Source organism: Cyprinus carpio, chromosome A20 (genome assembly GCF_018340385.1).
Source record: "Cyprinus carpio isolate SPL01 chromosome A20, ASM1834038v1, whole genome shotgun sequence".
Taxonomy (NCBI): domain Eukaryota; kingdom Metazoa; phylum Chordata; class Actinopteri; order Cypriniformes; family Cyprinidae; genus Cyprinus; species Cyprinus carpio.
This window is the reverse complement of record NC_056591.1, coordinates 5,676,658-5,748,746: the sequence shown is the minus strand read 5'-3', so window position 1 is coordinate 5,748,746 and position 72,089 is coordinate 5,676,658. Positions and strand designations below refer to the sequence as shown.

The 72,089-nt window shown below is 36.2% G+C and overlaps 4 protein-coding genes across 9 annotated transcripts; 3 read left to right on the top strand and 1 right to left on the bottom strand.

Moving 5' to 3' along the window:
* Positions 1-24,275: 24,275 nt before the first annotated feature.
* On the top strand, positions 24,276-30,990 carry LOC109057592 (26S proteasome regulatory subunit 10B). Of its 2 annotated transcripts, XR_006162718.1 has the most exons (15): positions 24,276-24,435; positions 24,826-24,905; positions 24,992-25,031; positions 25,107-25,159; positions 25,247-25,314; positions 25,448-25,562; positions 26,092-26,179; positions 28,760-28,821; positions 28,945-29,068; positions 29,167-29,228; positions 29,490-29,610; positions 29,702-29,782; positions 29,874-29,945; positions 30,503-30,698; positions 30,749-30,990. XR_006162718.1 is itself a non-coding variant. In XM_042777448.1 (14 exons), the coding sequence occupies exons 1-14, from the start codon at positions 24,351-24,353 to the stop codon at positions 30,619-30,621; spliced, it is 1,170 nt and encodes a 389-aa protein (XP_042633382.1). In that variant the 5' UTR covers positions 24,276-24,350; the 3' UTR covers positions 30,622-30,990. The 2 variants fall into 2 exon arrangements, 1 of the variants encoding a protein (XP_042633382.1); XM_042777448.1 differs by having other exon boundaries at positions 30,503-30,990.
* LOC109057591 (cell growth regulator with RING finger domain protein 1) lies at positions 29,823-34,115 on the bottom strand. The gene is made up of 6 exons (XM_019074820.2): positions 33,626-34,115; positions 33,342-33,481; positions 33,079-33,256; positions 31,975-32,122; positions 31,782-31,889; positions 29,823-31,598 (listed from the first exon to the last, which is right to left on the bottom strand). Exons 1-6 carry the CDS (start codon positions 33,727-33,729, stop codon positions 31,260-31,262), a joined length of 1,017 nt encoding a protein of 338 aa, XP_018930365.1. The 5' UTR covers positions 33,730-34,115; the 3' UTR covers positions 29,823-31,259.
* Positions 34,116-34,759: 644 nt separating this feature from the next.
* On the top strand, positions 34,760-46,672 carry LOC109057558 (phospholipase DDHD1-like). Its single transcript, XM_042777447.1, has 13 exons — positions 34,760-35,871; positions 36,671-36,847; positions 37,193-37,321; positions 38,123-38,270; positions 38,355-38,464; positions 38,564-38,670; positions 39,805-40,052; positions 41,741-41,816; positions 41,902-42,051; positions 42,667-42,732; positions 42,931-43,108; positions 44,377-44,625; positions 45,806-46,672. Exons 1-13 carry the CDS (start codon positions 35,112-35,114, stop codon positions 45,985-45,987), a joined length of 2,580 nt encoding a protein of 859 aa, XP_042633381.1. The 5' UTR covers positions 34,760-35,111; the 3' UTR covers positions 45,988-46,672.
* Positions 46,673-49,687: 3,015 nt separating this feature from the next.
* On the top strand, positions 49,688-55,102 carry LOC109074463 (syntaxin-binding protein 6-like). Of its 5 annotated transcripts, none has more exons than XM_042777444.1 (8): positions 49,688-49,844; positions 50,487-50,654; positions 50,767-50,897; positions 50,970-51,219; positions 51,324-51,422; positions 52,739-52,926; positions 54,052-54,095; positions 54,254-55,102. In XM_042777444.1, exons 2-7 carry the CDS (start codon positions 50,498-50,500, stop codon positions 54,073-54,075), a joined length of 849 nt encoding a protein of 282 aa, XP_042633378.1. In that variant the 5' UTR covers positions 49,688-49,844; positions 50,487-50,497; the 3' UTR covers positions 54,076-54,095; positions 54,254-55,102. The 5 variants fall into 5 exon arrangements, with proteins under 5 accessions (XP_042633378.1, XP_042633375.1, XP_042633379.1 ...); XM_042777441.1 differs by having other exon boundaries at positions 52,736-52,926; XM_042777442.1 differs by having other exon boundaries at positions 49,740-49,934; positions 52,736-52,926.
* Positions 55,103-72,089: the final 16,987 nt, after the last annotated feature.

Genomic DNA, 72,089 nt, shown 5'->3' with positions numbered 1-72,089 from the left:
GTTATTCAGCTCAAGAACTATGACAAAAATATTCTTTGGGAAGGCACTTTCTAGTTTATGATAATTAAGTCCCATTACAGTGACAGAATCAAACTTGAACATCTGAAATTTTACAGCCACTTTTATACATTGTAGACTGAATAATGACCTGGGAAAAGCAGAGGCGCTTAAGGGGTTGTGCTATTTTCCCATGATAAACATCAGCTTGTGTGTAAAACGTGTTTTTTAGCAGGTATTTCCTGATCTGCATCTGTTCTTCTCCTTAACGGTCTACATGTTTGTTTTTAATTGCGCTGCAAATAGAGACCCTCAGACTAATGAAAAAGTAATGGGTGTCCTGTTGTTCACCTTTACAGGCAAAACTCTAACAGGGTTCATGTGTTCATTTAATATGCTCCTTTAATTGGACATTTGGTGAAGGGAAGAGAGAGATCCTAATAAGGCAAGAGTGCAGAGAAACATTTATCTGTCAATTTGGTCATATATTACAGTCCATTGTGTGGTCGATGCAATGTAGTCTGCACAGGCCTGAGAGATGTTATTTCTTTGATAAAGTTGAAGTATTCCAAAAATCAGTGCTTGCGTATCTAACTTTTGCCACAGTTTGTCACAGATGGATTATGGGCACCCGATCTGAAGAGACTGTCTGTTGCGTGCAGTTTCTTTTGTTGAATTAGTGCTGGTAATGGCTGTATTTATACCTCCTTCGCTGCAGGCTTAAGGTTCCAATTTGGGAATGGAACTTTTTCAAATGGTGCACACAAGTTAATGTGGTACATTCTGAGCTAAATGTAAACATCTTTAACAAATAAGGGTTGTTGTTTTTTTCATGCTATTCTCTTGTGCAACCATCATCAAGTTATAAAGAAAAAAAAATATTGGTGCTGTGGCACATCTGACACATGAGCTATGATGCTGATTTTGGAATGCAGGTTCGAATCTGGCTTGAGCCATTTCCTGATATGGAAACCCAAATGGTAAAAAAAAAAAAATATATATATTTATTTATATATTCATGGAGTGGAAATACTCAAGAATAAATATGGCTTCTGTCATACAGTCCCAAATGGAATCTGCGCTCCCAGAACTCCACAGAAAGCTTCAAAGATTTCCTCTGAACTTAAACATACCCTAAGCGTGTTTGTTTATGAAATATTTTTGCTTTTATTACGCTATCAAGTATACAGTACCAAACATTAGCTTAATCAGCTATTGGCATTTTGCCATTTTTTGCATTAATCCCATAGATTTCCACCAAAAGTATTACAGAGAAATAAAAATAAAAATAAAAAGTCAAAATTACTGATTGGTTTTGAAATTAAATTCTAAACAATTTTAAATTGTTCAATTTAAATATAATTCTTAGATCAAATCATGATTGAGCTTTAGTTATGCATAAAGATAATGGATTTAATGTCCATTAATATCTATGGCAATCAGTTTATATGGTAGAAATATGAAAGCATTAAAATGCAATGTTTATGTAGTTAGTAGTGATTTCAGTTTTCAGTACCTAAAAAGGTAAAGTCATTTTACCAAATGTTCTGAAATTTATTTAATCATTAACTTAATTATAAAGCATCTAATAGAAAATAAAGTCTAAAATTAGTGTGAATATCTAGACTGAGATAAATGTATTTTCATATTTCAGTTTTCTGGGAAAACATCAGAGTTCATAAGATTGTGAAAATGTGTATCTTGGATATAATCCTGAAATATATTTGTTCATGTTGAAATCTCTGCAGTGAGTCCACTAAACCTCAAAATCATGAACACCGTCCCCAGAGGCCACTGGTTTATGATTTTAATGCTATTTATTTTGGCATCCCAGTAGTCTTAATGCCAGAAAACAACAACAACTGACAACAACAAAACTCTTTTTTTTTTTTTAAATCAATCAGTTTATTTATTTATTTAATTCTCTCTCTCTCTCTCTCTCTCTCTCTCTCTCTCTCTCTCTCTTTTAGTATTATTTCTTTCACAAGGTATGATTTAATGATAATAATTTTATTTTATTCTGTGTATGGAAAATTAAAGTACCTAAATTGCCACCAAAATTAATTAAAATCAGACAACATAAAAAACTGAATTTAGATTTATTTATTCATGATCTGATTTCGGTTAATTGGAATAGATATTATTTAATTCCTAATGTACAAGACGCTTGGGATTTTTTTTATACTGAGTTTATAAATGTTGTAGACAAGCATGCACCTTGGATAATTGTTAGGGTTAAGGGCAATCATCTTCCTTGGATTGACTCGGAACTTATTAGTCTCTTTAGGCAAAGGGACAAAGCATGGACAACATTTCGTCAGACAAGAAGAAATGCTGATTGGGAAGTCTATAGGCATTTGAGAAATTTGAGCAAAACAAAAACCCGAAATGCTAAGTCTAATTATTATAAAGAATGTCTTTCTTTTCATTATAAAAATCCTAAGCAATTTTGGAATAAAATTAAAAATATTACTAATACATCAAATAAACATTCTGTTAATCAAATTAAAGTTAATAATATAATAATTCATGACTCCTTATCTATTGCGCAAGAATTTAATCAGCATTTTTCTTCAGTTTGGTCTACCTTAGTTTCTGCCTCTTACTTGAATACTGATATTTGTAATGAGACTACATCATGTAATAGTTCTTTTTCATTTGGGAAGATTGCTCCAATTGATGTTCAGAGTGCCATTGATGAATTAAAATGACTAGTGGTGAAGGATTAGATGGAATTGAAAATAGGTATCTTAAATTAACTTCACATATTCTTATGTATCCACTAGCTGATTTATTTAATCTTTCTTTGTCTACATGTGAGTTGCCGGTGATCTGGAAATGTGCACGCATTACTCCGCTTTATAAGGGAGGTGATGTACTTGATATTAATAACTATAGACCAATATCTATTATATGTTCTATATCTAAAGTTTTTGAAAAATTAATTTTATAAACAACTTTCAAATTATTTATCTATTAATAATATTCTATCATCATCTCAATCTGGTTTTAGGTCTAATCATTCCACAACTACTGCATTACTTAAGTTTACAAATGATGTGTTTTCAGCCTCAGATAATGGTAAGCTTACAGGGTGCTATTTTTCTTGATTTGACTAAAGCTTTTGATTTGGTTGACCGTTATCTGCTTTTAGATAAACTTCATGCTATTGGTTGTTCAAAAAATACTATTTTGTGGTTTAATTCATATCTGCACAACAGGAAACAATGCGTTGTTTTAAATGGGAATAAATCTGATTTCCTGATTCAGCAAAGAGGTGTGCCTCAAGGTTCAGTTCTGGGACCACTTCTTTTTTCTATTTATGTAAATAATCTACCATTACTTCTTAAGAATTGTCAGGTTCAGCTTTATGCGGACGATACTGTCATATATACATGTAATTCTGATCCTTTACAAATTCAGTTATCTCTTCAATCGGACTTTAATAGTTTACAAGACTGGCTTTTGGCTAATAAATTAGTTCTTAATAAAACCAAGTCATATACTATGATTTTTGGTTCTAGATATAAACTTAATTCTAAAACCTGTTCTTGTGTTATTTCATGTAAAGACGGTACTCCTCTGCATAGAGTTGACACTATTAAATATCTTGGTGTATGGCTTGATTCTAAACTCTCCTTTAAACCACATATTAATCATGTTTTACGAAAAGTCAATGTTGGAATGAGTATTTTGCATCGATCTCGAAATTGCTTCTCTTATAGTGTTCGTAAGAAACTAGTTGTTCAATTAATATTTCCGTTTTTTGATTACTGTGATGTGGTTTATCAGACGGCATTAAAATCTGATCTTGTCCCACTTAATTCGGCATATAATAGAATTTGCAGATTCGTTTTAGGATGTTCTTTTTTCACTCACCATTGTACAATGTATGATGCACTTCAGTGGCCATCTTTGAATGTGAGAAGGCAGATTCACTGGCTCCAATTTATATTTAAATGTATTTACTTTGATTATCCTAGTTATCTACAACAATACTTTGTACTCTTTTCTTCAAATCATCAAGTTAGGCACTCTGTCCAGATTTACTTTCTCGTTCCTCGTGTTAAAAAAACAATTGGTAAGAGAGCATTTATGTTTAAATCTGTACTAGACTGGAATAATTTGCCTGTAGATATTAGATCCATTACTTCTTTTCGGTTGTTTAAACAATCTCTATTATCTTATTTTAAAGTAGATTGCACATGCTATCATTGAAACTGTCGTTGTTGTTATGTGTACCGTTTTTTTTTTTTTTTTTTTTTGGGTGGGGTTTTATTGTTTGCCTGTTTGTTGATGTTTTGTTAATTGTAATCTTGTTATGCTCTTTAAGGTTGTAATTGTGTTTTATTGTAAGGACCCCCTCGAAAACGAGATGATACATCTCAAGGGGTTAATCCTAATAAATTCTAATAAATGAAAAAGTATTGCCCACCACAGTTTCTGGAATATTAGCACTGTACAAGTTCAGTTTACTAATATTATATATATATATATATATATATTATCTATCAATATATATATATATATATATATAATAGTGGCGGGAGGAGCAAATGACAGACACAGTGGGTGTGGCGTCAGGCCTCAGGCCTTTTAGTAACAGAAAATAACAAAAACAGGGAATAAAATTGTCCAAAGGGGAAGGGTGTTCAAAATAAACAGGGGATCTTGTGTCCTCGTCGTGCTGCGGGGTTCCTGAAAGTAGGGCAGTGTTTGGGAAGGAAGGGTCCAGGTAAGGGTCGGAGTGCGGTGGCCGCACGCGCTCCCCTCTCCAGTCAGGGGCGCGAGGGGCGGCGGCTTCTTCCAGCGGCTTCGTCCTCCTTGGCCCACGGCGCTCGAAGGGACTAGACGGCCGACATCCTGGTGGAGATCCCTCAATGCTCCCTTCCTGGACCCACGAGGACACCAGCGTGCATGCACGGGGGAAGAGACCAGTCTCCTGAGGAGAGGCGCGCTCGGCATTTACAGTTTTTCAAACAACAACAAAAAAATATTCTGTCCCAGCGTCACATCTTTGGTCTGGGACAGACATCACAGGCTATACTGGCCCTAGCCAGTGTCCTACAAAAATCGAAGTACTGATTTTACAAAAGTACTTTCTACAAAACAGAAGCAGACAGAAACTCTATCTGTATGTAAGGCAATTTGATGCATGTGTTGTAACAGAGTACAGCTCTCAAAAGTTACATTAGAGTACACTGAGGTACATCTACCTGAATGTTCTTATGATCAAGGCGACTGTAAGCAAATGTAAGTTTGGCTGAACTCATTGCCCAGCCTCCCTCATAGTCATACCATGGACAAGGACATGGTCAACTAGTGGCACAAATTTCATCTGAGACTCCTTGTCTCCTTGCCCCTCATCCTCCTCCTCTTCCTCTTCCTTCACCTCTTCCTCCACTCCATACTGCTCTTGCTCATCCTCTTCCTCATCTTCCTCCTCTCTGGTGTCCTCGACCTTTTCAATCACGTCTCTCTGGATCCATTGTTCCAAAACTGAATGAACTGAATGGGGCTCTTTTATCTATCTATTGAAGGTTCTGACTGGTGTGTGATAAATTTTGACTCTTAGTGTTTCCACGTGGGTATCTGTGTGTTAACTGAGCAAGTTATGCTGACTTGAGTGAACAATATTGAATGCTAGTGCTTTCTAAATGACCACATGGTGTAAGTACTGAGAAATGTAGGGATTTGTGTATAGAGTTTTGCAGTGTTCACCAAATCTGACTCATGTGTTAAAGCAGGGGAATAGTGTTTATAGTTCAGCAAAATGGGTGTGCTTTCTGAAAAATGGCGTTATGGTCTTGACATTTTAGCTAAAAAGCCTGCTTATACTGTTTAAGCAATCGAGAAAAACTGTAAACAGCGGCGGTGATGAGGCTGCAGTTCAGGTGTACCTCATCACACACTGCCAGCCCTGGCTATTTCAGCACCCCTCCTCTCTCACGCACACACTCTTGTCGGGAGCCTGGCGAAGGGTGGCGATTAATGGTCGTGGTGATGCTGATAATTAGGGGGAGGCAGCCGACTCGTCACATTATATATATATATATATATATATATGATGTGTGTATGTATATATATATATATATAGGCCTATATATATATGCCTACTGTGTGTACTGCAAGAAAAAATAATAATAAAAAAGGTCCAAAAAGATCAAATAAATTAAATAAATAAAATCATTTTACAGTACACTTAAATACTGTAAGTTGTGCATTCTGTCTCAGCATCATGTCTTTGTGCTTGAGTCCGGCCTGAGGACTTTGTCCACATCACAAGTAATGTTGTCTTTTTTTGCTAGGCAAAGAGAAAAAACCCTCTGGTCTGACAGATCCAGCCTTGATAACACTCTCTAAACCTTACTCTTTCTCTCCTCATCCTCTTCCTCCTCATCCTCCACTTCTTACATGTACTCTTCCTCCTTTCCTTCTCAGATTGTCTCCATCTATTGTTTGTATCATCATTCAGTCACCTGTGCCTCTTGTGCACCTTTGAACTGGCTCATATTTTGAACAGTTGGTTTGATCACATCATTAGAAACAAGTGTGAACAATTTTGAATCGTTGTGTGCAAACGATGACAACTGTTGTGTTTAACTTTTGCCGCCTGTGGTTAGCATTTTGCCGCACAAATGCATTACAGTGTGATAAGGGTTTGAGAGAATGAGAATGTGTTAAGAGTTTTGCAAAAAGAGTGCATGAGATTTGCAAATACAGCATAACTGCCTGAATGTGTTTAAGGTTTAGCAGAAAGAGTGCTTTATTCGACAAATTGGTTTAAGCTATAGTGAGAATCTGGTTGAGAGATTGGGGTTTAGTGTTTTAGACCAACAAGAGAGCAACAACACTTACAAACTGCTGTCCTCTTCTGCTGCTCGACTGCTTCTTCTAACAAGGGCTTCCGAACAGGTAATTAAAGGGTAACTCCATCCCAAAATGAACATTTTGTCATTAATCACTTACCCCCATGTTGTTCCAAACCCGTCTTCGGAACACAATTTAAGATATTTTGGATGAAAACCGGGAGGTTTGTGACTGTCCCATAGACTTCCACATAAATAACAGTGTCAAGGTCCAGGAAAAGATGAAAAGCATCGTCAGAATAGTCCATCTGCCATCAGTGATTCAACCGTAACATTATGAAGCGAGGAGAATACTTTTTGTACACGAAGAAAACACAGAAGACACAGAAAAGCCTATGCCATCTGCGTACTGCTCAGAATAGCCAAAATGGCACTACGCTGATTTGGAGAGACACAGAAGAGAGAAATTGTTGAATAAAGTCGTTATTTTTGTTTTCTTCGTGTACAAAAAGTATTCTCGTTGCTTCATAACGTTACGGTTGAATCACTGATGGCAGATTAACTATTCTGACCATGCTTTTCATACTTTCCTGGACCTTGACAGTGTTATTTATTTGGCAATCTATGGGACAGTCTCAAGCCTACCGGTTTTCATCCAAAATATCCTAAATTGTGTTCCAAAGACGAATGAAGCTTTTATGGGTTTGGAACGACATGGGGGTGAGTGATAAATGACAAAATTTTCATTTTCAAGTACTTCTACTGGCTTTGGCCACGCCTTACTAATTTAGCAAACTGAAACTGGAAAGTCCCACTATATGCACGAGAACAAACGCGACATGAGCACGTATTTACCACGGTAAAACACAGTAAGTGAAACAATATTTCCTTGCAACGACAACTGCACTGAAATCTAATGAGAAAACAAGGCAAAACACTTACAAACTGCTGTCCTCTTCTGCTGCTCGACTGCTTTTCCAGCGATGACTCATCTGAGCGCTTCTGTTTGGCAGTTGCACTCATTAGATCAACAGAATCATTTGTGATTGGTTTTTAAATGCTGTAAAACGCGTAAAAAGAAATATGATGGGATATGAGCAGATCTAAATATTGTGTCGCATTCAACACTTTTCATTTTGTTTTCACTTTATTTGTGACAACCGTAGGCTAATAGATTTAGTTTAACTGAGCAGGGGCATTTGTACAGTTTGGTGGCATTTTTGCCTCTAGCCCCCATTAATTTCATGGTATGATTCAGAGGGAGACAGCGATCTTAACACGTTCGGCCAGTTCACTGAAAAGAAAGAACTGGCTCAAAAGAATGGTTAAATCACGAATGAATGACATCGTTGGTTCATTCAACACAAATAATAACTGCTGAAATATTCGCAGGGAAAATGTTTCAGGTCAATCAGAGTGCTTATTTTTATTTTTTTATTTTTTTCAATTCAAGTCTGCTTTATTGTCAATTCTTCCACATTACAATACATACATACAAAAATTTGAAATTGTGATACTCTCAGACCCTTGGTGTATAATACTAACAGTAGAACATTAAATACAGATGAAATATAAAGTACAACTATACAAATATACAAATAGGTCATGTAAAAAGAAAGATAAGTAAAGCAGCACAAGGCACATGGCAGATAGAGTGCAAACCAGTGAAGTAAACAAACAGTGCAGATATAATGATTGTAGTGAAAAGAGCTTATTCAGTCTGATTAAAGTGTAAAAAATCTCAGACAGCAGTTCTTTATTTAAACTAACAGAAGAGTTAGTTGAATGAGGTCAGTTAAATGCTGAATGAGGTAGTGAGCAGACCAATGCTGCACAAAGTGTCTGGTGCAGGTTCCAGTGTGTAGTGGGAGCTTTTGGGCTCAGAGTTCAGACTGAAGAAACTGTGAGACGGGTGGGTGGGATCACCTGCGATGCAGAGGGCTTTACTGGTGAGACAGGTTCCGTAAATGTCCTGGAGGGTGGGGAGGGAGACACCAACGATCTTCTCAGTTGCTCTCACTATGCGTTGAAGGGCATTGCAGGCACCATACTACACAGTGGTGCAGTTTGTCAGAATGGTCACGGTGGTGCCTCTGTAGAAGGTACACATGATGGGGGCCGGGGCTCTACCTCTTCTCAGTTTGTGGAGGAAATGCTGCTGTGCTTTCTTGGCCAGTGCTGCAGTGTTGTCGGTCCAGGAGAGGTCCTCTGTGATGTGCACCCCCAGGAACTTGGTGCTGTTCACTCTCTCCACAGTCGCACCGTTGATGGTCTGAGGAGCATGCTAAGTGTGCACTCTCCTGGAGTCAACAACAATCTCCTTTGTCTTCTCCACATTCAGAGAGAGATTGTTGTCACTGCACCACCTGGCCAGGCGGCTCACCTCGCTCCTGTAGTTTGTCTCATCTCTGTTGCTAATGAGACCCACCACAGTCGTGTCATCTGCAAACTTAATAAAGAGGTTGGAGTTGTGTGATGGTGTGCAGTCGTGGGTTAGCAGAGTGAAGAGGAGGGGGTCCCAGTGTTCAGTGTGAAGGGGCTGGATGTGTTGCTGCCGACCCGTACTGCCTAAGGTCTTCCAGTCAAAAAGTCCAACAGCCAGTTGCACAGCGAAGTGTTGAGCCCCAGATGGACCAGTTTGTGAATGAGCTGTTGAGGGATGATTGTGTTGAATGCTGAACTGAAGACTATGAACAGCATTCTGACATATGAGTCTTTTGTGTTTTTTTTTTTTTTTTGTCTATGGTTGCATACAGCTGCAGGTGTTATAATTTATATATAATTTATAGCAAGTTATAAAGAAAACAAATCTTGGTGCTGTGGCACAGCTGACACATGAGCTATGATTCTAATTTGGAAATGCAGGTTTGAATCTGGCTTGAGTCATTTCCTAGCTTTTCAAATACAAATTGCAAATACAAAACACAAATGCTGTCATTTTAAGTAACCAACTTTGGTGAAATATTTCCAAACCTTTACAAAAAATATTCCCACGGTGCTGATATGGAAACCCAAAAGGTGAAAAAAAAAGTATTTATTTATTTATTTATTCATTCATGGAGAAACTTTTGTACAGACAAAAAAGTTCTTACTAAAATACTAATTTGAGACATTTTAAAATCAGAAAAAAATTAAGACAAATTTAATATTTAATTATTTTAATAACAACAATAACCAGTCCTTTACAGAAGAAAAAAAAAACTAAAGTAGGAAATATGGTTCAGGTCATGTTAGAAAGATCATATATACGAGTTAAATTTACATGAATGTTGCCACAAAGTCGTTTTTACGACTTTTGTGACACACCCAGTGAAGTTTCCGAGGGCGTATCAGTGAGAAAATGTAAGATGCAATGGATCATCTGTATTGATGATAAATTTGTCGTTGTTGTTGTTTTTAAACATACATGGTACAATCATTCTAAAAGCCCAAATTTGTAGCTTCACTATGCAAGGACTCTTATAATGGTGAATACTTTCTATTAATAGCAGTAGTTTTTGTTTTCTTGTTTGACCCTGTCTGTCTCTCTGTGTGGTTCCAAAAATCATTAACATCCTCCAATGCACTGCGATCACATTGAGATCTGAGGCCTAATATTCTGAAGAGCATGTCCAAGTGTGTGTTGACTTTAGACTATCAGTCACATGATCTGAGGAAACATTGACTGCAACACTTGGACTCACATCAACACCTTAAACTGTAAAAACAATACTGACAGATTGCATAACAGCAGTCAGATCCTGAAATGACTCAACAATAGCAGGAGTTTCTTCTTGAGAAACATTTCAAAGAAATGTTTGAGAAATCTCCACAATATGCTGATACACATGCTCACAGGTGTTGATAATACTACTAAATACCAGGGGCTGGTATTACTGAAAAACACCTAACTCAGAATCCATTTAGTAACCGTTGTTGGTTTATTGAGCAAATACTCAAGAATTAATATGGCTTCTGTAATACAGTCCCAAATGGAATCTGCGCTCCCAGAACTCCACGGAAAGCTTCAAAGATTTCCACTGAATTTAAACATGAATTATTATGAACCGCCCTAAGCATGTTTGTGTAGTAAATGTTTTGGCTTTTATTACGCTATCAAGTATACAGTACCAAACAGCCGCTTAATCAGCTACTGGCATTATGCCATTTTTTGCATTAATCCCACAGATTTCCACCAAAAGTATTACATAAAAATAAAAAGAGTCAAAATTACTGATTGGTTTTGAAAAAGACGTGATTCTAAATCACGTCTTTTTAGACAAGTAGCCTACCAAACATGTGACTGAATTTACCTTTAACGTGATCACAGTAACAAACATAAGTTAATAATTATAAATTATTTTCCACGATTTTTCAAACAGTGAATAATAGGCTACTCAAAGAAAGTGAGCAAAGAATAGCTTACATTATCACTGACTTCAGTCTAGCGCGAGTTTAAGCACTCTCTACAAACTCCTGTTATTATCAATGAAGCTGTTTACACTGTGAAATTAATCTCTTTCTTAAGTACATCTGCACCGTTTATGATGAGAGAATTCACGAAGAGATGAGAGACTGCAGAAGTCAGTCAGCGAGCACGCGCACTCAACAAATATCCAGTGTTTTAGCGATGACTCATCTGAGCGCTTCTAATTGGCCATTGCATTCATTAGATCAACAGAATCGTTTGCGATTGGTTATAATGCGTAACGCTGTAAAACGCATAAAAAGAAATATGATGCGATATGAGCAGGTCTAAACAGTATGCCGCATTCAACACTTTTCATTGAGTTTTCACTTTATTTGCGACAGCCGTAGGCTAATAGATTCAGTTTAACTGAGCAGGTGCATTTGTACAGTTTGGTGGCATTTTTGCCTCTAGCCCCCATTAATTTCAGACCCGTGGCCAGGGGAAGGCTGTATGATTCAGAGAGAGACAGCGATCCAAACACGTTCGGCCAGTTCACTTAAAAGAAATAACTGACTCAAAAGAATGATTAAATCACAAATGATTGACATCGCTGGGTCAGTCGACACAAATAATAACTGCTGAAATATTCGCAGGGAAAATGTTTCAGGTCAGTCAGAGAGCTTATGGTTGCGTACAGCTGCAGGCGTTATAATTTATATATAATTTATAGCAAGTTATAAACAAAACAAATCTTGGTGCTGTGGCACAGCTGACACATGAGCTATGATGCTGATTTGGTAATGCAGGTTCGAATTTGGCTTGATTCAATTCCTGGCTTTTCAAATACCAATTCCAAATACAAAACACAAATGCTGTCATTTCAAGTAACCAACTTTGGTGAAATATTTCCAAACCTTTACAAAAATATTCCCACGGTGCTGATATGGAAACCCAAAAGGTGAAAACAAAAAAAGTATTTATTTATTCATTCAATGAGAAACTTTTGTACAGACCAAAAAGTTCTTACTAAAAAACTAAGTTAAGACATTTTAAAATGAGAAACAAATTTAAGACAAATTTAATATTTCATTATTTTAATAACAACAATAACCAGTCCTTTACAGAAGAAAATATGGTTCAGGTCATGTTAGAAAGATCATATATACAAGTTAAATTTACATGAATGCTGCCACAAAGTCGTTTTTACGACTTTTGTGACGCACCCACTGAAGTTTCCGAGGGCGTATCAGTGAGAAAATGTCAGATGCAATGGATCATCTGCATTGATGATAAATTTGTTGTTGTTGTTGTTGTTGTTTTTAAACATGAATGGTACAATCTTTCTAAAAGCCCAAATTTGTAGCTTCACCATACAAGTAATCTTACAATGGTAAATATTTTTCTATTAATAGCAGTAGTTTTTGTTTTCTTGTTTGACCCTGTCTGTCTCTCTGTGTGGCTCCAAAAATCATTAACATCCTCCAATGCACTGCGATCACATTGAGATCTGAGTCCTAATATTCTGAAGAGCATGTCCAAGTGTGTGTTGACTTTAGACTATCAGTCACATGAACTGAGGAAACATTGCCTGCAACACTTGGACTCACATCATCACCTTAAACTGCAAAAACAATACTGACAGATTGCATAACAGCAGTCAGATCCTGAAACAACTCAACAATAGCAGGAGTTTCTTCTTGAGAAACATTTAAAAGAACTGAGAATTGAGAATCCTCGTTTCCTGTTGAAGCAATCTCCACAATATGCTGATGCACGTGCTCACAGGTGTTGATAATACTATTAAATACCAGGGGCTGGTATTACCGAAAAACACCTAACTCAGAATCCATTTAGTAACCGTTGTAAGTTTATTGAGCAAATACTTAAGAATTAAAAGGCTTCTGTAATACAATGCCAAATGGAATCTGCGCTCCCAGAACTCCATGGACAGCTTTGAAGATTTCCACTGAATTTAAACATGAATTATTATGAACGGCCCTAAGCATGTTTGTTTATGAAATATTTTGGCTTTTATTCCGCTATCAAGTATACAGTACCAAACAGCCGCTTAATCAGCTATTGGCATTTCCACAATAGTTATTTCAGAAAAAAAATCATGTCTTAATTATAAAGCATCCAATAGAAATAAATTCAAAAAATTAGTGTGAATATCTAGACTGAGATAAAGAGTTCATAAGATTGTGAAAATGTGTATCTTGGATATAATCCTGAAATATATTTGTTCATGCTGAAATCTCTGCAGTGAGTCCACTAAACCTCAAAATCATGAACACCGTCCCCAAAGGCCACTGGTTTATGATTTTAATGCTATTTATTTTGGCATCCCAGTAGTCTTAATGCCAGAAAACAACAACATTGGTCTTCAAATAACAAAACTCTTAAAAAAATTAAAAAAAAAAAAACAATCAACCGATCTATTTATTAGTATATCTTTATTAATATTTTTCCTTTCAAAAGGTATGATTTAATGAAAATGTATTGCCCACCACAGTTTCTGGAATATTTGCACAGTACAAGTTCAGTTTACTATATATATCATAACAGTGAGTGAGTGTGATAATCTTTTTTAAAGCAAATTTAAAGGGAAAACTAAAGTGAATTATCAGCTAAAGAAAGCAAACTTTAAATTAAGTAGCCTAATAAATATCAAGTTAATGTCAATTCTACTTAATAGCTATGTCTGGGGTGCCTGCAGGATTTCATGTAGTCTGCGCACAGAGACGTAGAATTTTATTTATTTATTTATTGTTATGTTTTATTTATTCATGTACGTAACACGTAAAAACGGTTTAAACCTAAAAAAAAAGCAACAGAATGGTCATAGAAATCCAACGCATGTTCACATAGGAAAACAATTGAATGCGGATGGACACAAAAAATGCATATTCACACTCATAGGACTCTTTTAAAGTAAACTTTCAAACTGTAGTCTTTTGTTTAAGTTGTTTGTAGTTGACCGTCCACTTCTTCCAGAACAGTTTGATTCACCCTCAAGCTATGCTGAAGATAAGTCTTTTTAGATAAGTAGGCTAGACGGAGTACATTTGAGACATGTGTACAATTGAAACACCATAAATAACATGCGTATACAAGAACCCCGAGCCATGATTTTTGCTCCACACATGCATATTAGCGTTCCCTTTCAGTTGGGCACTCTCGATGTTCGTTGGTAAACGACAACTTGGGATCTTGCTTAGAGAGACCAATCTATTGCGAGTGTAAACTAAATGAGCCAAGGCACATTGGTATGCGATTATTGCATCCAGCTGCCGCTGATCCCAGCGTGAGCATAAAAAGGCAGCAGGTTTAGCAGGTTTTTTCGCTTCAGAGCCGAGCGACAACATCGTTCTGCTCCTACCAAACTGCTTTGTGTGTGACGAGTTCAGCACACTCTAGGGAGCTTCTTTTGTTGGCTATTCCTGTGTCGAGTGGGTTGCGCACTTCAGACTGCACTACCCCCTGTTGTGCTGCAAATGGCCATTTCCCCTGTGCATCTCAGCACCTAAAAGAACATATCCCTGAAAGTGCCTATTTCTCTAAAAGAGCTTACACGGGTGCATCTTTGTAAATAAGATGGATAGTCTTTTTAAAGATGCCGTTTCACCAGTGCGTTTCTGGATGCAGTCGTTACCTGGCGCCGGGTGATGGTCACGATCACTGCCTCACGTGTCTGGGCATTAGCCCAGCTGAGGTGCCATTCACGGATGAGTCATGTCCCCATTGCGGGAAGATGACCATCTCGAGAGCTGCGGGCCAGGCTCCGTTTCCTCCAGGGGCTGGAGCTCCATTGCCCATGCCTAGAGCCGACGTAAGGAAGACCCTATCTAGGATTAAGACACACAAGGCTGCGGGTCCTGACAACATACCTGCCCGTGTACTGAGAGACTGTGCTGAACAGCTGACAGATGTCCTAACAGATATCTTCAACACCTCACTGAGCCAGGCAGTCATCCCCACATGTCTCAAATCCACGACAATCATACCGGTACCAAAGAAATCACCTGTGTCCTGTCTAAATGACTACCATCCCAGAGCACTGACTCCAATCATAATGAAGTGCTTTGAGAGGTTAGTCATGCACAACATCAAAACCAGCCTCCCCAACACACTCGATCTGCTCCAGTTTGCATACCATCCAAACCGCTCTACAGACGATGCAATTTCCTCCACCCTCCACCTGACTCTTACCCACCTAGAAAATAAAGACTCCTATGTTAGAATGCTGTTCATTGACTTCAGCTCAGCATTCAACACAATAATCATACAAAAGCTCATTAATAAACTAAACCTGCTGGGCCTTAACAGTTCCCTCTGTATTTGGATCCTGGACTTTCTAACTGGAAGACCTCAGTCAGTCCGTGTCCGCCACAAAACCTTGAGCACTACCACACTGAGCACAGGTGCCCCACAAGACTGTGTGCTCAGCCTGTGGCTCTTCATGCTGCTGACCCATGACTGCACTGCCAAGTTCAGCTCTAACCACATCATCAAGTTTGCGGATGACACAGCGGTGGTAGGTCTCATCAGCAACAGTGATGGAATGCAATACAGAGAGGAAGTGGCACAACTGGCTGAATGGTGTGGCACTAACAACTTGTCCCTCAATGTGAAGAAGACAAAGGAGGTTGTGATGGACTTCAGGAGAAACTCCGTTGACCACCCATCACTGACCATCGACAGCTCGAATGTGGAGAGAGTCAGCAGCATTAAATTCCTGGGGGTGCACATCACAGAGGATCTCACCTGGACCACCAACACCATGTCACTCTCTAAGAAGGCACAACCGTGCCTACACTTTCTCCGCCAGCTAAAAAGAGCAAGTCTCCCCCCACCCATTCTCACCACATTCTACAGGAGAACCATTGAGAGCATGCTGACCAGCTGCATCACTGTCTGGTACGGGAACTGTAGTGCAGCAGACCGCAAGACCCTCCAGCAGACAGTGAACACAGCTGCAAAGATCATCGGTGCCCCTCTCCCCTCCATCCTGGACATTTTCCTCACATGATGCTCCAGCAAAGCAGTATCGTGAAGGACCCCTCCCATCCCTCCCACAGTCTCTTCCAGCTCCTACCATCAGGTAGACGGTACCGGAGCATCAGAGCCTGCTCCACCAGACTGCTCAAAAGCTTTTCCCCCAGGCTGTGAGAGCCCTGAACTCTAATCACCCCGCCCTCCTCTGAAACCCCCACAAAAACCCTCTACCTCCTGAAACATAGACCATCTCACCTCCTCCACCCCCAAACACCCCCCAACACACCCCCAACCTTACCACATCACAGAAAAAACTGTCAATCAGCCAATCAGCTAATCAACTCAAAACACCTGCAAAGGTTTCCTGAGCCTTCAAAATGGTCTCCCTGTTTGGTTCACTAGGCTACACAATCAAGGGGAAGACTGCTGATCTGACAGTTGTCCAGAAGTCAATCATTGACACCCTTCACAAGGAGGGTAAGCCACAAACATTCATTGCCAAAGAAGCTGGCTGTTCACATAGTGCTGTATCCAAGCATGTTAACAAAAAAATAAAAGTTGAGTGGAAGGAAAAAGTGTGGAAGAAAAAGATGCACAACCAACTGAGAGAACCGCAGCCTTATGTGGATTGTCAAGCAAAATCGATTCAAGAATTTGAGTGAACTTCACAAGGAATGGACTGAGGCCTGGGGTCAAGGCATCAAGAGCCACCACACACAGACATGTCAAGGAATTTGGCTAAAGTTGTCGTATTCCTCTTGTTAAGCCTCTCCTGAACCACAGACAATGTCAGAGACGTCTTACTTGGGCTAAGGAGAAGAAGAACTGGACTGTTGCCCAGTGGTCCAAAGTCCTCTTTTCAGATGAGAGCAAGTTTTGTATTTCATTTGGAAACCAAGGTCCTAGAGTCTGGAGGAAGGTCTGGAGAACCTCATAGCACAAGTTGCTTGAAGTCCAGTGTTAAGTTTCCACAGTATTTGATGATTTGGGATGCAATGTCATCTGCTGGTGTTGCACCATTGTGTGTTTTGAAAACCAAAGTCACTGCACCCATTTACCAAGAAATTTTGGAGCACTTCATGCTTCCTTCTGCTGACCATCTTTATGAAGATGCTGGTTTCATTTTCCAGCAGGATTTGGCACCTGCCCACACTGCCAAAAGCACCAAAAGTTGGTGATGCTTGACTGGCCAGCAAACTCCCCAGACCTGAACCCCAGATAGAATCTATGGGGTATTGTCAAGTGGAAAATGAGAAACGAGAGACCAAAAAATGCAGATGAGCTGAAGGCCACTGTCAAAGAAACCTGGGCTTCCATACCGACTCAGCAGTGCCACAAACTGATCACCTCCATGCCACGCCGAACTGAGGCAGTAATTAAAGCAAAAGGAGCCCCTACCAAGTATTGAGTACATGTACAGTAAATGAACACACTTTCCAGAAGGCCAACAATTCACTAAAATTTTTTTTTTTTTTTTTTTTTATTGGTCTTATGAAGTATTCTAATTTGTTGAGATAGTGAATTGGTGGCTTTTTGTTAAATGTGAGCCAAAATAATCACAAATAAATAAAAAAAAATACTTAAACTACTTCAGTCTGTGTGCATTGAATTTATTTAATACACGAGTTTCACAATTTGAGTTGAATTACTGAAATAAATGAACTTTTCCACAACATTCTAATTTATTGAGATGCACCTGTATATCATTGCATGATATTTAAATTGTCTATTATTAATGGACATATTTTCTAACATGAATGTTAAAAAGATTACATAGCATATTAAGAAATATACAAGGTGGTAAAGTCGGTACAGTTGATACACCCTTTAGGTCACTATGTATACAGTAACAGTTCAATTGTAGAAAATAAAATGCATATTCAGAGGCTGTGTGTTTGTGTACTGGTATTACCAACGTTATGGGGACCAAATGTCCCCACAATTATAGTAATAGCTACAGTAAATTGTAAACTTCAGGTCCCAATGATAAAACAAGCTTATAAATCATAAATGAATGAAAATGTAAATGCAGAAAGATTCGAGTGATGCATACGTTTAGGGGTAAGGTTATAGAATATAGAGGTGTGTATTGTTATTTTTTACTGTTATGTTTACATTTGTACTGTTTGCCAAATCTTTTCTAGTGTTAAATATTTGTTCCTATACTTTGTTTAACTGAACCTGAATTAAATAAAGCAAATACATTTGTAAACTGTATTTAAAAAAAAAAAAAAAAAAAAAAAAACTGTAATTTTTTCATTTATTATATTTGCAATAAATGGTTAGCCAGCTTTAGAGCATTAAGATGGGTGTCTCAACTGTACCATGGTACCGTTTCAGCTGTACACCATATGGGTAAAGCTGAGACAAAATTGCACATTATGTTTATGAGCTAACTGTGAAAAATATAAACTACTTATGGCTATTATCAATTTATGATATTTTTGTGAAATTAATTACACTATGAAATTAATCTCTTTCTTATGTAGCTACAAGAGATGAGAGACTGCAGAAGTCAGTCAGCCAGCTTGCACACAAATATCCGGTGTTTCAGTGATGACTCATCTGAGCGCTTCTGATTGGCTGTTGCATTCATCAGATCAACAGAATCGTTTGTGATTGGTTAATATGTCTGTGTACTTACAAGATGACTGATCAGAGAAAGAGAGAGAGAGAGAGAGAGAGAGAGAGAGAGAGAGAGAGAGAGAGAGAGAGAGAGAGAGATGACAATCAGTAAACCAATGAACATGAGCGCATCATTAAAGTAAAAACTGAAAAGTTGAGGAAACATTTCTGGAAAGCAAGCAGGAAACTGCAGAGATGAATTCTGCCTGATGACATTCAAGGACTTGTCTCATCACATACAGTACTTAATAACTATAGCAGTGTTTCACCCACACAGAAAGCTACAGGTTTCCACAGAATTTAACTTTCGGCTCTGTCTTTATTTATAGATTTATGACATATATAATGTTATAATATAAGACAGTAAAGACATTTATTATTGTATAAAATATTTCTATAAAAAAAACACGCTTTTATTAGAATCCTGAAAAAAAGTATCAGTTTCCACAAAAAAATTATTAAACAGCAAAAACTGTTTTTAAACATTTTTGATAATAAGAACCATTATTATTGTGCAGCAAATCAGCATATTAATTAAAATGATTTCGGAATGATCATGTGACATTGAAGACTGAAGTAATTGAAAATTCTGATTTGATTAAAAATAACATTTCAAAAGATATTAAAATACAAAATAGTTATTTTAGATTGTAATAATATTTCACAATTTCACTTTTTTACTATATTTTTGATCAAATAAATGCAGTCTTAGTGAGCATAAGAGATTTCATAAACATTTAAACCATTTTTTTAAATAATAAATAATAAACAATAAACTATATGTGTATATATATATATATATATATATATATATATATATATATATATATATATATATATATATGTATATGTATATGTATATGTGTATATGTATATATAATATATATATATATATATATATATATATATATATATATATATATATATTTTTTTTTTTTTTTTTTTTTTTTTTTTTTTTTTTTTTTACTTTTGACCAGTAGTCTATGTCTAAAGAATTTGAGTCTGTGGGATTAAAAAAAAAAAAAACTTAATGCAATTCAGTCAATCTGTTATCTGTTATTTTATTCCAAACATTACTCATAATTGAAAGCTTCCGTTGATTTTGTTTGTATGTGGAGTGCGCAAGTTCAGTGCCCCTTTAAACCAGACTATGTTGAAATTTACACACAGCTGGTGCAACCAGTCCAAGATTTCCTCCTAAAATCAGTGAAAAAAAAAATCCATCTGGGCCTGCTAGTGTTTTACCCATTCTTCTTTCATTATGAATTATGCCCTCAGCTACTAGAAGGCCAAACTGAAATGTCTTGGTTCCCACAGAGACCAAGGGTTTGACATATCACATAAGAGAAGCAGCTGTGTTTACTTGCAGAGTTACAAACTCTGGAACTGTGCTGTCTTTTAACATTAGCAATGTCCACCATCTCTAGAGCCGCTGTCTGGACTTCCTTCCTTCATGTGAAGTGGGCATTGCATAATGTTTGCAGCCATGCATAACTGTTAATGTTTACACCTTTTGAAGAAAATTATTGTAGACACTTTGCATCAAGGTGTGAATTAAGCTATATGTAGAAATATTTTCCTTCGTATTCTCAGTTGCTTTAAAATGGTCAGTATTTGGTCAGATGTTTCTTGAATGTCAGGCACTTTTATGTCTTAGTGGTTGATAAAAACGGAATTCCTTTTAAAAAATGTTTAAAATGTAATTTAAAGAGCAGTCATTTCCATTACAGAAACAATAGATGTGATACATAATTAAAAAGACATGGAAATTAAATAAAAATACCTAGAGTTTTCTCACAGCTCAATGCTTTGATGTTCCAAATAACCTCAGTATTACTGGATGCACATTGTGGAAATAAATTTAATTTGAAACATGAATCATTTGTTTCTTCTTTCTTTGAAACAGATGTTCAAAATTTATATGTGAAGGAGATAAATTTAGACAGATCGCTGGGAAACTGTATTCCTTAGTTTAGTGAAAAGTGAAAAACAAATCTCAAAAGCTTATATTCAAAGAGGATACAAATTATGGTTTGTTTTTGCTGGCTCACCACTACTCTCATCAAACCTAATGTAAACAGTACACAGAATCCGTACAAACTGCTTGCCAGCAAACAATCCAGCTTCTCATTTCAAATGAATAAATAAAACAGAAGTAAGCCTGTTATTTAACAGCTAATCGTTCTCATGAGATAAGACAATAAACAGGGCTTTATGAATCACATGGTTTATTGGAACTGAAGTGTGAAATCTGGAAGACGTCAATAGACACGAGGCCAGTTTGTGCTCAGAATGCTGCCTAAAGCACTTTTCTTTATGGCTTCACCAGCAAAGCCACAAACTGTGATTAGCTCATGCATTGCAGACTGTCAAAATAAAACAGGGCCAGGCGTTCTTTAAAGATTTGGTGTAATGAAATGTGTTCATGCGGTTTAAGGTTCAAAAAACACATTATTTTTCACATAATGTACATTATTGTTTCTCCTCTATGCCCCGCCTTTCTGAAACATGTCACTGTGATTGGCCGAATGCCTCAAGCATGTGACGGAAATGTTACACCCTTAATATACTGTCATGCCCTGTGTGACGAGACGAGAGGCATTTGTTGCATCCAGTGGGAACATAATTATAGCTTATAATGACATACTGTCTTTTTACGTGTTGCATTGCATCACGCCACATAAACATAAAACCATGTCTGCATTTTGTGATCTGAGAAATGACAAACAACAAGCGCTACTCTACACTGCTCAATACTTGTGTTTGAATCATCAGTGGCAAATCCTTTAAATATGTAAACGTACTTACAGACTGTGAGTCAGAGCATCCGGCTTTGTAGTCTTCTCTCCCAGGTTCAGGAAACAGTCCTCCATAAAATGCGCTGCACACATCTGAATATTTGTGTTGGACTGTTCTGGAACAGTGTTGTAAATACAACTTAACCACTGATTTCTAGTCATGTCCTCTTTTGGAAACACACAGTGTCTTCACAACATGGCGGCAGTGGCAACAACAATACTACAACGAGAATAAAGGTTACGCCTTCTTTCTTTGCGTGAACATCTGGGCGGCGTTATGCAAATCTTCCCACATCATGACGTAGACGTGTGGGGGCGTGTTTAAACGAGGCGTTTCAGGAGGACATGGATGAGTTTAAACTTTTATAAAGAATATCTCTTTGGGTTTGAGACTTTAGTCTTTGCAACTTCAGGGATATTATCTATGCACGGACAGCTTGTAACACTCCAAAGAGAAAAGAAAACTTGAAATCGCATCACATGACCCCTTTAAGCAATCACATGCCATCTGAGATGCAGGTCAAAGATAACAAACCTGTATAAAGGTTCACAGACAGCAACATAGTGTTGGCCTAGAAATCCATGTGGGCCAGATGTGGGCTGGATCTGGGCCAACACTTGTTGCTGTCTGGGTTTCCCCTTTTTGCTGAAACATTGGTGAAATAAAGTATTTGCAAGTGAGTGTGCGGTCATATCTCCTTTATGAAGCAAGCTAAAGAACCACTGAACGCACCTGTGCTCAAATCCAGAATCACAGCATTTCTAAATTCTATCTCCTTGCCCACAGCCACCCTTATTCCTGCTAAAAGGAACGAAGCATCTGGTTTTATTGAACATAGAACATAAACCCTGTCATTTTTTCCCTATTAATCCTCATCAAGGATTCCAGGAATAAATTCAATTTTATCTCAATGTGTATTCTTATGAAACAAAAAAAAAAGCACTAAGTGCTGTCAGTGGTTTAAAATAGAGCATATTTATAAACACTCGGAAACCTGTGACGGATCTCAAACGTGGATTCCCAACACAGCTCATGTGTTTCTCACCCACTTATCGTAATCATCTCTGAGGCCTGTGTTTCACTTCCATCTATCTCTGTCCTCCGTCCTACCTAGACCTGCCGTAACAAACAGCACCTTCCTGTCTCAGTAGATTTTAACCCACAAAGAGACTTCAGATCTGATAATGTTGTCTTGCTGAATAAAACTGAGACAACATTTGATGTTTCATTCGCCATTCTCTCTAATGAGACTCTTATCTATAAGAAGGCCAGATGTCTTGTCTCTTTGTCTAGTGGATTAAGGTTCCCAGGCTCCTCTGCATGAGCAAGACAATGACAGTGAGGTCAAACATCTCTACTAGCCCTTATAAACCAAAATAAATCCTCCTGGAAGTGCAGTAAAATTACGCGGTAAGTCGAGCTGCTGAGAGAGCAAAGATTGGACTCGTGGAGATGTACTGATATTGTCTGTTCAAACAGAGCGAGGATTAAACGATAGATTGTAAGTCTCCCTCTTGGCTGTGGTCTTATTCTTTAAATAAAATAATGCCTGTTTAATTGTATTTTTCACTTATATGTTAGTCCACCGAATTTACACCAAATCCATTGTTTACCACAGAATGTGCTTTCAAACCTCTCTGAACTAGAACCAGAGACAGATGGGGCTGTGATGCGAAGAATAAAATATTGTGTTTTTGATTTCAGGGCGAAGTGTCTTTGTCTCAGTTTCTAATTATGTAAAAAAAAAAATTGTGGGTGTGTTGATTTACTCTTATGCTATTAGTTTTTCTTTAAAAAGCTATTATTAGCCTATAATCTTCAGGATGAATAAATAAGATGAAAACTCTTCTTTCTGTAAACAGTTTGTCCTCTGTGGGAAAGATGTCTGTCGGTCAAGTGTTCACCAGAGGAAGTGACAAAAATGCAGAATGGTTTCAAGCCCACATTGTGAACATTTGTCTTTGACATCAGCTTTCAGTCACACTGTGTACCAATTTTTTTTCCTTTTAGAAAAACGTATATGTTTGGGGAACTGTATCCATAAACTCTTATACCCTCATGTTCATGTTTCTCTACTTTCATTTCCTTTATATAAAAGTTCAGTATAGGCTATCCAGATGATGGACTTTTTCAAAGTAACTCAAATGCATTATTAGAGATTATTATTTAGTATACTTTTACACACATTTTTTTTCTCCTCTTTATTATTATTATTGTTATTCTTTTTCTCTTTCATTTCTTATGAAATGAATGGTTGTGCTGCCACTGTGTGGTTGAGCTCCCTCTGCTGCACAAGGCTGTTTTTAGTGTTTTATTTTGAGTCAGCTCAACAGGGATGAGTTTCTTAGGGTTGATGTATAAATATGCATCGCCTGGTGCCTTTGAGTAAACATGGAACCAGCTTCAAATTGTTATTTTGCTTTTAGCATTGCATTGCATTTAGTATGCATTGAAGACGACAGCACACAAACAATATTATACTGGATACTTCTAGACACTTCTGCAAAGAAATGTTCAGAAATCTTTCATCTGAGGTTCTGTTATGCTGTGTATTGTATATATCTATAAGTGTAAATAATTAATTAAATAAATATGATTTTTGCCTCTTTTTTTTCCCTAACCAGCCAGAAGCCCTTGGTGTATGGACTCGTTCGTCCAGTAGGAGGCGGTAACGAGCGGTCAGATGGTTTTGCCAACCGCTAAACAGCACGAAGAAGAGCGCGGCGGCCGTGAACATGGCGGACAACAGGGAGAAAGGTTTACAAGATTACAGAAAGAAATTACTGGAGCACAAAGAGATCGACGGACGCCTTAAAGAGCGTAAGTGTGACGTCTTTCTATGCACGTCAGGCTGTTGTTGATCACTTTGACATGTTCTCCGGCGGTTGTGTGCTGTATTTCGGCAGTCTGCGCTGTAAGTCGCTTCGTCATGCAGTGCTGGAATCAGTTAACGTTAGCGGCTAATGGTAACAGCAAAGATTACCAACAGATACCAAAGAAATGACTCAATAAAGCTACACACATACCATGCTTTTCAGTGTTCTAGCCATATGTACAATTAAACACCGTCATTTCTCGCACAGTTATTCTCCGTGAGGAAACACTCACAATGAATGAACCTTCAGCATCTCTGACGCATGAAGCACTTTTATGAGATGTTAGTACGTGTAAATAAACACTGTATATGATGGCTTGAAATCTCTGTTGCAGTGAGAGAGCAGCTGAAGGAGCTTACTAAACAGTATGAGAAGTCTGAGAATGACCTGAAAGCTTTACAGAGTGTGGGACAGGTAAGATCTCAGCTAAATATAAACCTGTGTTTTATTATCTCCGCGATAAACGAGCCGGACATCTGATCGTTTCATCGTCCTTCTAGATTGTCGGTGAGGTGCTGAAACAACTGACAGAGGAGAAATGTAAGTCCACTTCACTTGTATTCTAGTTTACAGTCTAGTCTGCTGCTCAGATGCTAATTTCTTCTTCTTTTGTAGTTATTGTCAAAGCAACTAATGGCCCACGTTACGTGGTTGGATGTCGCAGACAGGTGAGCACATCGGTTGTACTTCATAATTAATATTTTTGTGTGATTTAACAATCCTTTGTCTTATCTGGCCGTGTATTGTTGTTTCAGCTGGATAAAACTAAGCTTAAACCGGGCACCAGAGTGGCTCTGGACATGACGACTCTCACGATCATGAGGTGAGAAGTTCATTCTCATCGAGGATGTACAGCTTTGCTTGTGCTCTTAGCTGCCGCTCAAGGTATGTGTGGCCTTTAATATCCAGCTGGTATGTTTTATGAGAACCTCTTTTCTTTTCTTTTTTTTATAAAGGTATTTGCCTCGGGAAGTGGATCCTCTAGTGTACAACATGTCTCATGAAGATCCTGGCATCGTTTCTTACTCTGAGATCGGAGGATTGTCTGAGCAGATCCGTGAGCTGAGAGAGGTCAGAAATACACTAGTATGACATCACTGTCAGCTGACCAAATACTAATACGACTAGAGCTCAGAAGTTTGGAATGATAAAGATTTTTGTCAAAGATGCTGATCAAGGCTGCATTTATTTGGCCAAAAATAAAATTATAATTTGTATACGTGTGCCAGTTCTCACACACACACACATATAAATCTGACAGAATTGCATCAAATCAACCACCGATTTAGACCACTTTCATATGTGGTTAGAAATCTAATTAATATCCACTCTAACTACACATGTTTATGTCTGTGCATGTAAATACTGTAAAGCATGTAAAATATCGTTATGATATGTTTGGTGGTGTTTATGAAGATCACGACTGAAGCTCTAACTCTGCTAGACTTGGTAGAGTTGGTTATGTCATGCATGTCTATGTAAACAGATAGAATGTGTGTTAAAAGACTGGATCTGTGCATTGCATCTTGAGCTTTACTGAACTCATTGACTTGTCTTGATGATTATGAATGAGTAATGCATGATTAATTCTTTTTTGCAGGTCATTGAGCTGCCTCTTACCAACCCAGAGCTGTTCCAGAGGGTGGGCATTATTCCTCCTAAGGGCTGCCTGCTGTATGGACCTCCAGGTCAGTCACCCCTTTATGCTTGTTACTTTAGTTAATTACTGAGATTAGGGATGTCAATTTTTGATCATTTCCATGATTGATCGTCGTTTAAATTAACGATCAATTAATCGATTAATCGTTAACCTTAATGCTGCAAAATGCGTCTATTGGCACGCAGTCACCGGTATAACAGGATAACAGAGAACCACTTCCATCGGCGCTGCTGCAGCAAAACACACTGCCAGAGGCGTCATGCCCATTCAAAGTGATTTCTGAGCCAAGTGGATTTTAAATGCAGCTTCCAAAGAACAAAAAAATAGCTAATATATATATATTTTTAAAATATATTTGATACAATCACACCGGTGTGATTAGATCGTTCAGTGCGGCACAGCATTATCTGCTAAATTTAAATCTGTGCTCGCTGGCTGGCGCTGAGCTTACAGTGCTGCATGATAACCAATCACACACGATTCTGTTGAGCTTATGAATGCAATGGCCAATAAGAGGGGTTCAGATGAGTCATCGCTGAAACACAGTGTTTAATTCACGTGCTGGCTGACTGCATTATCTGGCGAATTCTCTCATCAGAAAAAACAAAGTGCAGATGTGCATATGAATGTAAGTACGATATTCATTTCACAATGTAAACAGCTTCAGTGATTTTAATGGGAGTTTTTGAGAGTACCTGAACTCTGGCTAGACCGAATGGAAATGTTCTTTGATAACTTAAATGTTCTTTGCTCTCTTTAAAATGAAAGTGTCATAATTAGTAACTTACAATTTTGTTATTAAATCCACATTAAATACAAAGTCAGTCGTATTAACCCCCCACACCCCCCCACCCCACGTGCCCCCTCAAAAATCACGAGTGCATGACGCCCCTGCACACTGCTCACATCAAACATTTTTACCGGAGTATTATGACCAGTACTTAATTTGATCCTGCTTGGTTCTGTTCCGGAAAATGTCAGATTTTGAATTTTTAGGTAGGCCTATTTGTTTTTAAAAATCTGGCATTTACAGTGCATTAGATCGTGACAGTGCGTGCGTGCATACGAGGACGAGTGAGCGCGTTTGGATGTATTTGGAGGTTAAAATCATCCTCTTCACATGAGCAAAAATGTCCTTGGCATAACAGCAGAGTGTTATACTACGGTCTGTTTAAACTGACCAGTGTAACCTTTTGTATGTTTGGTTGACTATTTTATTTTGATAATGAACTGGGTTGTAAGTTTGAATTGCTAGAATATGTGCGATCAAAACATCTGAGACATAAAAAAACAACAACTTTTGAGTAAGATATAATCTGTGAAAGTGTTTACTTTCATTTGTGCGCACACAATAAAAACAGAAGATTTGTGCTCTTGTAAAAAAAAAAAAAAAGAAAACACAGAATGCGCGTTGTCATCCTTTTTTTTTTTTTTTTTTTTTTTTTTTACTTGAACTTATGGAGCGCCACCAAACTTCTGTTATAAAAATTCGTTATCTTAAGTCATATACATTTCGCCGTTTTTTAAAATTTTTTTTTTAATGAAAACAAATAGTTAATTTTATGTTAGGCCTATTACTTATATAGGCTATACATTTTCCTTAAAGCATCCCATTTTGTCCCAGGGCTTGAAAACCTGTGCCTAGGCTAGTTAGGTCCATGCAGAAACTTGTGAATGACACTGTTTAGTGACATCATTGTATGCTCCGGGAAAACGTATTGTCAGTGTTGCTCACAGCGCCTTTTAATTGCTGTTTTGAATCCAGCATTTATTTATTTACAAATTATAATCTCTGATTATGACAAGTGTGGTATAAAAGCTTTGTTTATTAGAGGAATAATTGGTTAGCTTCTAAAATGTTAGATCGCGACCATGATTTTAGATGCGTTCGAGCCCATATCCTACATTTACACAGCTTTGTTCTGGTTTGCAGGTTGGTCACAATTTTCCACAAATTCAATAATATTTAGGCATTGTTTCTTTTTCCTAAACCCTCACCGTCTAACCTTCTAATTTCGCAGGTTTATTTTATTGTCTTTCACTTTTAATCACTGTTTTCGCATCTCTTACAATAGTAAACATGCGGGAAGGAAAATAAAAGATTTCATGAATTAAGAATTCGATTTATTCAGTTGTTCCCTTATTTCAGTTAAATCATGGGTTATTTAAGAAACAAATTAATGAAACATGGACAGCTGCCACAAATTAATAAGTCATAGGAATGGATTAAGAAGTTGATATAGTTTTTTTGTTGTTTTACGGTGTTATTGGGGGGGAAATTTGTGAGTATGTTATTTTTGGTTTTGAATTAGTTTTTTTATTTTTATTGGTTTATGTGTTGAATAACTTTGTGTTGTTTCTATTTTAATGTACTTTTAAAGTTTAAATCACATTAAAAGCTTAATTTGTACATTATGAATGAATGTTGATGCGTTTATACACCATCACCGTCACTCAAAGCCGCTCTCAACCCAAAAACAAACAGGTTAATCGACCATGATTGCTTTAATCGATTGCATCTCGTATCGACAATTAATAGATCATTGATTAATCGTTGACATCCCTAACTGAGATATATGTATTCACACAAAGTGTTGTATTTTTAAAGGCACTGGAAAGACTCTTCTTGCCCGAGCTGTGGCCAGTCAGCTGGACTGTAATTTCCTGAAGGTATGTTGATTTAGATTTTAATAAACAAACTGTTTGGCTTGGGTCACACTGTGTAACGCAGATACATTTGACAACTGTTATGCTATGAGGTCATAGTGTTGAATAAAAGGTGTTGTTTATCAGGTGGTGTCCAGCTCTATTGTTGACAAGTACATTGGTGAGAGTGCCAGACTCATCAGAGAGATGTTCAACTACGCCAGAGACCATCAGCCCTGCATTATCTTCATGGATGAGATCGATGCTATTGGTAATGCTCTTCTGCACACTGCAGTCCAAGCCATTCTTATAAGGCGGAATGGAAATTTAGTTGTTCTTAATTGATTCAACACATATTTGTCTTTGAAGGTGGACGGCGGTTTTCTGAAGGAACTTCTGCAGATCGAGAGATCCAGAGGACACTGATGGAGGTATGAAGGGGTTTTGTAACTAACCTTGTGAATGAAGCTTTTGAAATTGTAAAAAGCTTTGTATTTTTTTTTTATTCATTTAGTATTATTTTTAAATACTTTTAAAAATTTCTGCAATTTTTAATATTTTTTTTTTTTTTTGCAAAATGTATACTTTTTACTTCTCAATTAATGCTTAATTTATTGCTTAAATTTAAATCTTCCTATATATTAATGTATAATTAAAAAAAAAAGCTAATTGGATGTATTTCCGTCTGTCAGCTGTTGAATCAGATGGATGGATTTGACACTCTGCATAGAGTCAAGATGATCATGGCCACCAACCGACCGGACACTTTAGACCCTGCCCTGCTGCGTCCTGGCCGACTGGACAGAAAGATCCGTAAGTTTGACTTTCACTGTCCTCCATCTTCACATATTCAGTGACTGTGGTAAAAAAATCTCAAATTGATTTATTTTTCCCAAATGTACAGACATTGAGTTGCCCAATGAACAGGCTCGACTGGACATCCTGAAGATCCACTCTGGGCCCATCACCAAGCATGGAGAAATAGGTTTCGTTTTTAAAGCTGTGACTTTTTTTCCTTTTTTTTATTTTTAAAATCCTTCTTTTTCCTCTCTCATCATATTTCCTTTCGTCTCCAGATTATGAGGCCATCGTCAAGCTTTCAGACGGTTTCAACGGAGCTGATTTGAGGAATGTGTGCACTGAAGCTGGTAAGAAATGTTACATGCATTGCGATGTGCAAATCAAGGAGCCCTTAAGAAACATTAAAGGAATAGTTTGCCCAAAAATTTAAATCTGCTGTTGATTTAAAAACTATAAATGTGCACAATGGTAATAATTAGGCTGAACTGTTTAATTGTCTTTGATTAATCAGATAAAAGTCTGTTTATTTTGAGTATTTTATTTTAAAAAGTTTTGCTACTTTCATGTCCAATGTTTTCCTTCATACAGTGTGTCAGTTGAAGGCTATGAAAACCACTATAGTATATGTTTTTATGTAGAATAAACTTCATGTGCAAAATAATTGTTAAAACATGAACATTCTAAAATTCGCCCACTGTAATAAAGCACAACAAAAGCACACACTGAACAGTCACTCATCTGAACATAGTAATTAAATTACATTTATACCACATTACATTAGTCCCTTTACAGTTACAGTTCAATGATGGTCTAATAGCATGACGCTGACCAGCTAGACCTTGAAACTTTGAGCCTCTAGAATTCCTATAGTATTGTATGAGCTCTCCTCCTTATTATCCAACAGGTATGTTTGCCATCCGTGCCGATCACGAGTACGTGACTCAGGAGGATTTCATGAAAGCTGTGAGAAAGGTGGCAGACTCCAAGAAGCTGGAGTCCAAACTCGACTACAAGCCTGTATAAAACCACATTTTTTGTGCAAAGTATAAATGTGAGGGTTTTCGGTCAGTACTCAGTACTGTCCATGGACACAACACTTCTTTTTTTGTTGTTTTTTTTTTTTTTTTTGTTACAGAAATAGTTTTTTTTTTTTTTTTTTATCAATATTTTAAAGCATTCTGATGATGCATTTCCATTACTACCATCAAGTGACTTCAGCATTTCAGTTAATGCATTGTTTAGCCCCAGTTTGATTAAAAAAAATATTTACCTGTTGGCCAAGTGTAGACTTCTGTGTAGAAATCTGTGTGATCAGTTATATAAACTGTGTGTGCCTGGCCTGCTTTTCCACATCATTAAAGTCAATGATTAAAGAAATATGATAAACTCCCATGTTGCTTCCACAATATCTCTTGAAAACGCCACAATGATTCCTTCAGAAACATATATTTGTTAGTTAAACCAATATATTGACAAAAATAAATAAATATTCTATTCAACTTAAAATCTCTATATTAAACAAATCTTACAAACACACTCAACTTCAAAAGCCTAAAACTGACATCATTCTAGAAGTGTCCATACTTCTCTTTATCTTAAAGATGCTGTGTTTCCTTTTCGAGTTTAGCCTTTCTAGCAAAGGCTTGCTTTTAATACTGAGTTTAGTCTTCTAAGTCCTCCTCCTCTTCCTCATCACGAACTTGCTGGTTAGCAAGAGCAAAAGATTCAAGGACAAACGCCCGGCAGATCGGACAGTGCTGGAAGTGGCACACACAGCCGTCACATACGCATGCATGTCTGCATGGCAACAGCACTCTGTTTATCGGTGCGTTTTGACACACCACACAGTCCTTGCCTTGGACATCAGGCCACTCCCCTTCTGTATCAGACTCCTCCCACTTCTCACCTGGCCTTTCGGGCTGTGGCTCCGCCCCTTGTGTGCTAGTTGAAGGCTCTGTGGTTCCAGACAAGTTGCTGTTGTCTGCTGACATGAAGAGAGGCTGTGGAAAAAGAACAGTTTTAAGCACACAATCCTCTAGACAATGAATGGTGTATAATTAAACACCGTCCCCATTTTGCTTCAGGGACACTAGGTGCTGAAGGTTAAGTGTGACCAAAATGAGCATACAAAAACTGATCCCTGAACAGTAGAAAATGACAATGTTGTAAAAACGTTTTCATACCTTCAGATCGTACAAATTCCCATGTGCCGTGAGAAGATACTGAAACAAGATTCTCGCAGAGAGTCTGTATTTGTCATCAGGAACGTGGAGCACCGTCACACTGGCCACCTAGAAAGACAACAGAATAACAGACTTTATCTGTTTCCCTCAAGCAAATCTGATAAAGACAATAAAGAAAAAATGTGCTGCTTACAATATTGTAGTTGTCCCTGGTTTCTGGATTGGCAAGTGTCAGCACAGCCACCAAGGGGTATCGATCCCGGGGGAGCAACCCAAAATGGGTCACTCCGAGATCTGGCGGGATCAGGGTGAAGCATTCTTCTTTTTCTTCTTTATGTATACTAATGCTATGTGAAGGACAATGCGTGAAATTGTGTTCCATCACATTAATTTAAAATGCTTTTTTTTTGTCACATTGAGAGTGCAAGAGAAGTAAGATGTGTGTTGTCTTGTGACCATATATTTAGAAAATGATATACATATATGCAATATTACAACAAATTCAACTACAAAATTTGAGAACTGCTTCACTACATTCACATTTTCTAGTTTAAAAAAAAAGTTGTGTGTGTATATATATATATATATATATATACATATACATATACATATATATATATACATATACATATATATATACATATACATATATACATATATACATATACATGCACATACACTACATTTAAAACATGCAGTATTTTAAGGAAATTAATAGCTTTATTCAAAAACGATGTATTAAATTGATCAAATGTGACAGTAAAGACATTTATAATGTTAGAAAATATTTCTAATATATACTGATCTTTATTCATTCAGTCTTTGCCATCACAAGTATAAATTGTTTTAATATATATTAAAATAGAAAACAGGTACCATGTAATAATATTGCACAATATTACTGTTCTTACTGTATTTTTAATCAAATAAATGCAGCCTTGGTGAGATATTAAAATATCTAACCAACCCCAAATTTAAGTATACATTTTTATTTGAAAGATAAATCATCATAACGACATAAAAAATGAGCTTTTTACACAATTATGTATACAGATGACCCACTATAGTTTACTTCTAATGTAAAGCAAGCTGTATCTCTGAACCACTATTTTAAGCAGTCATATTTTTACAGTCCTGCCTCATAAATTTAGACATGTTAGTCTCACCTCTGTTTTTCTTTACCTAGAGGAAGACCTGAGAAAAAGTGTCTCTGCTTGCCTCACTTTCCCCTCTTCTCCTGCAAGGATGATGTGAAATGTTATTACAGAGCTATTTCTAAGGCAAATGGAAAGGATACTTGAAGCTTTGATGGTGATGGTAGTTTAATTCCAGAGCCTCTTGAAACTGCTCTGGTGTGCGGAGCCGGAGCCCGTGCTGGTGACTCTGAAGGGCCGTCTGGAGAGCCTGGACCCCACAACCCCAAAAACAGCTCAGGATGCAGTCTTCAAGACAATACGGCCGCAAACTCACCCCCCCTGCGGAACAAGAAAACCCATGCACTCACTGACTGCGTCTCACTCGTTTTAAACAGATTCAACACTGCTACTGTTAGATCCTCACCAGTTACTGTCCCAGCAGCCGTGGAGCCCATCTCCAAAGCCAAGGGATTGGTCACCTGCACCATCCTCCTCTCACTGACAGCTATTAGAGATTCAGTCTCATCTGAACTGCGCAAAATGACTGGGACATCAAATCCAAACCTTGACAGACCGCACCAAAGTTAGTTAGACACAGATTAAGGATGTAAACATTAAGGATGTAGCTAACTTGATATGCACCTTAACCCAAAACCATCTAACGCTGGACTAAAATGCTAGTTTGTACTTATAAATACATGCACTCACCAGCCCAACACAACAGCCACGGTGATGATGAAACATACTGCTATGACAGTAATGTAAAAGAGAGGAGAATACTCATACAGCATCACTAAAAACTCCGCAGCCATGCTTAAAATGTTACATTAATGCAGTGCGCATAAATGCCGGTACGTGTAATATTATTATTTTTTCTTTTTAAGTGCTGTATCCTGTGCAGTCTGGCATTGTGCTGTCACCCTTCGAGGTTCACTAACGTAAACTTCCGGGTGTGACAGCCGCTACGGTGGCCCAGAGGACCAAACCCGCACATGACTCCTACAGTCACGCATAGGGAGGAGCGTTAGAGAAAGATAGTGAAGAGAAGTCCGATTCATTCCGAGAATCGGCTCTTTCAAACAAATCGCTTCAATGATCCGGTGAAAAATGTTTTGTTTACGCCATCACGTAATTGCAGCGTCATTTTTTATTTATTTAAAAATGCACATTCGTTCAAACGAAGATACTGAACATTATGCTAAATCAGAGCAAAATTGTATTATATTATTGTATATAATGGATTAAAAAATAGAATAACTGTACACTAGGGTGTGAAAAATCTAATAAATACTTTGTAAAGGTCACAAAAAGAGTCTCTGTCGATGTACATCCTGAGTAAACAACACCATAAAGATGTTTCATTAGTTTTGTAATTAGCAAACTTTCATTTATGAATGTGAAATTCGGTCACGAATATAAGTAAATCAATAAATACACCTTGAACACTCTTATTCATATTCAAGCCAAAAAGAACATTCTCCCATAAAAGTCAACAGTGAATATTTTCATTGATAAGTTTCTCTATTTCTGTATCTCTGAATTCCAAAATAAACACACACGTGGCTTCATATAGTAACAGAAAGTACAGTTTATATGTATGCTTGCTTTTAAAAGCATATTACGTTTTGTGATGTCAGGACGATTAGTTATGAGGTTATTTAGAATACAAATTGCATTAAAATGGCATCCTAATATTACTTATATTATGTCAGCCATATAAACATGGCAGAAATAATACGTGATATTTCGAAAACAGCATATTTCTCAGCTATTTCTCGCCCTGGACTCGAGAACCGCTCGGACAGATTCAGTCGTGGACGACTCGCTCGGACTGATTTTGTGAACCGGTTGAACTAATCCTTTGAAAAGATTCGACTCAACAGAAAGATTCGTTCGCGAGTCGGACGTCGTTACAGAGCAAGAGGGGCTTCACAGGGCGAAATACAGTCGGCATATAATGGAAAGTGAACAGGTTGGTGTGTTCGCCCAATAAGTTGAGCTTCGTCCGATTGAATTCGACTTTATTTAATGGAGTTTCAAGTCCAGCGTGTGTGATTGACGCGTCCGTACAGATGCTGGCCCCTCCGGTCGCGCCAAGGGGAAGGAGAGGTTTTGACATCGTTAGATCTGTTGTTATTATAATCAGCTGACCGGTGCTGGAATCGCTCCGTTTGCTGTTTTCTAGAAAGCGGCGATGAGCGCTTGTCAGGACAAAACGTCGTTGAGTTGTTCGCAAAGCAGGGAAAATGTCGATGAATGGGGAAGGATGGAGGACGCGTGCGCGTGCTTCGTCGAACCCACGGGCGATGCGATACGCGCCGGGATGGACGCGGTGCAGCCGGGCATAGACGGACATCTGCCGCTGCCCCGAGGCCAACGAGGACTGATGCTAGGCCTGGTGGAAGAGGGTTTCGCCGCCGCCTATCATGGCCGTCTCGGTTCTGATCCGGACTCAGCTTATCTCGACATCCCCGGAGACCCGAACTACAGCGAAAGTGAGGGGAACGTCGGCACGAAAAAGCGCAGCCGCTCCAACAGCTCGCGGCACCGCGGGGAAGTAGTCACGGAGCTCGGACCCGAAGAGGTGCGCTGGTTCTACAAAGAGGACAAGAGGACCTGGAAACCGTTTGTTGGACACGATTCTTTGGAAATCGAGTTGGCGTATCGCAAATTCTGCGAACTTAATCCGAACGAGGTCAGACGGAGGGACGCGGGTGAAGAAGCAGAGGATTTATTCGAGTCACCGTCAGGATGCGAAGCCCCGGAGGTCCGGAGACCGTCGGCGGCGGCGGCGGCAGCAGCGCATCCGGTACCCGAGAGCGCGGAGGCTGGATGCTCAGCAGACGAGACGGACCTGGATTCAGAAACCATCAACGTGGACGCAGTGTGCGTCCGTGGAGGACTCTACGAGGTGGACATCAAAAAGAAAGACTGTTATCCTGTATACTGGAACCGTGAGTATTTGTACAACACAATTTCATTTGGAAAACAAAAATAGATGTTTTGCAGAATGCTCATACTGCTCTTATACGATATTAAACGGTTACTTGAGCCTGTCAAGCTCCAAAATCACCATGAAAGTATCATAAAAAGTAGGCTACATAATTCAAGTGTATTTCAAATCATCTTGTGTGAGAAAAAAAAAAAGAAATTAAAATCATTATTTGCCAAAACATCACTGCCATAACTCTTAAATCTCAGTGAGCTCATTATTCAAACTTGACCCTGAAAGTCACTGCATCTGATTTGATGCCAAGTCTGACTGTGGCTTTGAGCGAATAACAACAGGCTACATTATGGTCTGTTCCTCAGATGGACTGCACTAGTCCTTTTGGCTACTTTACTAATGAAGCATCATAGTGCAACTTCTCCTTTGGTGTTCGTAATGACGTGCAATTATGGCAGGTTTCTTTTTTTTAAATTAGTTTTTATTTAGATTTATGGTTGTTCAGTGAATTTTCGTGGGTGAAATCCAGTCATTTTAATAGGAATTCGCAAAATCCGATATTTCGCATCAAGGCGAAAGGAAAAGGGCGTTTAAGTTGGTCACACCAACTCTATTGAAGAATGTTGGTAACCAAACAGCTTAGTAGTGACGGACCTCCATGATATGGAGAAAAAATGGCCACCAGCAACTGTTTGGTTGCCAGGGTTTTTCTAAATATTCAACAGAAGAAAGAAACTCACGGAGGTTTGGAACAACATGAGGGTGAGCAAATGATGACAAAATTTTCATACTGCTTGCATTTACAGAACAGGACCACATCCCGGTCATGAGAGGCCAGTGGTTCACGGACGGGACCTGGCTGCCACTGGAGGAAGAGGACAGTGACCTCATTGAACTGGAGCATCTGGCCCGTTTCCGAGGCCAGCAGATGAAAGACACCTTTGACATGGAAGCGGTGGCAACCACGGTGGACAGCAAAGATGGTAATAACCATGCTATACGAATAGGACTCAGAGTTAGGAAGCTTTGTTATAGGGGTCAAGCACACACGACTTAACATTAACACTTAGTTCAGCTGATCGAGAGGCACGAAGAGGCATGAATGAACCACAACCCAAACCAGACATCCTGTTTGTCTCATATGACACCCAGCTGAACTAAGACAAGCACTGGTGACATGTATACAGCAGAAGGGCTATTGACTGTCACTTGTGTTTGCAAACAGTCAAAAAGACCCTTAACTGAAATGATCTGCTCTGGTTAGACATTACTTAACAGTCGGGTAATCTGACACAGACCTGTTTGACTTCTGCTCTTAATTCACTCAGCCATTCACAGTCTGAAACTGAGCCGGAGCCACGTGGACTGGCACAGCGTGGATGAAGTGTACCTTTACAGCGATGCTACCACTTCAAAGATCGCACGGACTGTTACTCAGAAACTGGGATTCTCCAAAGGTTTGTAGCACCCTTGGTTATTAAGTACATTCTCAATGGTGTTGCTCATTTAAAGACCACATAAAATGGCTTGATGAGTGCAGTGCTCTATCTTAAGTTTTGTATTTTCTGTTGAAACTGGAAGTTTGGGCAGGACATATTCACCCATTTCTTTTTTTTTTAAATAGCAATACATGGCTGAACTCAAAATAACATGATGGAATACAACTCTTACTATTTCTGCAATACAAAAGTGTAGTATGCTAGTATGTTATTCCAAATTCAGTTATGAGTCATCATCAGTATTTTTGGTTTGGTTTCCCAGAAGAAAAAAAGAAGTAACTTTTCAATTCATGTATCTGCTTACAGTACATTATTGGAGTACACTAGCCTACAGATGATTTCAAAGGGAATATACATGGAATAAAAAAAAAAAATAATAATAATAATTACACTGGGTCACTTTATTGCTTTTGCATCAGTGAGAGAATATTATTTATTGACTTGACGTGGAACAGCTGAAATTTAGAGGACTTTTTTGACCCAGAAACTAAGTACATCTTTATATGTAAATTCATAATTACTTTTACTAATTACTATTGTCTTTGGAATATGGTTAAACTGTACTGCCGAATACACTGACAAGCACTGATGTGGAACTAAATTATACTTTGATGTCATCTCTAGTGAAACCTGTATGTCATAAATGATTTAAAGTACACTACAAGACACAGTCAATATCTTTAAGCTTTTTCGCTTGCAGAGTCACTGTTAAACCTAAAGATAAAATAAAGCAAAGTTTCTTCCTCCATGTCTGGTTAGCGTCCAGCAGCGGGACCCGTCTCCATCGAGGTTACGTGGAGGAGGCTGCTCTAGAGGACACGCCTCCTGAAACAACGCACATAGTCTTTGTGGTGCATGGGATTGGCCAGAAGATGGATCAGGGGCGTATCATTAGAAATACAAGCATGTGAGTCACCAATCACACAGCTGAATCTGCACAAACCCAGTCATCTAGAGCTGAAGCTAACTAATGCATTTCACTGATGGTTAGGATGCGTGACGCTGCCCGCAAGATGGAGGAGAAGCACTTTTCCGACCGAACAAATGAACACGTTGAGTTCCTTCCTGTGGAATGGCGATCTAAACTCGCCCTTGATGGAGGTATTGCCTGTGGAAAATAATTGAAAAAACAAAGCACACGATGGTTGGAAACTATTATCATTGATAGATTTTATTTATGATGAAAGATTACTTTTTCAGACACCGTGGACTCCATTACTCCAGACAAAGTGCGAGGTCTGAGAGACATGCTGAACAGCAGTGCAATGGACATTATGTACTACACGAGCCCTTTGTACAGGGATGAGGTGACATTTCTTTTCATTCATTTTCTCATTATTTTTCATTTTTCAACTCTCTTACTCATTATAAATCAGACATGTTTCAAAATCTAGTACATAAGCAACATTTTTCCTATGCAAAGGCTGTACTTAAATTATGCATAATTATGCGCAATATTAAAATACCATATTTTGACCAAAATCTAACTCTTAAAAAGGTTATTATGAATATAGAATACTATAAAAGATTGTACTTAAATGTGAACTGAATGTAATTTTTTTAGGAGCCTTAATTGCAAGTTAATTGCAATTAATTGAAAAACTATTATAGTTTAAATTTACATTAAATGCAATTAGATGAACCATATAGCAATTTTTCGACATCTTTATTTGTAATATTAAAATTCTAATGTCTTTGAAATATGGTTAAAGTGTACAGTCAAATGTACTTAAATGTCATTTGTAATATCACATTTTAATGATGACTTTAATGATTTACTACGTTAAATATATTCATTTTCAGTGTAACACTGAATAACAGAGTAAAATTATATTCTAGTGCTTTGCATGTGTGTTATTATATTTTGGTGATTTGTAGAGTAAATTTTTCTTATTTTTATTTTTTTATTTGTTGTTTTAATTAGAATATATAATCTTGAAAGTATTCTCTGTTTGAGTAAAATTAATGGGGTTTTTATTTCATTAATATTATATTATCTCAAGTACATGTATCTCTAAGTACAGTCTTTTGTAATTTGTGGACAAGAAATGTTTGGTATTTAAAATAGATTATTTTAACCATACTTGATTGTGCTTTGTGTTTAGCTTATTAGACTATTTTTAGCTTAGCAGCATTCAGTTGAAATCAGTTACTGAATTTTCCATGCACTTCCCGTTTATTCACTGCATCACTACCTATGTTCATTGTTACAAATCTGTCACTTACTAGGTTCCATTCAGAATGCATGTTAATTTAGAAGGCAGCTGTCTATGTAGGCCATAGACAGCATGGCAGCTGACTAGGTTTCTCAGCCTCTCTCATGTAAAGTTTGACTAAATGTCCCACTCGTACACTGAAGCTCACTGTGTCCTGCTCTTTCCTAGTACACAAATAAAGTGTCACACTTGTTAATTTCATGCTCACTGCACTTGCATCCTCAGATCACCCGGGGTCTGACCAACGAGTTGAACCGACTCTACACGCTCTTTTGTGAGCGCAACCCAGAATTTGCAGAGAAAGGAAAGGTGTCCATCGTCTCCCACTCGCTGGGCTGTGTCATCACCTTTGACATCATGACAGGGTGGGACCCTGTGCGCTTCGTTCACGAAGAGGTGCCAGATGCCATGGAGGCTGATGTTAGCAGACAGGAGCGTCAGCTACTGGAAGATCTTCGTAACACATGCTTAAGGTTTACAACTAATTATAGTTACACTCTACACTCCCATTATATTAAGTGAATGTAATAATAATAAGCAGCTACATTGAACACACATTTTTTTTAAGATCAAGAGAGTTTTAGGAAGGCCATTTCTACCAAAAAGGAGGACACTTTGCAGGATTCCAGAATAAAAACTGAAAAATATTCCTAAACCAGTGACAAAAAAAAAAAAAAAACATTTTAATTAAATTGATTTGATTTGATGGATTTTTTTTTTTTAATTAAATCAATTTCCAGGAATATTTTAATTTTTTTTTTTTTTTTTTTTTTTTTTACTCTTTGTAAGGGCATTTTTAACCTTATTAAATGTGTGCATCATCTTTATTTGATGCAAATTTGTATTTTTTTTAAATAAATGCAATTACCAATTAGATGAAATCAATATCAAACAAAATGCACTGCAGAAGTGGCACAGAAGCTGCATCTCAAGTGCCATTTAGATGTATTTTAATGCAGCTCAGAGATGCCATGAATGCATTTACACTGCAGTTACAGTTGCATAAATAATGTATTAAATATAAAATACTGAATATAGTGTTATAAAAGTATATTTTAATTATCACTGAACCACCATAAGGTGCCATAAAGTCACTGTCTCTTTAATGAGTGAGTTATTGATTCGCTTATTTATTGATTCTTTCAAAACTGATTCATTCAGAAATGAAGCAAGTGACTTGCTGATTCAGAACCGCATACTAGTATACTACTCTTGCATGTTGTACCATAGAAAGATATGCTAAAATAGTAAAAGTTGTATACTAGTATGCAGTTTCGAATGTAAAAACTGTCTTTATGAATGTCTTATTGAATCCCTCACCCCATTTGTTCAGAAATGCTGAATCATTCAGGAATGAAACACCACCATGTTGACTGAAAAAAATAAAAAAAACAGTCCATACTGACAATATTGTGTCTAAAATGTACATCACTAAAGGGATAGTTCACCCAAACATTACAATTCTGTCATTAATTACTCACCTTCATTTCGTTCCAAACCTGTAAGACAGGAGTAGAGCAGCACGCTAACAATAATCACTCAAAACACACTAGCAGTATGTTAACAACCACCTAGAACACACAAGCAAGACACTAACAACCTCTCAGAACAGTCCAGCAATCGCATTGCAACACGCTAACGATAATCACTCAGAACACTCTAGTAGCACATTAACATTCAGAACACTAGAAACTGAATAGCAACATGCTAACATCCACTCGGAGCACAGTAGAAACCAAACAGAAACTTGCTAAAAACCATCAGAACGTCTTAGCAGCTGAATAACAACACACTGGCAAACATCCAACAACCTAGAATTGCGGTCATCAGTTTTAAATGGCTAGCACCACTCTTGTTTTCATAAGAAAATGTAAAAAAGTAGTTGTTGTTTTTTTAACTGTGATTTCTGTGATACACTTAAAATTAGGAATATCATCTTTTACAACCCTTTTCTGTTAGTTCTTAATATAGTATCCAATTGTTAGTTTGTCAGCTGCTTTGATTTTAGTGCTCTCTTGTTGTTTCCGATGCATTTAAAAGTCATTAATTATTTAAAGGTTTTTAGTTTTGTCTGCACTGTAGTCCACAAAGACAATCCCTCTGTTAATCTGGTTTGTGTGCTGGTCTTCTCCAAAAATGTAATTTAATATTTCATTTGCAGAATGAGGGATTTGGAAGATACACTTCGGCATTTACAAACCTCACCCTCAAGACCCTTTCCAGCCCTGAAATTCAAGGTACTTTATTATAACTTTACCCTTCCTTTCTCCTTCTCCCCTCCTGTTTGTGTTAGTCTTCTTCAATAAACCGTGTGATGTGCAGGTGGAGAACTTCTTCTGCATGGGATCCCCTCTGGCTGTGTTTTTGGCTTTGCGAGGGGTCCGTCCTGGAACCAACGGAACGCAGGACCACTTCCTCCCCAAATCCATCTGCCAGAGGCTTTTCAACATCTTTCATCCCACAGATCCTGTAGTGAGTGTGATTAGATTGCAGTGTAAATATAGCCCATGATCAGATTTCTCTTGTTACTGGTCCATATATATTATTATGAGCCAAGTGGGAAACAAAACCTAGTCTGGCAATAAAATAATTGTATTGTAAATGAATTCTAGCATTAAAATACATGTAATCAAATTAATAATTAGCTCTAATCTGTTGAAATGGTCCCTAAATTCTAAATAATTCAAATGCACTCTTAAAAATAATAATAATATTTTATTATTATATATTATATAATTTATTATTATTATTATTATTATTTTACTGGCATATTTATGGAACCTTTCCATTCCACAAAAGCTTCTTTATAGTGTGAAAAGGTTCTTTAGATTATTAAAATTTTCTTCACACTATGAAAAAACTCTATACTAAATTTCACATTTAATTTAATGTGTTACTTATCATTTCTTTGCAGCTAATTGTGAAGTTTACTTGTAATTTCTCAGTGAAAATTGTTTTTACAACAAGTGTTTTTTCCCCCTGAATAGTCCAATATATAGTTGGTATTGTAATCAAAGATAGAATATCTGAATATCAGTCAGAAAATATAAATAACAATCTAAATAAAGACAAATGGTTTCCTTTTAGGCATACAGGTTGGAGCCTCTCATCCTGAAGCATTATAGTAATATATCACCTGTCCAAATTCACTGGTGAGTAAAATAATGCCTTCTCTATATATATTTTGAAATGTGATTTTTGAGTTTTATTTTGAATTTTTTTTTTTTTTTTTTTTTTTTTTTTTTTTGTGTTATGAGAAAAATATTGTAAGCAAAAAAACTTCTGTTTCTGTAATTTACAATGCATAGATTTTTGTACATTCATGTAACCATTGCTTCTTTTTTTTTTTAATACAACACCAGCAGCCCCACACCGTATGACCAGATCCGTCCCACTCTTCTGAATCCGTCAAAGGAAAATGCTTCTGTGTCCGATACGGAGAGCCTCCCGAGCCCCTGCACCTCCCCTCCACAGCCCCGCAGACACTACGGCGAGTCTTTCACCAGCCTGGGCAAGGCCAGCATTATGGGTGAGATGGAGAGAGAGATCATTAAAGCCGTCTGGAGTAGTAAAACACTCACAGGGCGAGCAGGATGTAGAGTGTGCGGTGGAGGAGTAGGATTACACTTCCCAAATACTGAGATAATGGCAGCCTGCCTTCAGTTACTGCGTATCTGCAGTTTATAGCTCTTGATTTTAATGTGCAAAGCGATAAATAGAAACAGCTCAGCATAGCATTGGATCAATAGAAAGCAATTAGAAAGTGTCACAGCAACAACCGGAAATTTGGAAAAGCCCTAAGCAATAATATATATTATTGGCCAAAACTCAAATATCAGAAATAAACCAGATTATCAAAATCACTGCTTAGATTTAAATATATTTATTAAAGGTGGGGTAAGTGATTTTTCAAAAACGCTTTAGAAAACTGATTCGGGCTGACTAGCAAAACAAACTTGTAGCCAAACAGCAGTAAGGGGCGTGTCTACTCATGATGTGGAGAAGAGAGTGTTTAGAGGACAGGATGGACATTAGCTGAGCTTACCCCACCTTTAATTCTGAATGACCCCCATCTAATAATAATAATAATAATAACCTATCTAATAATGTAGGACCTCTTTTAGCTGACAGAACAGTGGCTATGTGGCAAGGTATTAATTCAACAAGGTGGTGATAGGTCTTCTGGGGTATCTGGTACCATAATGTCAACAGCAGGTCCTCCAGTTCCCATACATTGTAGCGTGAACCACAAACGTTCAACTGGCTGAATTTGGAGGCCAAGACATTAGCAGAAATTCACTGTCATGTTCCTCGAACCATTCCTCGACAATTCTTGCAGTGGTGCATTATCCTGCTGGTAACTGCCATCACTGGCAGGGAACAAAGTTGGCATGAATGGGTGCACTTGGTCCGCAAAGATGTTCAGATACCTGACAGCTGAAAGGAACTGTGCTATTTGGATAATGGAGCCTAAGAAGAAGCGTCCACCCAACAGTGCATCCTCTGTTGGTAATCGGTGTATCTGCGCTTGGCCCTGCAGTCGTTGTGAACAATGTGCGACAGTGTCCGATCCCCTCTGGCATCAGTGAGCTGCGAATGACACACGGCTGGACGACGGTTCTTTGTTTGGCCATTCGTGCCCCACTTTTGATACGTACTCACCACAGCGGCATGTGAACAAAATATATATATATGACTCATCTGTATATGTACCTGGCAATTATATATGTATATATACATATATACCAAAGCAGTCCTGATTTCTAACAGTAACCGTACATACTTGTTTTTCCACAGGAGCGGCAAGTATAGGTAAAGGCATTGGCGGTATCCTGTTCTCCAGATTTTCCCGCTCTAGTGGACAGGTGGGTGGTGTGGAGGAGGAGCCATCAGACTCTGAAGGCGGGGCTTGTGAAAAAGGTGAAGAGTGTCGGCCTGTGGAGTTAGACGATAAACTGGAGGAGAAGACAGAGGAGAAAATTGAGGAGAAGACAGGAGACACCAGCATGTCACAATCAGCCTCTACCATTCTGGATAACTCGTCCTGTAAGCATCATCTGCACAAAGCAGTCATTTGCAGTGCATTCTGATCATTTTCTCAGTACTCATCATTTCATGATTTAAGTATTTTGGTTTAGGAAACCTGTGTGGAAACAATCAGTGTTTTTACAATTTTTTTATTTGGTGCTGCTAAATATTTCTGGAAACAGTTGTTTTTATTGATAACTATTGATATTATTGATAACCTTCATTATAATGGAAACCTATTTCCACATCTGAGTTGAAAATAAAAAGGTAATTGTAAGATAAAGTTTAAAGTAAGAAATAAAGTCACGTTGTGAGATATAAAATTGCAGTTACCAAACATAAAGTTGAATTGCAAGATATAAAATATTATTGTGAGATGCAAAATCGAAAGTATAAAGTCGCATTTTAGACATATGGAAATGTCCTAAGACATAATTTGAAGATTTAAGTCAGAATTCCATGAAATAAATTTGAGAAAATTTGAGATTTAGATTAGAGAAATTAGAGAAAACAAAGTCGCAATTGCTAGATATGAAGACACAGTTTGAGATATAATTTTGCAGTTATGAAAAAGTCACAATTGTTAGATATAAAATCATGTTGTGGATATAAAATCATAATTTTTAGAAACAAAGTTGCAAGATATAAAGTCGCAATCTGGGGGTACGGTCACATTTTAAACGAATTATTTGAACACATAAAATCTCAATTCCAAGAAATAAAGTTGCAATTTTTAGAAAGAAGGTCACAATTTAAAGATAAAGAAAAACAAAGTTACAATTGCAAAATTTTAAGTGCAAGATGTGAAATCATGTCACAGATATAAAACTACTCTGTCAAATATAAAGTCACAATTATCAGAAACAAAGTCCCAATTGTAAGATATATAAGTATATCGCATTTTAAGATATAAATTCACAATTTGAAAATATAAAGTCTCAATTCCATAAAATAAAGTCAAATAAAGAGAGATAAATTTGTAATTTGCAACGTGTAAAGTTACATTGTGTGATATAAAGTCAAATTGTTGGATAAAACATTGCAATTACAAGAAACAAAGTCACAGTTTGGAGATTTAATTTTATTCTGAGAGGGAAATGGCTTCAATGATTTGTCAAATTCGCTTTTGAGTAGAAAATCAAACCTCCAGACCTCCAAAACCCATGACCGTGATATTCTTCCCTTGACTGTTTTGCAGTGGAGCTTGAGAAACGCATCGACTTTGAGCTGAGGGAGGGTCTGGTGGAGAGCCGCTACTGGTCAGCGGTGACGTCACACACAGCCTATTGGTGCTCCCACGATGTGGCTCTGTTTCTGCTAACATTCATGTACAGGCCAAATCTAGCCAATGACACGCCAGAGGACAACCCCGAATCATAACATACACGCATATGAACTCTGACACAGCACCACCCTTGATCGCTCCCTTAATATAGTTTAGCAGACCTTGTTCACTGTGCATCAGAGATCCTGTCCTTGCCTTGTTTCCCCTCCATTTAGAAGCACATCCATGGAAGAGACTTACTCTCTCCACTTCATCCTCCAATTAGGACTGTTCTTAACCTCGATGAGATGGTGGTAATGATCCTGCTTGTTCTGACCATTCACACCTTGATGATTCCCCAAGCAGTGGACTCTCCACATTGACTGATGTGTATTGACATTGTTGTGGTTGTATGACTGACAAAGATCTGCTGAATTGAAGGTTCACGATCAGAAGGGTTTTTTGAGAAGTACACAAGATGTGTTTTCTTGCCTAAAAATAATCGTTTTGAAGAATTTTATAAATGTAGCATAAATATGATATGTTTATATCATTTAGATGATAAAACAACCTGTATCACTCCTAAAAGTGGCCAAATATTGAGTAGTTAATTCGAAGAGAATAACCATTAGTAAACATGGTTCAGCCAAAAATATCAATTCTGTTATTATTTATTCACCCTCATGTTCCAAATTCATGTGATTTTCTGACGCCAAAAGGAGATATTTTGAAGAATTGTACTAGTTGTTGTTTTTTCCATCAATACCAGTGTTATTTTAGTGTAACTGATATACTATTATAGTTCATATTCATATTTTGAGTTAATTTGATTTTTTGTTCATTTTAATTTTATTTTTATTTCAAGTTTATATATATATATATATATATATATATATATATATATATATATATATATATATATATATATATATATATATATATACATACATACATACATACATACATACATACATACATACAGTTTTTATAAATTTTTATTTCTGTTTTAGTTAATTGTAGTACTTTGTTAAACTAATCAAATAAGAAAAGTTGCCTTGGCAACTAGCTATAATAAAATAAGTTTACTTTTTATATTTTATATTTTATTGCAGTTATTGTTTATTTTATTTCAAGTAACATTTTTATTTATTATTTTTACGTTTTTATTAACAATAATAGCCATTTTGGAAACTGAAGCTTTTAAGCTTAATAAATGACACAAAACACCATAAAGTTTCATAAAAGTGACAATATTCCAAGTCCTCTGAATTTAATGTGAAGAATAAAAAAAATAAAATATTAAGTCATTATTCCCTAAAAATGTTTTCATCTGCCCTAGCTCTCCATTCCAGAGTCATGAGAGAAGCAGAAATGTCTGATTCATGAATGAATCTTTAACCGAGTCATATGTTTTCTGAATGATTCGTTCATGCATTAGACTGATCCAGAGCTCAACTCACTGAATCTTTGATTCGGTCACAGTGTTTTAGGAGAACGTTGTCACTGACCTTTCAGTCTGTTCCTGAAAATATTTTCTAGCTTCAGAAGACTTGGAACATAGTTATATGCACCACTATCATGATCCGTTTTGCACCTTAAAAGCCTCAGTTCCCATTTATTATAACTGGAAAGATCGACTAGAACATTCTTCAGAAATTCTTCCATGAAAGAGAGAAAGTCGTACTGGTTTGGAACATCAGGGGGGAGGTTTTTCGGTGAACTATTTCCATTCCTTTTCCTTCTTCTCTTTCTGATACATTTGAGGCATTAGTTTCTCCTCTGCACTCTCATGATAGACAATGAAATCTACTGCACATTTGAATGCACTCTTCGCCACCGAATTAGAGTTTTTGCTTTAACATGCATGAAAGACAAAGTCTGAATGTTTTCCACTGAGGCTGTTAGAAAAACTCCCTACAACTGGATCTCCTCTTAGTTCTGTCCAAGTTGAAACACTTAACGTTTTTCACATGTGGCATTCTCTGCAGTCGGCATATCAAACATGTTACTCGTCAAGTTGTTTTCTAATGGATTATAGCACTAATGAGCCATATAGTCACAAAGACGTTGCCATTTTGAAAGAACCATCATTTTTGTGTTGCGTCCATGTTTTCTGTATTAATTTTGTATGATTTGTTTACAGTAATTCTGAAAAATGACACCCCCATGCCTTTTACGATGACAAGAGAAAAGCACTTAACATTTCTCCTTACCTCACCCTTGAATGTGCCAATAAACTGAAGAGTGAGATCTTCACCAGGCGTGTGGTCCGAGGGAAACGTCTGCATTATGCGTGCATATATATCAGAACTGGACTGTTCATGTTTAGCTTCAGTGAACACAGAGCTGTTCCTCTTTTATGAACCTCGTGTTTTTCATTAAAATTGATATCGACCCCCTGCTCTGTCTCATTCTGTTAATTGCTTTTAAATCCTGACTTTATAGGTAATATAGGGATCAACTGTAAGCACAGTGTGATGTGGGCCTTGATCAGAATTAATGGAAAACAACAGAATACAACTTTATTAATCCCTGCGGGGTGATTTAGTTTTAGCTATAAATAATGAGTCATCAAATGTGGACACTAGAGCTGTTGTTCTCAGTAGGGAGGTAGTGACCCAATAAACAGGTCAGCAATACAATAACATTTGAAAAAGAAGGGTAAATCTTCTTTTGATAATATGCCCAATACTGATACAGTATTTGTGGCAGTTTTTTTGTTATATGCGTTAAGTTATTATGCTTATGCATTTTCCAAAACAAGAAAAAAAAGAAAAAGAAAAGCTAATGGAACTTTTAAAAGTTTTGGGTCAGTTTTTTATTTTTTAAATGAATCCTTTTTTATTAATTCATTTTATTCGATTTCTATCCAACTGTTTTCAACAATAAGGGGCTAAATGTTTCTTGAGCACCATATCAGCACTGTGACACAAGCAATTATATTTTGGTATCATTGAGATACCGTTATAGTTTTTTATTAGTATTTTGAATTAGTTTATATTTTTAGGGCCTGAGCACTGATGGTGCAATGACCCTCCTTAGAAATTCTGTTTATTATTATATTTTACATTAAATTTGATTTCAGTGTTAGTTTTATTCATATAATAACCCACAATGAAGACTGGAGTAAAATTCTGAAACTGTTTTCAGCTATAAAAAAATAATAAAGTAAACTAACAGAAACAATAAGGGCTAATAAGAAGTGTTTCTTAAGCACCATATCAGCACCGTGGGCAAAGAAGCAGTTCTATTTTGCTATCACTGAGATACTGTTATATTTTCTATTTGTATTTTGAATTATTTTATATTTTTAGGGCCTCCAAGACCCTCCTAGGAATTGCTGTTTATTACTATATTTTGCATTTAATTTTATTTTAGTTCTATTTATATGTAATAAGAGACTTCTTTCAAAAACATTAAAAAAAAAAAAAAAAAATCAACGTATCAACCCTAACCTGTATATCATATTACTAAATGTGATTAAAAAAAATAAATAAAATAAAATCACTATTTATCAGTTCATGTTTATATTTGTTTATAGTGATTCCAGGATTAAATATATAAATAAATCAGCAGTCCCCTATGAATCTCTTTTAAATATTCGTTTCATATCAGCTTATTCAGCTGTTGATAAAATCAGCATCACTTCTTCCAACCAACCGAGGAGGGCTGCATGTGATCATCCGCTAGGTTTCGCCTGTGTGTGTGGCTCTGTCTCAAATACAGGCCTCTAAACTAGATGGCATGTTTGAGCTCAGCTGACTCAGACGTGTCTGTGATCCCTACAAAGGGCTCTCTCATTAGGCAGCTCGCTAGGATATAGCACGCAGCCTGCGGGTTTTCTCCGGGACTCTCCACACGCCCAGCGGCAGTCTCTCGTTATTAGATGCGGGGTAAAGATGACTTGAGGCGCGGACTGCTCTCCATCCAGGGCTCGGGGAAGGAAGACAGCTACAGGGAGAGAAAGCAGAAGGTGTGCTGATTCATCTGTTTATTCAGAGATTTGTGTGGGTTTAGGAATTCATAAAGTTGTTCTGTGTTTGGAAACCTTTTAGAGCAACAGGTGAGCTGTTAAATAAACAATTATTATTTTTTTTGAATAAAAACATTTAACATTCAGATGTTCTTTGTTTTAAGAAATGGCAATAATTTTTTTTGACAATATTTATTTACTCTGTTGCTCACAGTGGGGCTAGTTGTTACACTTATTACTCGAGTGAATATTTCTCAATTTCTGTATAGATACATAAACTTGGCTACTATTCAGTTTTATTTTATTTAATTTATTACTGTCCTCAGTGTCACATGATCTTGCAGAAATCATCAATATGTGGATTTGGTGCTCGAGAAACATTTCTTATTAGTATCAATGTGCTGCTTAATAAAATAATAATGTATACAAATATATAAATCTTATATATAATTATACCTCACTAAACGTGTAAGTTGTCACAAAACAATTAATGAAACAACAGACATGTAAACCATTGATTTGAACAAGAAATTTTAATCATTTGTATGAGTTATGTTTTAGGATGTTGTTAACTGGCTCCAGCATTCCTTGTTGGGCACAGAAATCATTTGTTTGTTCATGTTTTGTGGAAATATTTACAAGGCATTGTGAAGATGAACATTCAGTCAGCCATCAGCCGTGAGATCTTTGTCCCAAGAGATGAAAAGTTACTGGTGGCCATTGAGGTGAGGAGGAGGATGAAGAAGAAAGGACTGTCCTTCCTCAATGCAGGTCGCAAGAGGGACTACTTAACTTACCTCTGCCTGTCAGGTAATGTGCCGCTTCATAAGCTGGAAATATCTAAACTAGTTACTAGATTAATCGTTTGTTGAGCAGTCAGATGTTCTTGAAGTTTGATGGAGACATCAATGTTTCCATGTAGTTACTAACAGCAGACCAGCTCAAGTCCTCGTCACTAAAGTTAAGAGGTATCGGGGCACGAGGCAGTTTGCTAAAAGGTCCCAGTGGTCTGTGGAGCAGCTGCGGCAGGTCAATGGGATCAACCCCGATAAGGTAATCGTCCTTCTAAACGCAGCTTTTATTTGCCAGTATATTCTGTTATTCTGACTGAATGAATATTTTTAGGACACTCCTGAGTTCGACCTAGTGTTCGATCGCACCACTGATCAATGGGTGGCCAGCTCAGCTGCAGAGAAATGCATGTTTGTGCAGGTTCTCTATCATGCTTGTCAAAACTACTGGGAGACCAAGCTCGCCCAAGCCAACCCAGCATCCCCTGGAGACCAGAAGATACCAGGAGCTCCGGAGAACAAGAAGAGCCCTGGTGCTCCAAGCCAAACTAGTTTTGTCAACTGTCAGCAAAAGCTAATGGGAGGTGAGTGGGCTATGAACGACTGTATTGACCTCTTTGTGTATGGAGAACCTAAGAACTGTAACAAAACAAAGCCCTGTTTTCTTTTTTTTCTCTCCATATTTCAGATGCCTGTTCTGTTAATATGGTCATCTATCGCTGCAAAATTTTTTTGAACAGAATGAAAAACAGTATGACTGCAAACCAGGGTCGGCCTCAGCGTGAAGGTAAGAAGGATTTTGTGTTTGTGTGCATTTTCCAAATTAATTTTGGTGTCATATGGTTTGAAAATCATTTATGCCATTTATACCAACGTTCAAATTGAATAATGGTGTAACCATCAAGTAAAAAAAAAAAAGTAAAAATTAATATCTTGAAATCATGTATAAAATGTGTACACATTTTAATCAATATTTTATTTTTTTAATAATAAAAAAATGTTTTATCAAATATTTAATAATCATTTATTTTACATTTTAAACATAAATTGTACAGTTTTTATGTTAAACATATTTTACAATTATTATGAATTTTTATGTATACATAATATAACTTGGTAGACAAACATTCTTGATTATTATTATTATTATTATTATTATTATTATTATTATTATTATTTTTATTATATTATTATTATTAATTAAATGTTTATTTTCAAGAAGAAAATTTATATTTTTATAATAATAATAATTACTCTTTTTATACTCCAAAAATATATAAAAATAAATTATTATTTATTTTCAACAATACTTATTTTTATAATAATAAAATTAATAATTACTCTTTTTATACTCCAAAAATAATAATAATTAAAAAATAAAAAACCCAACATGCTCCTCACTGAAGACATGTATTTAAAATATACGAATTGCAGTTTCAATTATTTTTTTTAACAATTATTCGAAAAAAATTAACATCATTTCATTGACCCCTAGACAGTGTATTAGATATGCATCTTTTAGGCAAATTGCATTCATTTCCATCCTGTCCTGTCTGTGTAGTTGTGTGGGTCAGATCAATCAGGGTCCAGGCAGGAAGAGAGGGTGCTTTGTGGGCCCCGTCGGCGGGAGGTTGTTTGTAGTGCTCTGATAGATCTCTCGGCAGCGGCAGAGAATGGTCCCATTGCAAAGAGGGCCCGATTAGTTCAGAGGCCACTTTGTTCTGATGAAGGCATGCGCAGGGACACAAAGACAGGCGTTGAGGAGGGGGGAGGAGCGGAGATGAGTGAAGTGGCACCAGCCTTCACTGCGGATCATGGATGAATGGTGTGTAATGAATGGGAGAGGTGCCAAGCTGCCCTGGAGCCACCAGTCCACACACCTCAGTTCTAGTCATAGACTGTCATGTCTGTCTTTTCACGATTAATTAGACTAGTTTCAAGTGTATATAATGGCAATCCATAAACAAAAGCTGCTGCTCTCTGTATCATTTTCTTTCATGTTCATTAAATGAAGTGAGCATATTTCACTATATTAAAGCAAAAGTTCAGAAACATAGACCCTCCTCTGATGCTCACATGTGTTTCTGGATTACTCCACAGCAGCAGCTGTTAAAGCATCCAGGAGCAGGAGCAGGAGCAGCCCGTCTCCTCCGGTGGTGAGGAAGATGGGGAACGTGATGCGGAGGGCCAGTCAGGTTCTGAGTGAACGCGGGGAGCGTCTGATGAGGGCCGATGATAAAACCAGCCACTTGATGCATGGGGCCAAGCAGTTTGCTGAGGCTGCTCAGAAGGTGAGCTGATCAGAGCACACATCTACTCTGATTTGCTCGAAATTAACCGTTTAAGCTTCATGAAACTACACAATGTCATGAACAACCGGTATAATATAATATAATATAATATAATATAATATAATATAATATAATATAATATAATATAATAATATAATATAATATAATATAATTTTATTTATAATATAAATTTGTTTTTTTTAAATACTTATTTTTTTTTTTTAAGTATAAAATAGCCAAAAATACATTGTATGTATCAAAATTATTGATTTTTCTTTTATGCTAAAAAATCATTAGGATATTAAGTGAAGATCATGTTCCTACCATAAATATATATATATATATATATATATATATATATTTATATATATATATATATATATATATATATATATATATATTATATATATGGATTATATTTAGTAATATGCATTGCTAAGAACTTCATTTGGCGATTTTCTTAATAATTAGATTTTTTTGCACCCTCAGATTCCAGATTTTCTAATAGTTGTATCTCGGCCAAATATTGTCCCATCCTAACAAACCATATATCAATAAAAATCAAAAACAAAACTTGTATATAACTAGTAACCATTTCAATGAATAATATTTAAATAAAATAAAGCATCACATTTTTCTTTATCCCCACAGCTGGCTCTGAAGCAGATTTAGAGGTGTTTCTGATGGCCTGCAAATAAAAGTTAAAAAGTAGCTTTTAATCATCTGGTCGCTGGATATTTGAAAGTGTAACTTCTCATCTAATTCAGATTCTGTTTTGGAGTATAGGGCATTTTGTTCAGCTTTCTCTTCACCTGCAGATTGGACTCATATTTGTTTTTTGTTTTGTTTTTTTCATAATGTTTGCAAGCCATTGAGCATTTCAAGCAGTTGTAATGTGGTGTGTCCTGCTGTTCTGTCTGACTTGCCCTTTCTACAGTAAGCACAGGGTGATACAGACAGCAGGTGGCTGATCCTCTTCTGTCTAATCCTACTGAAATTGTGTTTGTTTTTTTGTTGTGTCATTTTTTTATATATATATATATTATCTCTCTCTCTCTCTCTGCAGGTGTCTCTCTCTCTCTCTCTATATATATATATATATATATTATTTTTTGGCAAAACTAGAACAAATTGCCTCCTTTGAAGTAATGCATCACATTGAAATGAATGTGAGTATAGCTGCTGACTAATGATTAAAAATCTTTTTTTCATTGTGTTTGTTCTGCAAGCTATACCCTAACATTACTGTTTCAGATTATAATGTATATTTCTCTCTCTCTCTCTCTCTCTCTCTCTCTCTCTTTATACATATCTTCACATTGTGAAGTGGCATTTATAAGAGTTAGGGTTATTTTTGGGTGATATTTATTAATGTAATGCAGGTTTAGCACTTCATGTAGCTTATTGGAAGCACTATTTCTTTTCTCACTATTTCTCATTTATTTTAACTCTCAAAATAATATGATTATATTATTTGAATATGCAGTGTGTGTGTGTACACACATTTTTATATAACTGATTTATTTATTTATTTTTTTACTTATTTAATATTTTACATATTTATTGGTGTTTCAGATTATGATTGCCCACATGATAATCTTTAATTTAACAGTGGTAAATTAATTCAACTAAAATAACACATAGAGATGATATACTCATGAATGGCTTGATGCTCAGTTCTGATCACAGGAGGAGGCTGCTTTTATCTGCTTTTTAGATGCTACAAGCTGTTTCATTTCACTGTGAACACAGTGTTTATCCATGTGAATGCGATCGGTGTGTGAATAACACATTTTTGTTGTTCTGTCAAGGCCATCTCCGTCTTCTCTGTGTTGTAATAACAGTCAGCTTTGTCTGTGTTGTGATTGTGACCAGCAGTAGCAGGAGCTGCATGTCATGAGAGGCCAGAGGGTGTTTTCCGCATCGAGTCGGACACCCTGTTTGGTGTTGGTGTGTGATGCATTCTGTTTTCTGCTGTCGTCCTCATGCTATCATTTTGTTGTCTCCTATGTGTTATATTGTTTTTTTATATCCAATTTATATTTCATAATATATGTGTAGCAGAGAATTCTATATGTCCTTGTCTTTGTCAGTGCTCTTGTACACATTTGAAACATGTTAAATGTGTAAACAACACCCTTCATTTGCGCAATAAATGAAACGGGACCCACTTAGAGTGAAATGTGTATTATTGCATGATAAATATGTGGTGGTTGTCTGTGCGCCATCTGTCCTCAAGAGGGCGCTCACATACAAACAGTTCAACATCCTGCAGACAAGCGTCTACCAGTAGTTTATTTATTTAAAATACTTAGTAGTTTAAATAAATAAATAGTGGTTTATTTATTATTATTATTATTATTATTATTATTATTATTATTATTATTATTATTATTAAATAATAGATTAAATTTAAATATATTTACGGTAATAAAATCGTTTATAGGCTACATTTACTATTAAAAATAATTTTACATTTAATATTTAAAAATATTAAAATGTGTGTGGGTGTGTGTTGGCTATATATATATATATATATATATATATATATATATATATATATATATATATATATATATATATATATATATATATTATTATCAGCATAATTTGGCAGCCTATATAAGTAAATAATTTAAGAGTTTACTCACACAGATTTATTATTGTAATAAAATCGTTCAAATTTGACTTTTTGAATTTTTGACTGTAAAATATCAGCATAATTTGATATATATATATATATATATATATAATATATATATATATATATATATATATATATATATATATATATATAAAATAATTTAGTATAATATTTTATATATTAGTGTATTAATTATTGCTTTATTCATATTTTAAAATATTTTTATGTAACATTACACAACGCATAGCTATATATTTACAAATCAGAAAAATAAAAACCGGATGCATCATGATTTGTGGTCTAAATCTTTTGGACTTTTTCATATTTCTAGTTAATATCAGATGTGCACATTGCTTGTTAATTGATGCACCTGCACTGTCGCATGCACTGTTGCCATAATGCCATTTCTGTTTGTTGTCTCGTGGAGCGCGTGGCTGTGTTCCGGCCTAGTCAGTGTGAGGCACTGCTGGATCAGCATCCGCTGCATGAGCTGAGACTCACCGCTTGACTCCAGGACTGATGACTCGTGGAGGACTGTGCATGACACTGCGCGGATTCATTCTCTCTAATTTCATAATATGATGTGCTAATAGATTATACCATGATCTGCCCCTTAGAAAATCATTATGGTCATCAATCGATATGATTTAGCATTCTCGATGTGCGCCGCGGGTGTGATATTGACTCGGAGTGTTATGTTCCCAGAAGCGCGAAGAGCTGTTAAAGCCAGAGGTGCGGGTCGTGACTCTCTGACGACGAGACGGGAATTGAACATCAGTCGAGTATTGACTCGCACAGGATCTTCCCTCTTGAGTTTAAACGTTGTACCGGATGTTCAAATGACCACCGAATGACCTTTAAGGGATTTTGAACATCTACTGACCTTAGAAAGACCTGGGAAAGATTCTGTAATCGTGTACTGCACAGAGCGCGTAATATAATGAGCTACTTAACCGACTAGTTGTCCTTAAAGGGACAGTTCATCCCTAAAAAATAAATAAATAATAATAATGTGTAAATCGTCATTATTTACTTGTCCTCAAGTTGCTTCAAAACTGTATGGCAATGACACTATTTTGTTTTGTAGAACACAGAAGATTTATTTATTAATTTGTTTGTTTGATCTCTTGTTTATATTAAGTCAATGGGGTCCAATGTTGTTTTGTAAGCCTATTTCCCGCCAAGAAATAAATAAACAAACAAATAAACAAAAATAAAAAGGTAATTGTTACTTTTTATCTCACAATTCAGACTTTTTCTTACAATTCTGATTTTATTTCTCTCAATTCTAAGGGGAAAAAATTATTTTTGTGAGTTTATAACTCGAGTTACAAGAATTGTAAGATATAAATAAACTATTTTACTACTATTAGGCCTAGCTTGTCAAAATTCTCACTTTTTCTCAAAACTGCAATTTTAAATCTCACAATTCTGACTTTCCTTCTCAGAATCACAAGAGTAGCCTACATCTCACAACTGCAAACTGAGACACAAAAAACAAAAAAATAATAATTCTGAACTGTGACAGCCTATAAACTCAGATTTGCAATAAAAGTCAGAATTTTGAGATATAAACTCACAATTGCAATTAAAGTCACATTATTTATTTGTTTTATTTTTCACACAGTGGTGAGTAAATAATGAATAAGTTGTCACAGAATAAGAATATGTGAATAAAAATGACAAAAATGTCAGATAGAACCCTTTATAATTCCAAGGTGATGAAACGGCCCATAATTCCACCTCCTAATGAAAACTGTATTTGTCACTGGTGAAAATGAAGACCTAGAAAAAGCGATTAGTGAATAGAGAGATCATACACCCGGCACACAAACATCATCATTCTTACCCAGAGTTCTCTCTGTTCCAGACAAATGCTGTGTGAGGGAGGGGGCAAAATGATCAAATTCAATTTGTTGCTCATAAGAAAACGGAGAGTAGAAGAGCAGGAGAGAGAGATATTGAGAGATTTAGGCCAGATGTTAGTTAACGGAAGAAGTGGGACAGGACGGTGTTTGTCTCTCTCTCTCTCTCTCTCTCTCTCTCTCTCTCTCTCTCTTTCTCTAACTGTGTCAGATGCCCATCAGGTCCCGGCCCGAAGGATTGGATGAGTTCTCAACCTCTCTGAGGGGATGTCCGACCCACCAACAGTCTCATTCAGGACAGACGGAGCAGTGAGACTTTAATGGACTCGTGCAGTAGTCAGGTCATGCACATATACATCTTGATCTTAATAATCTCCAGTTATTCATAGATTCATCCATAACAAGTTGGAACTTGCAACAGACAATCTTTAATAGATGTATTATAAAGAAATATGATATTATATTCGTGTTAAAGAAATACTTGTTGAAACACTATAATTGATTTACAGTGATTTAAAGTCTTAATGAACTGATGGCGCCAACACAGCGGACATGAGACGTGATCTGATTCAGTTGAGTTAAATGATGTAGCCATGATCTTAGACAGACAGGATGGGTCAAAAGTGCTAGTATAGAAGTTGGATTATTAGCAGTGGTCAGTGAAAGAGCCGATGATTTAAAAGAATGTTTATGATAGCATAAAGGAAAATTCTTAAGAAAAAAAAAACTAGCTTAAAAACATGCCAAGTTGGAAGTTTATATTAGAAGAATACTCTTGGTATTCATGTTGTTTTCATATTGTTTTCAAGAAAATTTAAAACTGAATCACTCTAAAAATGTCTCTAATAACATATTTCACAGGTATAAATTTCAAAATGTATTTATTTATCATTTATTTATTTATATAAAAGTTTTTGGGGGATCACACAAACTTCACTTTACAATCTGAACTGACTTTGATTCATCATAAAATTCAAATTATCTAATATTTTAATTGGAATTTATTTATTTATTTAATATTTAGACATTAAACAGACAAAAATAAATACCCATGTATTTTTCTTTTTTTCTTTCTTTTTTTTACTTTCTTTATATTAAAATATTAATTATAATTATAATTTTTTATTAAAATTCAACTTCTCTCCCATGACACACCATACTAGAGTCTTTTCACTGACTATGAGGAGTTTCCACAGTTATTAACATCTTAAATGTAGTCATAAATCAAAGTTTTTAATATTTTCATTAAAATAATAATAATAATAATAATAATAATGCACATTTATAACACTATACTTTGTTTGTTTATTCATTTATTATATAATGCCTTAGCATTAAAATACATAAACTATTTAATTCTGCTATGTGTTTCCAACATAAGTAATGGCAAATTTGACATCTTTCTTTCTACTGACCACTGTTATCAATCTCTCTATATGTTTTTTCCTCATTTGAAAAAAAAACAAAAAACAAAAAACAAAAAACAAATATATATAAAGAGAAATAAAAAGAGAAGGCCGTCTATTCATCAGATGTAGATTTGTATAGTGGTGAATGGAAACTACTATATATATATATATATATATATATATATAGTAGTTTCCATTCACCACTATACAAATCTACATCTGATGAATAGACGGCCTTCTCTTTTTTTCTCTCTCTCTCGATCTCACTAGTATGTATTTCACAATACGGAGGAAAAGATCTGTTGCTACTTCTGTTACATTGCGACTTCAATGTTAGTTTAGAATAAATTAATATGTCCGGATAAGAAAAAGAATGTCAAAGACACTAATGTCACTGATCTGACAGAGAAGTGCCATTTAGGACCCTTTAAAGTCATGGAAAGAGTGCAGTACAGCTGACAGAGCAGGTTGCGTTTTGCTCAATCAGTTGATTTCTCACAGGCCTTTCGCCAGTGACTCTGCTATATCTCTCACAGTAGGGCCATATGGTTCTCTCCACCTCACATCCCAGCCAAACCTCTGCTAACCTTCAGAATTCAAGTGCTGCCAGCCCATTCCTCCTCTGAGAGAACGCTCTCCGGGTTGCCATCTCTTACCTGTCACCGTCTCTCTCTCTCTCTCTCTCTCTCTCTCTCTTCAGATCGAGGAATACCCTGGTGTACCTGTCGCGTACCTGTTCTGACATTAACGTGTATGTATTTATATCATTACTCTCTTTTCCTCCTGCCAGTTATATCGAAACTTTTTATTGATGCTTCGTGACACAGCTTAGTCTGGTTTTGAAATCAGTTTCCTATGTGGGTTGAAACACTCGAGTGCGCGCATGGCTGTACGGGACCGGAGCCAGGCAGAGGACAGTTTAGGTAAATAACAGGCAGTTCTAAGCTCCTTTGAAGATCGCATCCTTAATCCCTCGCCTGGTGATTTATGAAGGGAGAGGTAAGTGTGTGCGCGCTCATATGGGTTCATGGTCAGGACGCTGTGCAGATACTGAGAGGTAGACACTTCCCCACGAGGTCAGCAGCGCTGTTTTCATCAAAAGCATTGCTGAACCTCCATGATTCAGTTGAATGTGACAGTATGGTTGATTTATTTTCAAGTCAAATATACTTCACATCTGTATATCAAACAAATCGCAGGCATATTTTTGGATTTTTAGCTCTAAGGATACTAATAACTATAGTAGCTGCATTGGAATTAGTTTAGCAGCAGTAGTTACTCTAGAAATTACTGGGGGCTTGGGGCAAAAATGCTATTAAAAGGAATAGAAATGTCCCTAAAATTCAACATATTTGGGCAGATTTATTATTATTATTATTATTATTATTATTATTATTTAAAATGTAATTTTGTAATTTTTTAGTTTTTGTATATATAACTCACTAGATAGTTAAGCATATACCACACAAGAAAGAATGTTTCAAGATTACAAATGTGATATTGATTTTATGTAACCGTTACTTAAAATGACTTGTTTTTTTTTTTAATATTGTCTGTTTTTGATCTATTTTCCAATAGAGAAAACTGTTCCAAACAGAGCCACGGCAAAACTGCATCACAATCTGTATAAATATGCAGTTTGGAATGAATTGGTTGAGTGGTTGATTCAATGACCCATTCATAAATTAAATATATTATAAACTGGAATCTGATTAGTGGGATAATAAGTATGTTGCTCATAGAAGAGTTGAAGTATTTTGCTGAAAGTACTGCATGCTAAAGTACGGCACACTAAAACCCTCTCTAAATTCAGCCCCTTTGAAGCACTGCCATTAAAAACATTAAAGCAATGCTCAACTGAAGCACAAACATACCTTGAGAATCTTTTTAAATGTTTTATTTGCCAAAAAAATCCTCGTGTTTTTTGGCCTCAGTATAGAGATGTAGACTCGAGAGAGAGACTGTATCAGCTCAGAATAGACATCATTCTGTCATTCCAAAAAAAAAGAGTCTATGGCAAGTGATTTCACTGCAGACTGTTTGTCATTTATTAATCATGAGAGCCTAGTTGTGCCCACAGCTGTCCACTGAGCTAAAACATTAAGATAGGATCTGTAGTAAAATCAGAGCTGAGGGCTGATGGCACCACAGACGCACTGGTGTTCCTGGGGTCCTGTGTTTGTCTGGGCATGAATCCATCGCTGGAGCGGCTGGAGCTCTGGGCAGATGGTTGGCATGAACATTCAGCCACTGTTTCAGCATAACTTTCCCCCGTGTGCCCACACATCAGATCAGGCTATGATGCTCTCAGAGAGGACAGAGGAGGAGTGAGAGAGAAGACTATACCATTACCAGTACCATTATCTTCTTGTGAATTTGTGAAACCAGTGACGTCATGTGCATGTGTATAGGTATTCTTATGTGCACAGGCACCTTGTGATATTGTTACAAAGTGACGTCGCCAACTACTGGCCTGACATGCATAATACATGTTGTTTTGACAACAGTGTCTTCTGACCTTTCAAACACACAAAGGAAAAACGTTTCTGTATTTAGTACAGTTGTTGTCATGTAAACGTACCAGTTTTGCCAGACTTTTGACTATCTGCATTAAATCATGACCATGAACGTCATGATCGATAGTATAGATAGTCGATAGTATCTCCAAACCCTGACCTACATCCTAATCTTAACTTCAGTATAGTTTTGGTAGCACATCCTGATAGATATTACTAATGCTAAAAGCATTAATGTTTGTTGCAACAGAATCCATAATATTTTTGAACTTTTTATTTATTTAGTTGAAATCGGCTGTGCATAACTAGTTGTGCATTACCAGTTTGTGGGAAAATATCATGCATATATCTACAGAAGACCCAGTAGTATTTGTATAATCTATAGCCTATAATACCAGCACTGAAATGGACTTCAAGGATTTGAAAGAAAAATCAGAAAATACTCTGCTGTTGTTGCTGCAAATTTTTTTTTTTAGATTTTTTTTTATATATATTTTTAGGATATATATATGTTGTTCTTTTTTATTATAAATCTTATGTGGGTTTCAGGCAGAGCAGAACGGCAGATAGTTTATGAAGACTGATGGTGTCCTATATGAGCAATGGTGTATTGGAGCTTAGCTGCATTAATGTCAATGCCCATCCCCACTGACCCCAGAACAGTTCTGACATCTCACAGTCTGACCGTCTAAGCAAGGTCAACATAAAGGGACGCTGACGTCAGATCAGTTACACTCTGCTGCTCAACCGTATAGTTGTGACTTCTGGTCTGAGGTGAGAAGCTGTACAGTGTCTGTTTGATTGGTCAGTAGAGGTTATCAGGTTCAGTGTGGATTGTCGAAGCGTTCAGATGATTGTGGATGAAATCATTTTTGGGTGTTCAACTTGTTTTTGTTTGAGATCTTTTTTGTTATTGTGAGTTTTTTTTTTATTGTCTGATGTTTTTCATTCTCTGCTGTACAAATGTCTGGTGGATCAATCACTGCAGCTACTGATTTTCATTGTGATTTGGCAAATTTTATATAAAAATTAAACCTAATAATAATGTTTGTGGCAAGGTTCTTGGGTTATAATAAACAATAAATACATTGAAGCCAAAAAATTCAGTAGATGTAGAATTGTGTGTGAATTGTTTTCTGTGTTTGTGGAAAGGCTGTAGTATTAAAGTTTTCTCAGGTTTCAAATAACAAATCAAATACAAATATGGATAAAAAAAAAAGTGACAAATGCGTGTGTGCAGCGCAACATTTTTCAATTTTTTCTGAAATCTTTCATGTGTTTTAACCAAGGTTATATCAAAGTTTCTCAGTTTTCAAATAATAAAACAATTACTACATTGAAGATCAAAAAACAAACAAACAAAACAAACAAAACAAACAAACAAACAAAACAACAACAAACAAACAAGCAAAAACATAGTGCTTTAGTGGGCAGTGCAATCTTGCTTGCAACATTTTCAAATTTTCTCTGAATTGTTTCCTGTATTTGTGGCAAGATGTTGTATCTTGGGTTTCAACTGATAAAATAAATGCACAGAAGACAAAAAAATAAAAAAATAAAAAAAATAAATTGAAGACAAAAAAGGGTGGTTATGTGGTCAGTGTGAGTTTGAATTTGGCTTGCAACATTTTCCCATTTTTTTTCAGCATTGTTTCCAGTGTTTGGTTTCATTAAAGTTTCTCAGGTGTCAAATGATAAAACAATAAATACACTGAAGACAAACAATACTCACCTGGGCAATGCAATATGAATCTGGCCTGCAACATTTTTTCCACTTTCTCTGAATTTTTTTTCCTGTATCCCATTTTCTCTGCATTGTTTCTGCCATCTCTGTACTAACCCAACAGACCATCAAATCCACATATTTAATTTTTAAGGTCAAACATAAGCATTCAACCATGTGACTATAGCCTCCATTCATACATGGAGCTTTGTTACTAAATTTAGAATTAATACACGATACTGTTGCAGTCAATCAGGATTATTCCTCCTCCTGAAAGGATGTTCTCTGTTTCTCTACACACTCCTCTGTGTATTTAACCAGTTAGTATTTAATAATGGAAGCAGAGACTGATGCTTGGATTATAGCATGTGTGAACAAATGTAATGGTTCGGTTATAAAGGGAGTGTAAATCTTGCAGTCATTAATGTCATTAAAGCTACTCTTTGATATCTACCTTGTGCAGAAAGCGAACATCTGGCTAACAAAAGAACCAGTGCAGTGCATAAAACACGCACGTACACTCAGGCTGAACTCCATCATATGTCAGAGTGTATTGTACTTCCTCCCAGTCTATTTTTAGAAGCCAGTAATCCAGTACACATTAGTCTAAATCTCATGCCATGCTCTGTGCTGCACAAGGACGCGACAAAGTATTATGTTTTTTTTTTTTGTTCGATTTTTTTTATTTTTTTTTTTGTATTAAACCTTTTTTAACCGTGGCCTGAGCTGTACATCTGTTCGTTCCTGAGTGCAGGTTAAATTCCAGTAAAGGATGTGGATATGTGGATACCACCCTAATCTGTTAAAATGGTATAGGGGCTTAAATGGCATTCCTGGAGTGCATTAGTGCATGAAAGTTTGTATATGGCTGTTGTGTCACATGGAAAATAAACACTTTTCACACCAGTCTATGCTATCAGCAAAACACGTCCAGCAGTGGATAGACTAATATCACAGATCTTTTTCTGTTCTTTTTCTCAACTGACTAATTTCCACCACATTTCAAATTATATATTATGTGTGGCATAAGCAGAAAAACATTTGAACAGTAGTGTATAATAGACACCTTATTATAAAAGAGAATATTTTATAAAAGTTAAGTTCTAAAAAATTTGTTTGTCAGTTTTCATAAAGACTAACAACTCCTATAACACCCATATGCATGCGTTTGTATGTCAGAGATCACACGTGTCAGTGTCTGACAGTGAAGAAAAGAGTCAATGCACAGTTCAGACACCTTTGCATTGTTGATCACCTGACCGGACGGAGGTATCAGCTAGCAGCAAGTCAGCAGGATGGAGGGCTTGTGTGTGTGTGTGTTTAGGCCAGGACTAGGAGTTGTGTTTATCGGATGCCTCTGTAATCCTGCCTGTGTGACTTTTTTTTCACCTTCAGAACTGTTGCTATAATTCAGCTTTTTATGTTCTGCCACACTCAATTAATCGTACAACTGTACCTGACAGAAATGTGTAAATTGCTTCCAAAATTAATAAACTGTGAATACGTTTAATTGTGAAGAGGTTAAGCCATCATGTACAGATGAGGTTAATGAATCATAATAAGAGTCCTTTAGAAGTCCAAAAGGTACAAAGCTAAAACAGCCAGATTAATTCTAAGTCAGTGAGAGCATGGAAATGTGAAACAAAATTGTCCCTTTTTAGTACAATTAATCATTAAATAAATACGTAAATAATTAAAATGGAAAAAGAAAATCCTTTAAGTGCATCTTAAACACTGGGACTAAAAAGCTCATGTTCATGTGGAGTAAAGCGGAACTGCTTTTCAAACTCAACTCTCTTCAGCAGCGGTATCCATGGCAACCAGCTGCAATCTGCAGCATTGATCTACATGAAAAAGAATTCCTGCCCGGAGCAGATGACTTACTTTACAGGAGTTATGCTTTCAGAGATGAGTCCTGCTAAGAATATTACCCAACATTTTAGTTTCAAAGGATCCAAATACAATGCAGAATATGTTTTATATCTAACATTAGTGCTAAAATAAAAAATAAATTCTGATAAAATTGAGAATTTAAAATAAAAATCTATCTATGCTTTGTAACACTTTATAAAATAAAAATGCATAGAGATTATTCTTATCACTTGTACTTATTATTGGAAATTATATACTTTTTGGTTAAAAATGAACAAAAACAGTTATTGTGCAAGCACATAAGACGTCAGCGTTCAAAACTGTCTCCTATAGCTTACTTCAATTCAGTAATGATTTATAATTTGATGTGTCTCATCTCAGTATATGGAAAATTAACATCATTTGCCAGTTTCACGTCATTCATCTTTGTGTAGTTACATCACATCCATAAACAGAAAGAGGCTACTATATAGCGTTTGTGGGTGGAGCGTCCACTTCAGTGAGTTGTGTTTTAGGGTTAACGGAAATGTCCATAAAATTGCATTTAAGCTTAACTAAAATATACTTCAAAGTAGCCTAATTTCTATTGAAACATTTAAATATTTTTGCAAATAAATACACATTTGTAATGATGAAGTTGCAATGTAGTACATTTAAAATATATTAACTTTAAATGTAATGTAAAATAATATAATGCGGTTAAAATCAAGTACTTTACATGTGCTTTAATATGTTAGTCAACACATCAAAATAAGTGTACTTCTTTAAAGCATGACAAATGATTATTAAAAACATGATTTTATATGTACTTTAAAGTAAAACTTTTAGTTTGACATCTTTGCAAAGTGCACTTTTTAAAAGTGCGTCTAAGTATGTTAAGAAACTAAGATTCTTAAGTGGCCACTTACAGACCCATTTCTCTGCTACATTTGCCCTCTGTTTTTCTGGCAGAGCATTCTGGGTAGTTGAGTTCATGTGAGGCTACATTACGTGGTGCTTGTTGGCCTCCTTCACCTGACAACAATGAAGAGAGGGAAGAGGCCACAAATCTCATAATCCACCATGACTCTGAACCTGGGATGATTAAAAAACCAAGCCCGAATGATGCACTCTGCTTTAAATATACAATCACAATCCAAATACTACTAATGGGCTCACCAGAGAGACCAAAAAAAAAAAAAAAAAAAAAAAAGTAAAAAATAATAATAACATAAAATAATTAATAATTTGGAACAAACATTTTGCCAAAGCTAAATCTGTTGAGGATGGATAGGAGAAGGACAGACCCAAGCAGCTTTGTCTCTTCAGTTTTTCTCATATGCTATGACATATGAAAAATATAATGATTTACAAGTTAACGTGATTATAATACGATGCATAGTAAGACTTCTGTGTATGTGGATTCCAGTACATATATTTTGCACATGCATATAGGTCAATGACAAATAAGAACTTCCAATAGGGAAAAAATGGAAAATATTTTTAATATCAGTTTTATGTAGTAGAAGCAGAAAGTATGCATAATCGTATAGAAGGTTTTTAACCTTCACTTCCGTTCAAACCTTTGGGGCCAGTAGGGTGAATGGATTGATTGATTCGTTTTTTTGCTTATTTCCATTTCTATTTTACTATTTCTATTTTATGTATATTAAATTATTTTTGAAGAAAAGAAATCAGCAATGATGCATTAAACTGATCACAAGTGACAGTAAAGACATGTAAGATTTCTATTGGAAATAAATGCTTTTCTTTTGAACTATTCATCAAATAATCCTGAAAAACGGTTTCCACAAAAATATTAAGCATCTGTTTTCAACATCGGCAATAATAAGGAATTTAATTATTTATTATTTTATTATTATTATTCATGTTTCTTGAGCAGCAAATCAGCATATTTCTGAAGGATCGTGTGAAACTGAAGACTTGAATGATGTTGAAAATTCAGTTTTGCTTCACAGCAATAAATTACATTTAAAAAATATATATATTCAAATAGAAAACTTAGTTATTTTAAATTGCAATATTTCACAATATCACTGATTTAACTGTATTTTCGATCAAATAAATGCAGCTTTGGTAAGCATAAAAGACTTATCTTAATTATAATTAGGATGGTTAATTTGAACTTTTAACTTTAAGTCTCCCCAAAAATAAGCTATGATAGCATTCACTATTTTGGGATCTTTGTCTATAGTCTCTGCAGCCGGAGTGCCTGTGACGCCTTATCTGTCGTGTCAGGTGATATTTTTGAATTAGTGGCTCTGCACTCCTCGTTCTTGAGGCTTAAAGGCATATGTGCTGATAAGTCTTACTGCCCTTGAGAGTTATGCTTACAAAGAATGCCTGGCATGTGCCGCTCTGTGGAACCGAAATCAGCTTAACGCTGAATAACAGATCATTGCATTAATACTTGCTTCTCTGATCCTAGAGAGAGAGTGACAGACAGACAGACAGACAGATAGAGAGCGCTTTGGGGATCACAATAATCATAAGTGTGTCATATTGGGACCTTAAATCATGTCTGACTTATTGGGAACACAGTGTTTAAAGTGTTTGCACGTATCGTCTAAACTGATGACTTTTAGTTGCTCATAGACATATTAGGCTCCCCTGGCAAAAAAATATTTTCTAGTAAGCCAATCCATATTAGACATTAATCCAAATTCCAGTGCTTTATTTGAGTCCTGCATGTTATCTGTGTGACCTTTTTACAGAAACAAAAATCTGGGCAAAATTGCAATGGCCAAAGCCCACAGGAAAAACAAAAAACAAATCCAGACTTTTGAGAAAACAACCTGTCCTTCAAAAATCATTTTAATGTGGTGATTTGCTGCTCAATAAATATTTCTTTTTATTATCAATGTTGAAAAAAATTGTGCCACTCAATATTTTTGTTGAAACTGTGAAAGGCATTTTATTTGTTTATTTATGTTTTATTTTTTTCAGGATTATTTGATGACTAGAAAGTTGACTTGACTAGATGACTAGGAGAAAAACAAAACTGAAATAGAAACATTGTTAATGTCTTTACTGTCACTTTTGATCAATTTAATGCAGCCTTGTTAAATAAAAGTTCTCATTTCCTAAATAAATAAATAATTTAAGAAGTTTGGCATAATTTAGATTTTATGTTTTTCCTCTTGTGTGTCAATGCTCACCAAGGCTGAATTTATTTGATAAAAAAAACAGTAAATACAGCAATATTGTGAAATATTTTATTTTATTTCATTTTATTTCTTTTAACCTACCATTTACATTTTTGGGCAAGCAGATTTTTTTCTTCTTCTCATACTAATAAGGATAAAATCATTTAGCATGTTAAAATAATAATAATAATCAATTTCAAATAAACTGTGTTCTTTTGAATTTTCTATTCATTAAAAAAACACCTATTTTTTCTATTTTCACAACTATTTTCAACTTTGATAATAATAAGAAATGTTAGAGCACTAAATTAATTCTGAAGGATCATGTGACCCTGAAGACTGGAGTAATGATGCTGAAAATTCAGCCTGGGATCACAGGAAAAAAATTACATTTTAAAATATATTTAAACAGAAAGTAGTTGGTTTACATTGTAATAATATTTCACAAAATTACTATTTAGTAAAATACAACAAATCTTGTGTTCAGTTTAAATTGTCATGACATATTCAGGACTCTTGGTTGCTCATACTGTATACATATTAGGCTCCCCTGGCAAAAAAAGCCAATCCATATTAGACATCCATAATCCAAATTCCAGTGCTTTATTTGAGTCCTGGACGTTTTCTGTGTGACCTTTTAACAGAAACAGAAATCAGGGCAAAACTGCAAAGCCCAAACCCCACAACAGAATAAAACCATCCATGCCTTTGAGCAAACAACTGAGGGATTGAATGGATTCTCCCCCAGCAACTGGTGACAGGGTTATCTCCCTCCCAGTGCATGCTGGGTAACAGTTTTGGGCACATTCAGGTGTCAGCAGATCTCTGTTGTTGGACGTCAGGGCCGATATTTCATGGATTGACAGGACGTCCCTTCACACAGCAACCTCCAAAGGCCAACGTCAGCTGGACATGACGAGATGTGTCACAAAGCATGACCAGCGCAGTCTAAAGATGGGGACAAAGCCTGCATCATGATGTTTGAGGGCATGCAGAGATGATAAACCCTGTGGTCAGGCTGCGAGTCTCAGTGTGATCGTTTGATTGATGTGTCAGTCAAAGCTGAGCTTGATAAGACAGTTTCAGCTCAGATATTCTGTGGTTGGCAATAAAATTTCCACGGGGAAGGGTTATTGGCTGCTGGTTGTTAAGGCTTTGGGCTGGTAGTTTCAGTCTGCGTTAGGCATGTTGACTGCAGAGTTACTAAGAGAAGGCTGTCATCGTCATACCCTTGAGCGGGGCATTTAGAGTGAGGTTGCTCCAGGAGAACTGCTCTTGCATAGTGAACTGTAAATGGCACTGGATGAAAAGCTTCTGCTAAATGACAAATAATGTCTTCTTGAGAGCGAAAAGAAACCATTTTTGTCCACCTTTTTAAAATTCAATTCATTTATTGGTCAATGATGAATTCCCTAGTTGTTTTTATACATAATTGTTTACTTTTATTAGGTTGTGGATTTAAATGTATATTAAGGCATTCTCAAAGACTACTTTTTGTCAAGGTTTATATATATATATATATATATATATATATATATATGTATATATATATATATATATATATATATATATATAGCCTTAAAATTCTATATAGGGCTATGATTATTAATATTTAAATGTTGATTTGAAGTGTAGTATTTATATGTTTTTGCATTATTCTTACTACATTCAAACCTGAACACAGAAAGCATTTTGTTACACAAAACATTAAATATCTATAAAAAACCCTGTAACAAAATTTAACAGGAATGCTTTATCAGACAGCTTAATCCTTTCAGCTTAATCCTTCTATTTTAACCTCTTATTTCAGTCTTCTGACTCATTTTGGCTATATTGTTATAGCCATACCAATTCATTTGAGTATGAATAATTTTGTGTGTGTGTCTATGAGTGTGTGTAAGTAAGTGTGTGTGAGTGGATGTATCTGTTTTACACTCTTGATGTTTTAATGTAACCCCTTCCTTGCTGTCCGCTTTTTTTTTTTACTGCATTGTAGTCGAATAATTGATTTTATTTTACATACTTGCAGTGTTACAGTCACACCAGTTCATATGTGTGTGTTTGTGAGTGTGATTTGGTTCATTGCTGTGCAATTTTTTTCTGCATTTTTTTTCTGCATTCTGCATCGTGTTCACATACCAAGTGCCAAAGACCGCACAAGAGTAATAATGTATGTGACTGCTGATGGATCACCCTTGTGTCACTGCATTAGTCTTCTGATGTTGCCTCTTCCAGTGGTTCTCTATGACAAACCAGCACTGGACTTCTCCTCTCACAGAATGAGATGATCGACATGGCCACAGATGGACACACACATACACACACACACACCCACATGTGATGTGCATCTCTAACATTGATTGGCATAAGTGTAGCCTTTGGGTGTTTGAGCACCATCAAAACCATGTTATCCATGGTCTATATTATTTCACTAAAGTAATATTTCAGACAAGAGATGAAAGCATCAACAGTCTAAATCTAGATTAGCTCTGCTTTTGTGATCAATAATATATCATTGTAATGCTGTACAATAAGGTTATACAGTATTCATCAACATGAGTAAATGCAGTAGGTATAATTAACAGTGAACTTTTTTTTATTCCTCATTGATTAATGTTTATTTATTAATACATTATTGTTCATTCTTAGTCCATGTTAGCATTAAATGATGTTAACTTATAGATTATTTAAGTACATTTTACAAGAAAATACTATTCCAGTCTTTCTGCTTCAAAATTTAATGTATAATGTGTAATTAATTGTGTACTAGCAATTTCTGAGTAAAAAACAAAACAAAACAAAACAAAACAAAACAAAACAAAAAACAAAAAGCCATACCAAACAAAACAACTACAAAAAACAGACAAAATAAACAAATAAGACATGAAAAAATAAATAATAAAGTTGAGTAAAATTATGACAATGATAGAGTTTCTGAATCTTTTTTTGTTTTACTTTAAAAAGTGCTTGACAAATTCTAAGTTACTTTAAAGTGCTTTAAAACTTTTACATTTTAAGTGCTGTGCAACATATTTTTCTTAAAACTGACAGTAGTAAAACATTGTCTGTTTCATTTCAAGGGGCAGAGATAAGGTAGAAAAAGGTCATGAAAATTAGATGTGGACTGTTTTGTTACAAAAAGATACTAACAATAATATTTATATGTGATTTTTTTAAAGTATGTTTTGACTCCATTAAGCATCAAACTGTACCTAACTGTATTTAAAATTTTCTACTATAGCTTGATATGAAAAATCATCATCTTAATAAAGAGGATACTCACCATTCATTTGCTCTGTTGTTACTCTGTGTCTCTCATTTCTCAGCACATGAAAATGAATTTGATGTTGAGATACATGATGATAATATGAAGCTGCCTCACACGCTCCTGTTTTTAGAGTGACTGTCACATAGATAATCAACACGAGTTACTGTGCCTCCATAAATCCAGTCTTGTGTGCTGGTCAGGTGCTATTATCTTATTGATTACTTATTTTCATTAGGGCTAGGTCATGGAGGGGACCAAGAAATCACCCATAAATCCTTGCATAAGAGGTTGTAATTCAAACGACTGGCAGCCCTCCGCACCCTCTGAAAGCCAGCTGTTTTTTGAAGTCTGCACAAAAAACTAATGTGAGGACAGTTCAAAAATATATCACCTCAGTCAGTCTCACTTTGGATTGGAAATTTAGTCCAATAATATTTGATCTGCTGTGGCTGCTTTAACCTCAGCCATCAATCATACATTCAGCAGTTTGATTTGCTCCATTTTAGGTGTTTAAAACAGCATTTAGCATAAAATTGGGTCTCATTTTTGAACTTGTTGTATTTAAATTGACCCTATGTGCTATGCATTCTGTCCAGTCAAATGTTTGACTTGTTCTGAAGGCTTATTATGGTAATATGATGAAAATCTCTCTCTCTCTCTCTCTCTCTCTCTCTCTCTCTCTCTCCTCTCTCTCTCTCTCTCTCTCTCTCTCACACACAC

What these genes read in the sequence shown, in the direction of transcription:
- LOC109057591 (XM_019074820.2), bottom strand. Translation starts at nt 33,729, where the DNA reads ATGGCTGCGGAGTTTTTAGTGATGCTGTATGAGTATTCTCCTCTCTTT. An exon ending in CATCACCATCAAAGCTTCAA is followed by an intron (nt 32,123 to 33,078) that starts GTATCCTTTCCA and finishes ACATAGCATTAG; the next exon opens with TATACATAAAGAAGAAAAAG. An exon ending in CCAGGGACAACTACAATATT is followed by an intron (nt 31,890 to 31,974) that starts GTAAGCAGCACA and finishes TTGTCTTTCTAG; the next exon opens with GTGGCCAGTGTGACGGTGCT.
- LOC109057592 (XM_042777448.1), top strand. Translation starts at nt 24,351, where the DNA reads ATGGCGGACAACAGGGAGAAAGGTTTACAAGATTACAGAAAGAAATTA. An exon ending in AGATCCGTGAGCTGAGAGAG is followed by an intron (nt 25,563 to 26,091) that starts GTCAGAAATACA and finishes TCTTTTTTGCAG; the next exon opens with GTCATTGAGCTGCCTCTTAC. An exon ending in CCTGCTGTATGGACCTCCAG is followed by an intron (nt 26,180 to 28,759) that starts GTCAGTCACCCC and finishes GTATTTTTAAAG; the next exon opens with GCACTGGAAAGACTCTTCTT.
- LOC109074463 (XM_042777441.1), top strand. Translation starts at nt 50,498, where the DNA reads ATGAACATTCAGTCAGCCATCAGCCGTGAGATCTTTGTCCCAAGAGAT. An exon ending in GGGTCGGCCTCAGCGTGAAG is followed by an intron (nt 51,423 to 52,735) that starts GTAAGAAGGATT and finishes ATTACTCCACAG; the next exon opens with CAGCAGCTGTTAAAGCATCC. An exon ending in TTGCTGAGGCTGCTCAGAAG is followed by an intron (nt 52,927 to 54,051) that starts GTGAGCTGATCA and finishes TGGCAAAACTAG; the next exon opens with AACAAATTGCCTCCTTTGAA.
- LOC109057558 (XM_042777447.1), top strand. Translation starts at nt 35,112, where the DNA reads ATGAGCGCTTGTCAGGACAAAACGTCGTTGAGTTGTTCGCAAAGCAGG. An exon ending in GCCCTTTGTACAGGGATGAG is followed by an intron (nt 38,671 to 39,804) that starts GTGACATTTCTT and finishes TTGCATCCTCAG; the next exon opens with ATCACCCGGGGTCTGACCAA. An exon ending in CACCTGTCCAAATTCACTGG is followed by an intron (nt 42,733 to 42,930) that starts TGAGTAAAATAA and finishes TTTTTTTTTTAA; the next exon opens with TACAACACCAGCAGCCCCAC.